The following is a 72,089-nucleotide window of genomic DNA, read 5'->3' as shown; positions in this document are numbered from 1 at the left end:
CAAACATGGTTCTCTCACAACAAAGCTAAATCTGGGTCGACAGCTAGTCATATTTACAAAAACAAAATAGATAGAGTTCATACCAGCTCTTCAGTCTCAGTCACTTCATCATATATCATCATTGTTGCCTTTCATTTGCACGATCGAATGACGTGAACAATAATAAGTGCATTGGACTAAGCTGAATCTGCAGGCAAACACAAAGGAGAAGACAAAATAATATGGCTCTTTGAAAGCTAAACAGGTAAGCATGCAAGAACCAATAAACAGTGTAACCAATATCTTCTACCTTGACACAAAGAAAAAGAAAACTATTACACTGGAAATCTCCCAACAAGCAAAAGAAGAAAGAAAAATCTTTTTGGTTTTTCTCAAAAGGACACAAAACAAGAAAACAAGAAAAAGAAAATAAACTAGCATGGATAATACAGAGGCAAAGTGTAAACACCGGCTAACAAAGTGAAAGCATGAGCATGAATGCAAAGTTGGTGAGAACACGTACTCCCCCAAGCTTAGGCTTTTGGCCTAGCTTGGTCTACTCCCAAGGTGGGAAATAACCAGGTCCGTGATACTATGGAGCAGACTGTGGATGCCACTGCTGTGTGAGCTCCTCTGGCTCCCACTAATAAATTGGCGTCTGGTACTCGGCTCGCGGCTCGGGCACGGGCGCCTGTGGTTGGGCCAAGCCCCAATATGCATAGATGTCCGCGGGCATAATAGTGTACCTGCCTGCATGAAGATCGAACAAAGAAGGAGCAGGCAAAGTAATAGTCTCTTGAGTACCCTCACTAAACACCAGGTTATAAATCATCCATCTACTAGCATCTCTATCCAGAAAATCATGGCGAACCATGCTGTCATAATCCAGATATCTCTCAGGGAGAAGCATCTCTCCTTCCTCTCCCAGCTTAATTGGTATCTCAAAGTGTCTGGCAAGACGGGTAGCATAGATACCTCCATAGACAACACCTTTAGAATGGTTCAGGTTCAACCGTTGAGCTACTATAGCGCCCAAGCTATAAGTCTTATCATTATAAAGGCCTTCACGCAAAACCGCAAGGTCTGGAGAACTAAGTGATCCAGCCTCCCCACGGCCAATCAAACATTTTCCCACAAATAGTGATAAGTACCGAAGCACAGGAAAATGTATGCTAGCAATTCTAGCGCGAGACACTCCTCTCTCCTCTCCAACAGCAATAGAACCAATGAAATCCTCCAAGTCCCGTGGACGAGGGTCACGGATATCCCCAACATAAGGTAATTTGCATATATTGCAAAAGTCCTGCAGCGTCATGCACTTGGGGACATCGTATATCATGAACTCAACCATGGGAGGATTCTTCCTCGGATAAAAGTTGAAGCTTTGAACGAAAATATTGGTGAGGAGGAGATATTGTGGGCACTTATCTTCAACAAAAGCAGTAAGACCTGCGTTCTCCACCAAGTAATAAAAGTCTTCATAAAGTCTGGCGGCGCGCAAAAATTCATCACTTGGCCACTCGCACGCTCGAACTTCTGTGACTCAAGGGACTACGTACTTGGGGTGGTTCTTCTCGTCCTCCTTGGGGTTACGGCTTGAAGAGCCTCTCAAGAACCTCCTCATCTTTTCCCTTTTCTAGCTCTGAAAAATTCTGAATTTTTTTTGGAAACCTCGAAAGAAAAGTGAATAAGGATTAACCCAACTTGTAGCAACTACTCCTACTAGTGCCTAGAGACCGTATCACGCGCTAAAACTACTTGGGACCAACTAAAATCAACATTTATAGCTCAAGAACAGGGTCACCAAGGTAGCAAGAATTCGCAAAGGATAAAGCACTAGAGCAAAAACTAATTGGACCAATGGAGGAGTCACTTACCAAGGAGTAATTTCCCCAAAACAGTTCGGAGAATGGTGCTTTGAGCAAGGAGATCGAAAATCACAGCCAAATGAGCAAGAACACGGGTTTGAGCTGCGAAACAATTTTTTTCTGGAGGTGGAAGAAGAGGCTGGAAGCTGGAATGAGTGGAGGGGGTGCCTGTGGGCCCCACAAGCTTGCACCTCGGCACCAGGGGGGTAGGTGGCGGTGGAAGGGTTTGTGGCCCACTGGTCAGGCCCCCAGGCTAGCTCTCAGGCCCAGAAATTTTCAAAAATTCCAAAAAAAATCATACTAAATTTTCAGGACCATCCGAGAACTTTTATTTTCGAGGTATTTTTCTCCGGGACGCTAAAACAAAAAACAGGAAAAACTAAACTAATTCTATCATTTTTCTTCTAAGCAACAGAAAAGAAAAACTCAAAACAGAGGTATGTGACTCTTTGATTCATCTGTTTCATGGTCATCGAAAGAAATCCGTCAATGGGATTGATCAAGTCCTTATGACAAAACCTTCTCGAATCGCAAGAGAGAATGGAGAATTTTTGAATAGCCACTAAGTCACCTCAATGGGGATACGTATCTCCCCACCAAGCAAATCATACTTCATCTTGACACGAGGAATAGGGAATTCAAAGCTCCCAATGAGAATCGATGAAGTCTTTTCAATAGCATTGATGCAATGTACTTGATACGTTTCTTCGGAAAATGCACTCTGTGCTCATTACCGTTGACATGGAAAGTGACATTGCCTTTGTTGCAATCTATAACAGCCCATGCAGTGTTTAAAAAGGGTCTTCCGAGGATGATAGCCATGGCATCGTCCTCGGGAATATCCAAGATAACAAAGTCTGTTAAGATAGTGGTGTTAGCAACCACAACAGGCACATCCTCGCAAATGCCGATAGGGAAAGCAGTTGATTTGTCGGCCATTTGCAGAGAAATTTCAGTGGGTGTCAACTTATCCAATTCAAGTCTACGATAAAGACAGAGCGGCATAACACTAAAACCGGCCCCAAAGTCACATAAGGCAGTTCTTACGTAGTTTCCTTTAATGGAGCAACGTATAGTGGGCACTCCGGGATCACCAAGTTTCTTAGGAGTTCCACCTTCGAAAGTATAATTGGCAAGCATGGTGGAGATCTCAAGATCTGGTATCTTCCGTTTATTAGTCACGATATCTTTCATGTACTTGGCGTATGGAGACATCTTGAGCATATCAGTTAACCGCATATGCAGAAAGACGGGTCTTATCATCTCAACGAAGCGCTCAAAATCCTCATCATCCTTTTTCTTGGATGGCTTAGGAGGAAAGGGCATAGGTCTCTGAACCCATGGCTCCCTTTCTTTACCATGCTTCCTAGCAGTGAAGTCATTCTTATCGTACTTCTTAGGTCATGGATTATCAGGATTAACTGTAGGTTCAATCTCCACATCCTCATCATTGCTAGGTTGAGCATTATTATGAACATCACTGTCCATATTGTCACCAGGTTCATGTTCATCACCAGATTGTGTTTCTGCATCAGACGCAGAGATATCATTAGGTTCTTCAGGTGTGACAGTATTTGGTGAACTGGCGTGTAGGCTCCTATCATCCTTCTTCTTCTCCTTAGGATGACTAGGTGTATCAGCATTGATTCGTTGAGAATCTTGATCAATTCTCTTAGGATGACCTTCAGGATACAAAGGTTCCTGAGTCATTTTGCCTCCTCTAGTAATGACTCTGACAGAGTTTTCATTTAATTCATTGAGCAAGTCATTCTAAGCTTTAAGTACTTGTTCTACCTGAGTAGTAATCATAGAGGCATGTTTACTCAGAAGCTCCAGATCATTGACATTTCTGTCTACACAAGCTCTTAAATGGCTAAGCATACGAGTACTTTGTTCCAAATGTATGCTAACATAATCATTGAAACTCTGTTGTTTGGCAACAGAGTTGTCAAATTCATCAAAGCATAGGCTAGCAGTTTTATCAAAAGGAATATCACTCTCGTCAAACCTACGCAGAGAATTCACTTCCACTACCTGTATAGGGTTATCGAGACCATGGATCTCTTCGATAGGTGGTAGATTTTTGACATCTTCAGATCTAATGCCTTTCTCTTGCATAGATTTCTTGGCTTCTTGCATATCTTCGGGGCTGAGGAATAGAATACCTCTTTTCTTAGGAGTTAGCTTAGGAGGTGGTTCGGGAATAGTCCAAGCATTATCGTTGATCAAGAGGTTATTCAGTAGGGTCTCAGCTTGTTCTACAGTTCGTTCCCTAAAAACACAACCGGCACAACTATCTAGGTGGTCTCTAGAGGCATCGGTAAGTCCGTTTTAGAGGATATCAAGTATCTCATTCTTCTTAAGAGGGTGATCAAGCAAAGCATTCTGTAGCTGGACGAGCCTCCCCCAAGCTTGTGGAAGACTCTCTCCTTGGAGTTGAGCAAAGTTGTATATTTCCTGCAAGGCAGCTTGCTTCTTATGGGCAGGGAAATATTTCTCACAGAAGTAATAGACCATCTCCTGGGGACTACGCACACATCCACAAGCAAGAGAGGTGAACCAGGCTTTAGCATCAGCCTTTAGAGAGAAAGGAAACAACTTAAGGATATAGTAGTGGCGGATCCTCTCCTCATTAGTGAAAAGGTTGGATATTTCGTGCAGTTTGGCAAGATGGGCTATGACCGTCTCAGACTCATAACCGTGAAAAGGATCAGATTTGACTAGAGAGATTATCTCAGGATCGACAGAGAATTCATAATCCTTATCGGTGACAAAGATAGGCGAAGTGGCAAACTTCGGGTCATTTTTAATCCTAGCTTCCCGAGATTTTTCCTTCCACTTGAGAAGTAATTTCTCAGCGTCATAGGCATCCTTACACGCAAGAAAATCCTCAGCTATCTCTCCCTCCATAACGTAACCCTCAGGTATATCAGGCAATTCATATCTAGGAGAGCTAGATCTAGCAGGAGCAAAAGCAGGTTCTATCTCAATAGTATCGGCAATTTCAGAAGCATCACGAGCATTGGCAGTAACTCTAGCAATATGAGCATCAAGGAACACTCCTAGTGGAACATCAGGCAAAGTGGTATCTCTAGCAGTATCAAGCATAGCATCATCAGGAAAAATAGCATCTCTAGCATCATCAGGCAAAGCAGTATCAAGCATAGCATCTCTAGCAGTATCAGGCATAGCATCAGGCATAGTATCAAGCATAGTATCAAGCATAGTATCATCAGGCATAGTATCAAGCATAGCATCTCTAGCACTAGTATCACAAACATCATCAAGCACAGGCGACATATCAAGATTTCTAGCAGGAGGTGATGTCGCAAACTTACTCATAACTGAAGGTGAATCAAGTGCAGAGCTAGATGGCAATTCCATACCTCCCCTCGTAGTTGAGGGAAAGGCTTTGGTCTTCGGATCCTTCAGATTCTTCATAGTGATCAGCAGATATAAATCCCAAGTGACTCAGAGAATATAGCAACACCTCCCCGGCAACGGCGCCAGAAAAATGATGATTCCCCGGCAACGGCGCGAGAAAAATGTTGATTGCAATCTCTAGCGATCGCTAGACGAATGATGATGACAACAAACCTTCCCCTGCAACGGCACCAGAAGAATGCTGCTAGCACTCCTCGACAATGAAACTAGAAGAATGTTGTTGATGGCCCACCAGCGCGTGGGTTCACAACAGTTTTCGAGGGTAGAGTATTCGACCCAAATTTGTTGGTTTACCACACAGGAGGTGAGAGAATACTCTCGAGTATTAGCAGCTGAATTTGTCTGATTCAACCGCACCTGAAATATTAGTATCTGCAAGCAAAGTAGTAACATCAAAGTAGTATGATAACAATGGTGTCAGAAACGATCTGTTGACGGCAGACTATCCCTAACGATTGTATCAATGGCGCCAAGTTGCCTCGTTGACGGAAGTTGTCAGTTCCCGTCAACGACCAGCAAACCAAAATTGTAGCAAGTAGCAGCAGTAGCAAGCGACAGTAGTAGCAACAGTAGCAGCAGAGCAAGACAAGTAATAGCAGTAGCAACAGTAGTAGCAGCAGCAGCAGAGCAAGACAAGTAACAGCAGTAGTAACAGTAGTAGCAGCAGCAGCAGAGCAAGACAAGTAACAGCAGTAGGACAAACTCGTAGGCAATGGGTCGGTGATTTGTTTGGATGATATTCACCATGCAACAGTTATAACACGGAGAGATATGTGGCTAGCTCCCGTTCGTCAATGTGATGTAGGCATGCATTCCGTGTGTCGTGATACGTGCTTAGGGAAAAGAACTTGCATGACATCTATTGTCCATCCCTCCCGTGGCAGCGGGGTCCAAAAGGAAACTACGGGATATTAAGGTTCTCCTTTTAATAAAGAACCGGACCAACGCATTAGCACTTGGTGAACACATGAACTCCTCAAACTATGGTCATCACCGGGAGAGGTTCCGGTTACTGTCACTCCGGGGTTGTCGGATCATAACACATAGTAGGTAACCACAACTTGCAAGATCGGATCTAAAACACACATATATTGGTGACAACATAATAATTTCAGATCTGAAATCATGGCACTCGGGCCCTAGTGACAAGCATTAAGCATGTCAAAGTAGTAGCAACATCAATCTCAAAACATAGTGGATACTAGGGATCAATCCCCATCAAAACTAACTCGATTACATGATAGATCGCATCCTACTCATCACCGCCCAGTGAGCCTACAAATAGATTACTCATGAACAACGAAGAGCTTCATGGAATTGGAGAGGGAAGAAGGTTGATGATGACGATGACGACGATTTCCCCTCTCCGGAGCCCAAGACGGACTCCAGATCTGCCCTCCAGATGAAGAACAGGTGGTGGCAGTGCCTCCGTATCGTAAACGCAGTGAAAACTTCTCTTTTTATTTTTATTCTGGGACGAAAGGGATCTTATAGACCTGAGATTGGGGGCAGCAGAGCCGTGTGGGCCCCACAAGCCTACCCACCGCCACCAGGGGGTGGCGGAGCCAGGGCTTGTGGCCCACTGGCCCACCCCCTGAGGTGGAACTTGGCGCATATATTTTTCTTATTTTCCAAATCCGGTCCCCGTAATTTTTCAGGACGTTTGGAGAACTTTGATTTCTGCACAAAAATAACATCATGGCAATTCTACTGAAAACAGTGTCAGTCCAGGTTAGTTCCATTCAAATCATGCAAATTAGAGTCCAAAACAAGGGCAAAAGAGTTTGGAAAAGTAGATATGATGGAGACGTATCAGTAAGATGGGCTACAAGCATTTCAGACTCATAACCGTGAAAAGGATCAGATTCGACCAGAGTGATTAACTCAGGGTCGACAGAGAATTCATAATCCTTATCGGTCACAAAGATAGGCGAAGTAGCAAACTTCGGTTCGTATTTCATCCTAGCGTTCAGAGATTTTTCTTTCCACTTGCGCAGTAATTTCTCAGCATCATAGCTATCCTTACACGCAAGAAAATCCTCAGCTATCTCTCCCTCCATAACATAACGTGTATCAGGCATATCATACATATCAGGCATAGGAGAGCTAGTTCTAGTAGGCAAAATAACAGGCTCTACTTCAATAGTATCAGTAGTTTCAGAAGTATCATCACATCTAGCAGCAACTCTAGCAAGTTGTGCATCAAGGAATGCACCAAGTGGCAAAGCAGTATCAAACATAGCATCATCAGGCATAGTATCAAGCATAACATCATCAAGCATAGTATCAAGCATAGCATCATCAGGCATAGTATCAAGCATAGCATCATCAGGCATGGTATCAAGCATAGCATCATCATAAGCATCATGGGCAGCAGAAGTAGCATCATCAAGCACAGGCGACATATAAAGATTTCTAGCAGGAGGTGATGTCGCAAACTTACTCATAACTGAAGGTGAATCAAGTGCAGAGCTAGATGGCAGTTCCTTACCTGTCCTCGTAGTGGAAGGCAAGACTTTAGTTCTTGGATCTATCGGATTCCTCATAGTGATCAGCAAACGTAAATCCCAACTGACTCAGAGAATATAGTTGTGCTTCCCCGGCAACGGCACCAGAAAATAGTCTTGATAGCCCACAAGTGTAGGGGATCGCAACAGTTTTCGAGGATAGAGTATTCAACCCAAATTAATTGATTCGACACAAGGGGAAGAGAAAGAATATTCTAAAGTATTAGCAGCTAAGTTTGTCAGTTTCAACCACACCTGAAAGATTAGTGTGTGCAAGCAAAGTATCAGTAGCAAAGTAGTATGATAGCAACGGTGCCAGAAAAGGGTATGTTGACGGTAGACTATTCCTAACTGGTTGTATCAATGGCGCCTAGAAAATAGCACGTTGACAGGGGACTATTCTTCCCCGACAACGGCTCCAGAAAAGTATTGCAATAGGTAACAACAAAGCAGCAAGTAATAGCAGTAGTGACAGCAGTAGCAAGGAACAGCAGTAGTGACAGCAGCAGCAAATAACAGCAGTAACCAATAGCAGCAGAGTAACAACAGTAGCAACAGTAGTAGCAACAAAGTAACATAGCATGGACCAGCAGTAAAAGACTCGTAGGCATTGGATCGGTGATGGATGAGTATGCCGGATGTGATTCATCATGTAACAGCTATAACACGGAGAGATATGTAACTAGCTCCCGTTCATCAATCTAATGTAGGCATGTATTCCGTATGTAGTCATACATGCTTAGGGAAAATAACTTGCATGACATCTATTTCCATCCCTCTCGTGGCAGCGGGGTCCTAATGGAAACTATGGGATATTAAGGTTCTCCTTTTAATAAAGAACCGGACCAACACATTAACACTTGGCGAATACATGAACTCCTCATACTATGGTCATCTCCGGGAGTGGTTCCGGCTATTGTCACTCCGGGGTTGCTGGGTCATAACACATAGTAGGTGACTACAACTTGCAAGATGGGATCTAAAACACACATATATTGGCGACAACATAATAGGTCCAGATCTGAAATCATGGCACTCGGGCCCTAGTGACAAGCATTAAGCATGGCAAAGTAGTAGCAACATCAATATCAGAACATAGTGGATACTAGGGATCAATCCCCGTCATGATAGATTTGATCCAACTCATCACCGTCCAGCAAGCCTACGATGAGATTACTCATGAATGGTAAAGAGCATCATGGAATTGTCGATGGAGGAAGGTTGATGGTGACGATGGCGACGATTTCCCCTCTCCGGAGCCCAGAACGGACTCCAGATCTGCCCTCCAGATGAAGAACAGGAGGTTGCGGCGCCTCCGTATCGTAAAACGCGATGAATCCTTCTCTCTGATTTTTTTTCCGGGCGAAACGGAATATATAGAGCTGAGTTTAGAGGAGGTGGAGCCTCGTGGGCCCCACAAGCCCTCACGACGCGGCCAGGGGGTGGCCGCGGCCCGTGGGCTTGTGGCCCACTCGCACACCTCCTCCGGTGGATCTTTGTGCAGGTATTTGTCATTTATTCCAGAAAAATTCTCCGTAAATTTTCAGGACATTCCGAGAACTTTTATTTTTGCACAAAAACAACACCATGGCAATTCTGCTAAAAATAGCGTCAGTCTGGGTTAGTTTCACCTAGGGGCTGGTTTCCTCCCGCACTTGGCCCACGTAGCCCTCCGGGGCTTGTGCCCCTCCCGGTGGGCCTTCGGAACCCTTCCGGTGGTCCCGACACTTTGCTGGTGGTGCCTGAAACATTTCCACTGTCCAAACCCATCCATCCTATATATCAATCTTTACCTCCACACCATTCCGGTGCTCCTCGTGACGTTCGGGATCTCATCCGGGACTCCGAACAACTTTTGGTAACCTCGTATAACAATTCCCTATAACCCTAGTGTCATCGAACCTTAAGTGTGTAGACCCTACGGGTTCGGGAATCATGCAGACATGACAGAGACACGCTCCGGCCAATAACCATCAGCGGGATCTAGATACCCATGGTGGCTCCCACATGTTCCACGATGATCTCATCGAATGAACCACGATGTCAAGGATTCAATCAATCCCGTATACAATTCCCTGTGTTTGTCGGTATAGAACTTGCCCGAGATTCGATCATCGGTATGCCTATACCTTGTTCAATCTCGTTACCGGTAAGTCTCTTTACTCATTCCGTAGCATGTCATCCTGTGACTAACTCCTTAGTCACATTGAGCTCATGATGATGTTCTACCGAGTGGGCCCAGAGACACCTCTCCGTCACACGGAGTGACAAATCCCGATCTCGATTCGTACCAACCCAACAGACACTTTCGGAGGTACCCGTAGTGCACCTTTATAGTCACCCTTGTGACGTTTGATACACCCAAAGCACTCATACGGTATCCGGGAGTTGCACAATCTCACGGTCGAAGGAAAAGACACTTGACATTAGAAAAGCTTTAGCATACAAACAATACGATCTAGTGCTATGCTTAGGATTGGGTCTTGTCCATCACATCATTCTCCCAATGATGTGATCCCGTTATCAATGACATCTAATGCCCATGATCAGGAGACCATGATCATATATTGATTAACGAGCTAGCCAACTAGAGGCTTGCTAGGGCACATTATGATCTATTTATTCACACATGTATTACTGTTTCTTGTTAATACAATTATAGCATGAACAATAGACGATTATCATGAACAAGGAAATATGATAATAACCATTTTATTATTGCCTCTAGGGAATATTTCCAATACCGGAACCCATTCGTCAGTCCCGGTACACTTTCGGTAATGCCCGAAACTTTCCGGTGACCAAATGAAACCATCCTATATATCAATCTTCGTTTCTGGACCATTCCGGAAACCCTCGTGACGTCCATGATCTCATACGGGACTCCGAACAACATTTGGTAACCACACATATAACTCAACTATACTAAAACATCATCGAACCTTAAGTGTGCAGACCCTGCGGGTTTTCGAGAACTATGTAGACATGACCTGAGACACTCCTCGGTCAATATCCAATATTGGACCTGGATGCCCATATTGGATCCTACATATTCTCCGAAGATCTTATCGGTTGAACCTCAGTGCCAAGGATTCACATAATCTCGTATGTCATTCCCTTTGTCCTTCGGTATGTTACTTGCCCGAGATTCGATCGTCGGTATCCGCATACCTATTTCAATCTCGTTACCGGCAAGTCTCTTTACCAGTTCTGTAATACAATATCCCGTGACTTACACTTAGTCACATTGCTTACAAGGCTTGTGTGTGATGTTGTATTACCGACTGGGCCCCGAGATACCTCTCCGTCACACGAAGTGACAAATCACAGTCTTGATCCATACTAACTCAACGGACACCTTCGGAGATACCTGTAGAGCATCTTTATAGTCACCCAGTTACGTTGCGATGTTTGATACACACAAGGTATTCCTCCGGTGCCAGTGAGTTATATGATCTCATGGTCATAGGAATAAATACTTGACACACAAAAAACAATAGCAACAAAATGATACGACCAACATGCTACGTTCATAGTTTGGGTCTAGTCCATCACATGATTCTCCTAATGATGTGATCCAGTTATCAAGTGACAACACTTGCATAGAGTCAGAAAACCTTGACTATCATTGATGACTGGTTAGCCAACTAGCGGCTTGCTAGGGACATTGTTTTGTCTATGTATCCACACATGTATCTATGTTTTCATTCAATACAATTATAGCATGTATACTAAACGATTATCTTGTAAAAGGAAATATGATAATAACTATTTTATTATTGCCTCTAGGGCATATTTCCAACAATGGTGGCATTTTCATCTATGTTAGGATCAATTTGCTTGATGGAAACTCTGTTGCAAAAGTGCATCATAATATAATGGACATAATCTTTAAAACTTACAAAAACTTGATGTGATGATACCATTGACCCATAGCTCTTATGCATTTTCATCCTACATGAATTTTTCACTACATAATGTGTACTCACGCCATGCTTATTCTTGCCATGTTAATCATATTTGACATGTTTATTTCTTGCATCTAAGTGAGTAACATGATATAAATGAACTTATGTTAGAGAAAGTTGCATTTTGTAAGATCCGGAGTAATTAATCCTGACATCATATGAATATGATCTAGTTATGGAAGTTGGAAAATTTTATGTATACTTTAAGTTCATGTCATTTTCATACCCACTAAATATTTGCATCACTATGTTTTGAGACACTAAAGTATCTAAGGCAATGTTGTGCGAGGTTCAATTGTTAACTTCACCAAGGCACCGGATGTCAACATAACTTTGCATTTTGTAAAATTCATAGTAAATCAACTATACTTCATATGGAATAACTTTATATATGAATTTATAGCATCTCCATGTCTAATTTCAGTATATCTAGTGTGTTGTCATGTTAGAAACATTTAACGTGATGCTATGTTGCACTAAAGTAGGCATGATAATGTTGTCGACAAATTTGTTGCATATCTTGACATAATCCTATCTTAAGTTTTACAAAAGCCCTTGGCATGGAATTTATATGTTTTTCATTCAGAATTTTGTGCAGGTCGATTTAGTTTTCCTGTTGACTAAACTCTGTTTTTCATTAGGCTAGTAAGATAAGCCTACTGACTTCCAACTAGTAACACTTGCAACTAATTTTCCTGACAACTCTGTTTTGTCATCCTGGTTAGCATGAGGTTGTCGTGGGCTATCAAGTTCAAACCGGCTCACTTTGTACCAACCTTATACCCTATACATAGAAATAGGTAATACGAGCACCTACAACTTTTTTAGTAGCCTAAAAATAGAATTCAAATCAAAGAATATGTGCTAAATTTTGAGAACATAGAAGTATATATCTTTGACATTCCTCTAACTTATGTATGTAGATAGTGAGAATTTCTCATGACAACCGTTACAGTGGCTGAGTTTTATTGACATTGGTTTAAGAAATTCATCTCAACATATTGTACATTACAGTACCAAAGCTACCAAATAATGATCATAATGAAAATTGTAGCAAATAATCCACCAAAAAGGACACGGGAGGGAAGGGATGGTAAACTTTACAACATTTTACTTCAAATTTCTTTCTTTGTACTAACCCACTCCATTCTAATATAAAGATATTAAAGTGTGGATATCACGCTAAAGGCTATGCTAGGATTTTTCTAAGATATTGTAGATTCATAATATCCACCTTTCACACATGTTAAAAAGTTTAAAATATCCACCTTTCATAATATCGATGTGGGAAAGGTGGATATTATGAATCTACAATCGAAACAAGAATCAGGTTAAATGTTTTTAACATGGCAACACGATGGATATCCTGAAAGTAGACATGAAGATGCTCAAAATTAATGTATAAAGTTATTTCATATGAAGCATGGTTGATTTACGATGCATTTTACAAAATGCAAAGTTCTGTTAACATCCAGGGATTTGACGGAGTTAACAAGTGTCAATCTGGCACAACATCGCCTTAAGGTACTTTAGTGTCTCAAAACATAGCAATGCAGATATTTAGAGTGTGTGAAAATGGCATGGACTTAAAGTAGACATAAAATTTTGCAAATTTAATAATTAGACCATATTTGTATGATGCTAGGATTAATTACTATGGATCTTACGAAATGCAACATTCTGTAAGAGAAGTTCATTTATACCATGCTAGTCACTTAGATGCAAGAAATGAACATGTTAAAAGATGATTAACATGGCAAGCATAGGCATGGCATGGAAGTACATAGTGCAAAACTAATGTAGGATGCAAATGTATAAGAGCTATAAGTCGATGACTATCATCATGCCAAATATGTAAGTTTTAACAAATTTTGTGAGTTATATTATGATGCACTTTTGCAACAGAGTTTATCAAGCAAATTGATCCTAACATAGATGACAATACCATTGTCGCGTAAAACAAAAGAAAATGCACACTATTTATATAAGACACATTTTCATCTGATGCATGGATTAAAAGTTTCAGTGGTTTTAATATAAGGCAGCGCAACTCCTTTCATCTAGGCGTTGTACAACGTAGTGCAACTCTTTTCACCTAGGCGTTGCACAACAAGGAGTAGGGCCGGTCTGGCACCGGTGTGCCACGCTGGCGAGAAGTGTAGCGTCTGTCATTTAGGTGTCATTTAGGCGCTACTAAGTGCCAACAATAAAACATACAAAGCATGCACAAAAATGATGAATAAAAAGAGGACAAACATTTGGATTGAAGATAGCATAATGCCATTTTCTAATAAAAATGTAAGACATGAATTGCAAAGTATGCTCCAAGCGTCTAGTATATACCATTCTTTATGTCACAAAAACTAATGCAAATAAGTGAATATAACAGGCATGTGTGACTTTTAATGAACATGGTTGCATGGCTATATAATATAACTATCACAAACATGAATGGTCGCTGATGTGGTATGACTGCATGCGTGTTGAAAATAACTATTTCAAATAATAACTATCTAGAAGTAAATTATTTTAGGGAAATGTAGAAGTAGAAATGTTTGGGGTTTCATGGTTTCCTTGTCTAGTGGACTATGCATTTTATTCAAAGTTTAAAATGTCTGGAATACAAATGATATCTATTACTATCCGTAGCCACAAATGGCGTCAAACTCCAAAAGAGGGCACAATTGTTGCTAAAACATGGGTTCAAAGTTGGATTCTCGAGGCTCAAAACAAAAACAAGTTTCCTCAAACTCCTTCCTTCGACGTTTTATCTCATTCAAGTTGGAGTATAAATCGATGTTGCACCCTTGTAAATATTAGTGGTCACCTTAAGGCAGTGAGAGTGGATCATCAAATATAAAAAATTGAGATACTAAGCAAGAGTCGATGCCTCATTACAAGCATGAGCTTCAAAACTAGCAGGACCAGTTAGCTCATCAAAGATGATGACTGAAGCTTCCAAAAACGACATGCCTTGCCTCCGCACATGAAATCCTCTCAGGAAATTGTTCTCATATTTCCCTAATGGCTAATGAATGTGAGAGCTCATGAAATCCTTTATTTATTGTGTTTCAGCAAGAAAAGAGCCTAAACATGGAAGTGAATCATCACATACGAGGAAACTTGAAGTTTGGTGGAAGAGGCAAGTCATAAGGAGAAATTCACGGGTTTTCCTCGTTTTTCTTTTTTATTCATTTCTTTCTTTATTTATCGGTTTTCAGTGTTATTTTGTATATATGAAAAATATTTCTTATATACATGTTTAACATTTTAAGATACAATTTTTTGAAAACTCATTTTTATCATCTACATTTTTTATACACATTGTCTAATTTTGGTATATATCATATATATATTGCAATATACATTTATTTTCAAATACAATATTTAGCATCGGTTGAATACATGGTCAACTTCAATACACGGTGATTATTTTGTTGGCAATAAACATTTTTTCACACATAATGTACATTTTTCGCATACATCAGGAACAATTTTATATCCATGTTTGATATTTTTATATACATGATCAACTTTTTCTAAAATATTTTTTGATATCCACTTTTATTTATTGTACATAGTACTTTTTTGGTATACACCAGGAACTCTTTTTATACACATTAATATTTTATAAATACATGATCAATATTTTTTCATAAAATTGTATGTTTGTGTGTATATTCGTGCAGACATGACAAACATCTTTTATACACATATACCATTATACAAATTCTTTATTAATATTTTTTGAATACACGATCAAAGTTTTATAGTCATCGTTTGTATACATTTGAATCAAATTTTTACACACATTTAACTTTCCTATGCTTGGTTAACGTTTTCTGAAATGTTTTAATAACTTTTTTATATATTATTTGAGAGATATACAGAAATAAAATAATAAGCAAATATCAATAAAAACATGCAAAAAAGGAGATGCATCGGCCTGTGGCCTCCAGCGAACTGGTTGGCCCATTGACAGAGGCGGCTGAGGTGAGTGCATCCTATATCTCGGAGAGCAACTGGTTAAGCGAGCACACTCTTTCAGAAGTATCCCACCAATCACCCTCGTGTGTCGTCACTTGGCGCGTTTTTAGCCACCGCCATGTGTCGCGTTCTGAACGTTTCCTTTATTTTTTTATTTTTTCGCACGTGCTTTCGGCTTTTTAGAGTGGTTTTTTTTTCCGGATATTTTTGGTGTTCTTTTTTCATTGGTCTTTCGTAACTTTTGGATAGAAAAAAATTCATTTTTTTCACGAAAAAACCGGGTTTTCTGTTTTTTTATGGAAAAACTCGTTTTCTGTTTTTTTGCGAGAGGCACGGTTTTGCTTCCGCGAGAGGCATGGTTTTGCCTTCGCGGGAGGCACGGTCGTGCCTCTCGGAAAGAGAAAAAAACGCGTTTTCTGTTTTTTTTGCGAGAGACACAGTTTTGATTCTGCGAAATGCACGGTTTTGCATTCGCGAGAGGCACGCCCGTGTCTCTCGGAAAGGGGAAAAACATTTTCTACTTTTTGCAAGAGGCATGGTTTTACTTACGCGAAAGACACGGTTTTGCCTTCGCGAGAGGCACACCGTACCTCTCCCGAAAGGGAAAAAACGCGTTTTCTGTATATTTTGTGTGAGGCACGGTTTTGCTTCCGCGAAAGGCACGGTCTGTGCCTCTCCCGAAAAGAAAAAAACACGTTTTCTGCTCGCTTTTTTTCCGCGAGAGACGCGTTTTGCCTTCGCGAGAGACACGACCCGTGCCTCTTGAAAAGGAAAACAAATGTGTTTTCTATATTTTTCTATCGCGTGAGGTACGGTTTTTTCATCCTTTTTTTGTGACAAAAAAATCCGCCAAAACCTATCAACATGGGATCTAGTTTTTGAAGATCTCGAGGCGAGGAAGCCAACAATGAAAACGGTTCGAGATTTGAACGCAACGGTTTAGGAGATAAAAAACTTTTTAAAAATACGGATCTGTGAAAATAGGGAAAAAACTTACAGGTTGCAATAAGTGCCACGCATGCAGTGCGCCACTTGTCGCAACCTATGGAGCTGAGAGTAATCGTTGAAAGGGGTACTCTCTAACTAGTGATTTCGTATATCTCGGTAGCACCTATGTGCCGCTTAATGCGGCAACTAGTTGGGGCCTCGCACAAGGCGCCCCACGACTGGGCTGGCCCAGCACAGCATGTGGGTACTGTAGTGTGTTTCCTAAAATGTTCTTATGATTTTAAATTGTGAACAATATTTAAAAATGAAATTGTGTTTTGAAATTTCTGGACACTTTTTGAAACACAAATATGTTATCGTGACCAAATTTTGAGAATGAGACTATTTTTTAACACGGACATTTTATGAAAATTGTATACAAATTTTAAAAAGGAGAACAATAATTGAAACACAAATATTTTTATGAAATAATGATTTTTTTGTCGAAAACAGTAACACTTTATTAAATTCCTGATTTTTTTAAACACATACATTTTTGAAAAATCATGCACTTTTTTATATGAGTACAATTTTTGAAACACAAAAAAATTTCAAAATATGAAAACATTTTGAAAGAAAAAATATGTTTTGCAATTCCATATTATTTATTGAAGCACAAACATTTAAATAAATATTATGAACACGGTAACATTTTTTGGAATTCAGTTATTTTAAAAAAAAATCGAACAAAAGAAATATGAAAAGGAAAAAAGAAATATGAAAATTAAAAAAAAAAGAAAAAATGAAAACCAAAATAAGAACTTTTTTCAAAAAACAAGAATTTTTTGAAAAAGTCTTGAACATTTTACAAAGGTATGAATAGTTTTTGAAAAAAAGGTATTATTTAAATTTTAGAATACTATTTAAAAAGCAGAACCATTTTTTAATTTTAAGATCAATTTTCTAACATGAAATTAGTTTTAAAAAGATAAAATAACCTTTAAAAAAGGATTAAATAAGAAACTGAAAACCAAAAGAAACAGAAACAGGAAAATGAAAAGAAAACAGAAAAAATCGATAGAATAACAAAAAACCAATTCCGGAAACCACCTAAAGTTCGCAAAACTGGCTGTCTAGACGATACTGGGCCAGTCCATTGCGTGGCTGCTTGGTCGTCGGGTGTGCGAATGGGCGGCAGGTTGACGCGTTGAGCGGCGAATAAGGAATTCCCTATTTAGGACAGTAAAACTGGACCTAAAGCGAGCTCTCTCATGATTTATCCATTTCTGACCGTCCATTTGCGTCATTCGAAAGATCTTGACCGTCAATCTGCTCTCTGTTTCGTCCGCCATCACATATTATTTTTACTGGGCCAAATGTCCTAAGGGGCCGCTGCTCCACAGGAAAAATCTGAGCTATCTGGTAAACTGGGCTTCTTATCTAGCCCATTTTTTAAAGCCAGGAGCGGTCCACAAGTGTTGGGCCTCCAGAATTCTCCAGCGTCGCTCGTCCCACGTTTTCTTTCATCCAGAGAGGGAGGTCGAGGGGATCAGGTGACCTGCCCTTCGCTCCGCCCAGATTTCCATCGAGAGAGCGGGCGGAGGACGAGGGAGTTTGGTCGCTTCGTGGTTGTGAGGGGAAGCGGTTGGACATGCCAGCCGTCCCGTGACGCAGACGACCCGTCATGCACTTTTTTATATGAGTACAATTTTTGAAACACAAAAAAATTTCAAAATATGAAAACATTTTGAAAGAAAAAATATGTTTTGCAATTCCATATTATTTATTGAAGCACAAACATTTAAATAAATATTATGAACACGGTAACATTTTTTGGAATTCAGTTATTTAAAAAAAAATCGAACAAAAGAAATATGAAAATGAAAAAAAAAGAAAAAATGAAAACCAAAATAAGAAAAAATTTCAAAAAACAAGAATTTTTTGAAAAAGTCTTGAACATTTTATAAAGGTATGAATAGTTTTTGAAAAAAAGGTATTATTTAAATTTTAGAATACTATTTAAAAAGCAGAACCATTTTTGAATTTTAAGATCAATTTTCTAACATGAAATTAGTTTTAAAAAGATAAAATAACCTTTAAAAAAGGATTAAATAAGAAACTGAAAACCAAAAGAAACAGAAACAGGAAAATGAAAAGAAAACAGAAAAAATCGATAGAATAACAAAAAACCAATTCCGGAAACCACCTAAAGTTCGCAAAACTGGCTGTCTAGACGATACTGGGCCAGTCCATTGCGTGGCTGCTTGGTCGTCGGGTGTGCGAATGGGCGGCAGGTTGACGCGTTGAGCGGCGAATAAGGAATTCCCTATATCTTGCTATATGCCAGACATGAGGGCAACTAACTAGCGGGGGATCTCCATGGTTCATTTTTAGTGCCACATGTCACATGCTGGGTGCTTTCTCTAGAATTGTTTCATTTTTTTTGTAAGTGTTTCCTTTTGTTTTTCTTTCAGCCTTTCGGTTTCAGCCTGATTTTTCGTAGGTTTTGAATAAAAAAATATGGATAAATCTTTGTGCGAAAAAGTAATTGTGCTTTCACGAGAAATACAAAGTTATTCTCGTGTAAGCATAAATTTGCTTTCGCGAGAGGTACAACTGTGCTTCTCGTATTTTTTTTGTATTTCCATCAGTTATAGAAAATTTATTTTGCAAGCACTTCTTGAAAAAAATAAAACTGTGCTTTCGCTGAAAGCACATATTTATTTTTTGTGGAGGCAAAAATTTACTCTTTCATGAGAAGCCCAAGCGTGCTTCTCGAAAAGAGAAAAAAAAGACCCTTCCTTGAGAGGCATATATTTGTTTTCCGTGGAGAAAACATATTTATTTTTGCAAGAAGCACAACTCAAAAAAAGAGAGTAAGAAAATGCTTCCGGCTCTACATTTTTCTTCCTTTTATGTCATTTTTTGATTGTCGGTATTTTGGTTTTCGTTTTTTCTATATTTTTTATTGTTTACTGTTTTTCCTCTGTCGATTTCTCTTTCTTTTGTGAAAAAGAAAATTTGGGAAATATATTAGCATGAAATCTAGTTTCAACTGGATGCAAGAAATCTAACAGCAAAAGTGGTTCATGATTTGAACGCATGGTTCAAGAGATAAAATGTTTAAGAAAATAAATCTATGAGAAAATAACACAGATTATGATAAATGACACACATACAGATACAATGTTTCACTTGTCAGAGAAAATGAGAGTGATCTTTTGCTGAAGATAACCCTTACAAGTGCTTTCATTGAGACATAGGCAGCGAATGACCCCTAAAAAAAGCGCGAACGTTCAGGCTTTTCCATGAAATTTTATTTTTTTGAACTAGGTTTCCTACGGAATGCTATCCTTTTTTCTTTCAGGCGCCTATGAAATGCTATCCAGTTCAAACAAACAATAAGGCTGTAAAAGGCCATCAAAAGGTGAACAAGCCCAGCTTCCTCAGTTCCTATGCTCGGTTAACGTTTTCTGAAATGTTTTAATAACTTTTTTTATATATTATTCGAGAGATATATAGAAATAAAATAATAAGCAAATATCAATAAAAACATGCAAAAAAGGACATGCATTGGCCTGTGGCCTCCAGCGAACTGGTTGGCCCATCGAGGGAGGCGGCTAACGTGAGTGCATCCTATATCTCGGAGAGCAACTAGTTAGCGAGCACTCTTTGAAAAGTCTCCCACCAATCATCCTTGTGTGTTGTCACTTGGCGCGTTCTCGGCCGTTGCCACGTGTCGCGCTCTGAACGTTTCTTTCGTATTTTTTTTCGCACGTGCTTTCGGCTTTTTAGAGTGTTTTTTTTCCGATTTTTTTGGTGTTCCTTTTTTCACCGTTCTTTCATAACTTTTGGATGGGAAAAAATTTCCATTTTTTCCGCGAAAAAAATCGTGTTTTCTGTTTTTTTACGGAAAACACGTTTTCTGTTTTTTTGCGAGAGATACGGTTTTGGTTTCGCGAGAGGCATGGTTTTGCCTTTGCGGGAGGCACGGTCGTGCCTCTCGGAAAAAGAAAAAACGCATTTTTTGTTTTTTGCGAGAGGCACGGTTTTGATTCTGCAAAAGGCACGATTTTGCATTCGCGAGAGGCACGCCCGTGTCTCTCGAAAAGGGGAAAAAGCGTTTTCTGTTTTTTTTGCAAGAGGCATGGTTTTACTTACGCGAAAGACACGATTTTGCCTTGCGAGACACACCAGTGTCTCTCCTGAAAGGGAAAAAATGCGTTTTCTGTATTTTTTGCGAGAGACACGGTTTTGCTTTCGCGAAAGACACAATTTTGCCTTCGCAATAGGCACGTCCTTGCCTCTCCCGAAAAAGAAAAAAAACACGTTTTCTGCTCTCTTTTTTTTCGCGAGAGGCACGGTTTTGCCTTCGCGACCCGTGCCTTTCGGAAAGAAAAAAAATATATTTTCTGCTTTTTTCTATCGCGCGAGGCACGGTTTTTTCGTCTGCTTTTTCCCTTTTTTCGTGATTTTGTTTTTCATCAAAACCAATCAACATGGGATCTAGTTTTTAAAGATCTTGACGCGAGAAAGCCAACAATAATAACGGTTCGAGATTTGAACGCACGGTTTAGAAGATAAAACGTTTTGAAATACGCATCTACGAAAAAAAGGAAAAACTTATAGGTTACGACAAGTGCCACGCATGCAGTGCGCCACTTGTCGCAACCTGTGGACCGGGAGTAATCGTTCGAAGAGGTACTCGCTAACTAATGATTTCGTATATCTCGGTAGCACGTATGTGCCGCTTAATGCGGCAACTAGTTGGGGCCTCGCACAAGGCGCCCCCCGACTGGGCTGGCCCAGCAGGGCATGTGGGTACTGTAGTGTGTTTCATAAAATGTTTTTATGATTTTAAATTGTGAACAATATTCAAAAATGAAATTGTGTTTTGAAATTTCTGGACACTTTTTGAAACACAAACACTTTTATTGTGAACAAATTTTGAGAATGAGACTACTTTTAAACACGGACATTTTATGAAAGTCGTATACAAATTTTAAAAAGGAGAACAATAATTGAAACACAAATACTTTTATGAAATAATGATTTTTTTGTTGAAAGCAGTAACACTTTATTAAATCCCTGATTTTTTAAACACATACATTTTTGAAAAATCATGCACTTTTTTATATGAGTACAATTTTTTAAACACAAACATTTTTCAAAATATAAAAACATTTTGAAAGAAATAATATTTTTTGCAATTCCATATTTATTTTTGATGTACAAACATTTAAATAAATATTATGAACACGATATTTCTTTTTGGAATTCAGTTATTTTTTTTGAAAAATTCGAACAAAAGAAATATGAAAAGGAAAAAAGGAAAATGGAAATGAAAAAATGAAAACCAAAATAAGAACTTTTTTCGAAAACAAGAATTTTTTGAAAAATTCTTGAACATTTTTTAAAGGTATGAATAGTTTTTGAAAAAACGCAATTATTTAAATTTTAGAATATTTTTTTAAAAGCAGAACCATTTTTGCATTTTAAGATCAATTTTCTAAAATGAAATTAGTTTTAAAAATATAAGATAAGCTTGAATAAAGGATTAAATAAGAAACTGAAAACGAAAGAAACAGAAACAGGAGAATGAAAAGAAAACAGAAAAATCGGTAGAAAAACAAGAAACCGATTCAGGAAACCTTCTAAAGTTCGCAAAACCGGCTGTCTAGACGAAACTGGGCCAGTCCATTGCGTCACTGCTTGGTCGCCGCGTGTGCGAATGGGCGGCAGGTTGACGCGTTGAGCGGCGAATAAGGAATTCCCTATATTTTGCTATATGCCAGACATGAGAGCAACTAATTAGCAGGGGACCTCCAGGGTTCATTTTTAGTGCCACATGTCACATGCTCGGTGCTTTCTCTAGAATTGTTTTTTTTTTGTAAGTGTTTCCTTTTGTTTCCTTTCAGCCTGATTTTTCATAGGTTTAGAATAAAAAAATATGGATATATTTTTGTGCGAAAAAGTAATTGTGCTTTCACGAGAAATACAAAGTTATTCTCGTGTAAGCATAAATTTGCTTTCGCGAGAGGTACAACTGTGCTTGTCGTATTTTTCTTTTTGTATTTCCATCAGTTATACAAATTTTCTTCCGCAAGCGCTTCTTGAATAAAATAAAACTGTGCTTTCGCTAAAAGCACATATTTATTTTTTGTGGAGGCACAAATTTACTCTTTCATGAGAAGCCCAAGCGTGCTTCTTAGAAAGAGAAAAAGATATACCCTTCCTTGAAAGGCATATATTTGTTTTCCGTGGAGAACACATATTTATTTTTGCAAGAAGCACAACTCAAAAAAAGAGAGTAAGAAAATGCTTCCGGCTCTACATTTTTCTTCCTTTTATGTCATTTTTTGATTGTCGGTATTTTGGTTTTCGTTTTTTCTATATTTTTTATTGTTTACTGTTTTTCCTCTGTCGATTTCTCTTTCTTTTGTGAAAAAGAAAATTTGGAAAATATATTAGCATGAAATCTAGTTTCAACTGGATGCAAGAAATCTAACAGCAAAAGCGGTTCATGATTTGAACGCATGGTTCAAGAGATAAAATGTTTAAGAAAATAAATCTATGAGAAAATAACATAGATTATGATAAATGACACACATACAGATACAATGTTCCACTTGTCAGAGAAAATGAGAGTGATCTTTCGCTGAAGATAACCCTTAACAAGTGCTTTCATTGAGACATAGGCTGCGAACGACCCCTAAAAAAAGCGCGAACGTTCAGGGTTTTCCATGAAATTTATTTTTTTTGAACTAGGTTTCCTATGAAATGCTATCCTTTTTTTCTTTCAGGCGCCTATGAAATGCTATCCAGTTCAAACAAACAATCAGGCCGTAAAAGGCCATCAAAAGGTGAACAAGCCCAGCTTGCTCAGTTCCTCTTCTGCTTCTCTCCCGTCGCTGAAGTCCCTAGTCGCAACTCAGATCTCCCCGTCCTCCGTCCCAACCCCTGCGAGCTACCACAACACTGCACATCTCATCTGCTCTCCCCCCGGATCTCCAGATCTCTCGCGCTCAAGCCTACACCCACCCCTCGCCCGCTACGACGTCGCCGCCGCACGCGGTGGCCACGGCGAGATGCTCCGCCTCAGGGCGTTCCGGCCAACGAGCGACAAGGTGGTGAAGATCCAGCTCCACCCCACTCACCCCTGGCTCGTCACCGCCGACGCCAATGACCGCGTCTCGGTCTGGGACTGGGAGCACCGCCAGGTACCAGCTCGAATTGGGCCCTCTTATACTTTTCGTCCCCATTTCTTCTCGGCCTGCTAAACCAGCTTAGCAAGCTCTGTTTGCGATCGAATTGATCTCTACTTGCTTTGGAATTGTTGGTGTATGGGTGGGTAGGTGATCTATGAGCTGAAGGCGGGTGGCGTCGATGAACGGAGGCTGGTTGGTGTGAAGCTTGAGAAGCTCGCCGAGGGAGAAACTGGTATGCTTTGCAGTTATTCTGGTTGCAACGGCTTGTTAGGAATCACATAGGATCCTTATGCGCTGTTAGAGTGGTAATGTTAGATTTGCTGGTTTTCTCGTTTGTTGGATCACAATGGACCGTTACTTAAATTGTTCAAATGCTTGTGTGTAGCTGATTGCCAGTAGTTGGGCGTGCTAGAAGCCATGATGTATGTGTGGAACTTGTTTGCTTGTTTGATTAGTTTCATGTAATATCATCGATTAGTCATAGAAAAATGATAAACAACATTATTCTCACTCATTCATCCTTAAAAAGTAACAACAACGATTATTGTTGTATTGAGGGATTTGAGAGACTTTAGATTTACTATTTTGGAGCCAATACATAATTTTGCTTTCAGCTATCATGCGTTTTAAGCTTCATGCACTAGCCAACACAACCAAAAGTACGAACTGAAGGGCTAGGTAATCCACATATACACTTCAACACCCCCTCAATTCAACACGTGGATAAACTCAGAGGTATGACTCAAGGGGCCTATACATGGACACAAAGGGGGGAACAACAATTTTTTGGATAAATTGTGAAAACCAGGACTTGAACTCAAGACCTTGGACCCTGGTACCATATGCACTAGCAAACGACTTGAACTCAGACCTTGGAACCTGATACCATGTCACTAGCTAACGCAACCAAAAGTCCGAACTTATGGAAAGGGCTAGGCAACCCACATATACACTCCAACAATGCATAGTCATTTTCTTTCTTGAATACGCATGTTGTATTAGAAGGAGAATGTTGAGAAGGCGCAGTACAAGGAAAACCGGCGAAAAACCAAATAAACAAAAGAAAGGGAGATCTAGGCAAGCCAAATCTAGAAACTATGTACAAAGGAAAGAAAGCCAAAGCAAACAGAAACAGAGCAAAAAGGAGACCAAATCCTACGGCTGCTGCTCAAGGATGTAAGTCTGGTGGCTGTGTGTGATACACAGCACAAGTGCGTCCTCGAACTACAAAGCTGACGGAACCAGTCCGTAAACTCTGAATTTTTGCTTGCTTACATCCCACCGCTTATGTGGTGCTATATGTGGACCAACTGACGCAGCACGGCTAAGTCACTGTCCAGTCACAGGGATATGGTGCAAAAAAAGGGCAAGGCTCCTCCATCCTTTGAGCTTATTCACTTGCGAAGTCCAGACCGAAGCACCCTCAAAATTCCTCTCACCTTGACCCTAACAAAACCCAAATTGTTGTGCTGGTAGGTTATATTTGCCGTGGAGCTTGAGCCAAAGGCAGCCTTGGTGGGTTATGAACAGTGTCTTGAGCGCAGAAATATCATCTGTAACACAGTCTGTCAGTGGTATTTAGTTCTTTTAAGTGTTCGCCCTAGGCATGAGGAGCAGGGGGATGTTAGCCTTCATGGGCAGGTGGTGCCTCAGAACGACACCTTTCGATATTTGGGGTCAATGTTGCAGAAGGATGGGGATATCGATGAAGATGTGAATCATCGAATTAAAGCCGGATGGATGAAGTGGCGCCAAGCTTCTGGCATTCCCTGTGACAAGAGGGTGCCACAAAAGCTAAAAGGCAAGTTCTATAGGACGGCGGTTCGACCCGCAATGTTGTATGGCGCTGAGTGTTGGCTGACTAAAAGGCGACATGTGCAACAACAAGGTGTGGCGGAGATGCGCATGTTGAGATGGATGTGTGTCCACACAAGGAAGGACCAAATCCGGAATGATGATATACGAGATAGAGTTGGGGTAGCGCCAATTGAATAGAAGCTTGTCCAACATCGTTTGAGATGGTTTGAGCATATTCAGTGCAGGCCTCCAGAAGCCCCAGTGCATAGCGGACGGCTAAAGCATGCTGATAATGTCAAGAGAGGCCGGGGTAGACCGAATTGGACATGGGAAGGGTCCGTAAAGAGAGATCTAAAGGATTGGAGCATCACCAAAGAACTAGCCATGGACAAGAGTGTGTGGAAGCTTGCTATCCATGTGCCAGAACCATGAGTTGGTCGCGAGATCTTATGGGTTTCACCTCTAACCTACCCCAACTTGTTTGGAACTAAAGGCTTTGTTGTTGTTGTTGTTGTTGTTGTTGTTGAGTGTTCGCCCTAGTGCGTTAGCATGTCCATGTGTGACACATGTCCATGTTGCTTGATGGCTATATAGTTCAAGAGAAAATTATGCCCCAAGTGGATAGTTTGAGAACCAAAGTTTTTATCATTGTTTATATGTTACCAACATCTCTAATATAATTTTGAAAATAATTTGCGAACTTACTTAGAAAACATTCCTCATCCTAACTCTACTGCCGGCTAAGTTTTAATCCGTGTCGAAGCTAGCTGTAATTTTGTTTTCATGACAATAGTCTGTTTTCTGGCTTCACAACATTCCCCTCAACCTTCGCTAGTCTGTTTTCTGGCTTCACAACATTCCCCTCAACCTTCGCTATACATGGTTTTTGCCATTTTGGTTATTTCCTTTATTTTTTCGTATTCTCTCTTTTCAAGATGGGCATGCAAATTAACATACTATATGATATACTTTTTGCTTACTCTGGCCTTTGTCAAAAACTATGCAGATTCGAAAGGAAAGCCCACTGAGGCAATCCGAGGCGGAAGGTATTGATTTGAAAGTTTTTTAGTTCCACATGGCCCTTTTACATGGTATCTTTACCTGACATCCTATGGGACAACTGTTGTACTTCAAGTGTAAAGCAGGTTTCTTTTTATGATGACGATGTACGCTTTTGGCAACATTGGCGCAATTGCTCTGCTGCTAGCGAGGCTCCAACTGCAGTTAATCAACAGTCGTCCGCTTTCAGTGCACCTGCACCATCTACAAGAGGAAGACATTTTGTTGTCATTTGTTGTGAGAACAAAGCAATATTTTTGGACTTAGTGACTATGCGTGGCCGCGATGTTCCTAAGCAAGAGCTTGACAACAAGTCACTTTTATGGTATGATTACTTTGCAGAGTATTATATCTATATGTATTTGTTTTCATTTGTTCATGGTGTTTACATGGACCTACATCAAATGTGAATGCCAAATTTAAGTTTTCTTTAATAATATTTTTTGGTTGGTGATGTAAGGCGTAGAATAGGAAAACCTTATATTAGATCTGTGCAACTTGTTCTCCATAAAAGCCTACAGGCTATACTGGTTGGATCCATTTCTGGCAGCTGAGTATCCTCGGTCTTTAATGTTTATAATATTTTTTGGTTGGTGATGTAAGGCGTAGAATAGGAAAACCTTATATTAGATCTGTGCAACTTGTTCTCCATAAAAGCCTACAGGCTATACTGGTTGGATCCATTTCTGGCAGCTGAGTATCCTCGGTCTTTAATGTTTATTGGAAGTAATAATTACTCCCTCCGTCCCAAAATAAGTGTCGTTGATCTAGTACAAAATTTGTACTAACTTAGTACAAAATTTGCGACACTTATTTTGGGACGGAGGGAGTATTAATCATTATAGGCAGGCATCGTATTCTTAGTTTCACAACATCATATTTGTTCGTAAATCCTAATTACTCCCTCTGTAAAGAAATATAAGAGCGTTTAGATCACTACTTTAGTACATGTAAGTAGACGAAAGCTGTTCGTTCCTATTCTCAATGAAAAGCGATTGGTCGATGCAGCCCTGTCTGTGATAAAGCTATCTTGCCCTAGTCCCTCCCTTCCGTGGCCCGCCTCATGGTATCCAAGTTGAAAGAGATAAATTGAACAAGTATGGCCGTCCTTTATTGGGATGTACTATTAAACCAACATTGGGATTATCCGCAAAAAATTATGGTAGAGCGTGTTGTAAGAGCGTTTAGATCACTACTTTAGTACATGTAAGTAGTGATCTAAACGCTCTTATATTTTTTCTACGGAGGGAGTACATGTGTTTGGTATTGGTTCCACCATTTTAGCATTATTCTGTAACTGAAACCTGGACTTGAACTGAGCTGAAATGCTACATTCATCAACGTTATGTTTTTTTATCGGTGCTGCTGCATCTCAGGCCTCAGGGTATATTTTGACCATATACATAAGAAAATGAATCAATTACCGCCAAGTTCAGTACAGGATTAAGAACTACAAACAGCTTGGCTTATGTTATCTACCTATCTTGAAAACCCAATTCAACATACATCTACTGAACAGCAAGTACTTTCAAACTTTAGACTAGTGCTAGATGTTGACTAAGAGCATGTTTGTGCTTTTGCAGTATGGAGTTCCTCTCCAGGTCATCTTCTAGTGATGCCCCTCTTGTTGCATTCGGGGCATCTGATGGTGTGATTAGAGTTCTCTCAATGATGACATGGAAGGTTACACATCTTATACCTGCCCCCTCTGTTTCTCCGTACCTGCATTTCAAACCTAGCAGTTTGGTCCTTGCAGCTTGTTCGAAGGTATACTGGTGGACATAAAGGAGCAATATCTTGCTTAATGACATTCATGTCTGCAGCTGGCGAGGTAAATTTTCGCATAGTGTGTTTTGATTTAGGGTTTGGTCTCATCTGTTTGGTCATCAAACTGTGATTTACCCCTGTTGACTATTATGTCCATATGCTATGTGTGTGTGTCGTTTGTTGTACTTATCTGCTATTTCATCGTTGTTAGTTTCTGCAGCATTTTCATTTTCCGCATGGCACTGTTCACCTGTAAGGTACTGTTATATCTTTATTAATCAATAACCATGTGTGGCTTCAGGTACATTTAGTTTCTGGTGGTAGTGATGGCCTGCTGGTATTATGGAGTGCTGATCATATCCACGACTCTCGGGAACTTGTACCTAAGATTAGTTTGAAGGTATCATTTTTAAACATTTATTTATTTCTGTTTTCCCAAAATGCAGAATATCATGTAAATAACGTTAGTAAGCAGTTTAGCATCTGGGTTGTTTAATACTGGTTTCCCTTTTATGGGCATCTTTCTGAAGGCTCACGATGGAGGGGTGGTTGCGGTTGAACTTTCAAGGGTAATGGGAAGTGCTCCACAGCTCATTACAATAGGGGCTGATAAAACTTTAGCCATATGGGATACCGTTACATTCAAGGTATGCACATTCAAATATTTCCATGGAACTGTATGTTTTGTTGGTATTCTATAAAGATATTACAGAGTAGCATATTTTCTGTGCAGGAAATAAGGCGCATTAAACCAGTGCCTAAACTTGCCTGCCATAGTGTTGCATCTTGGTGCCACCCTCGTGCACCAAACCTTGATATTCTGACTTGTGTCAAGGACTCCCATATTTGGTATGTTTTTTTGTCTGTTTGGAACGAAAATCAGATTGCAGATATTCTGTATTGATGACAAAAGAAAAAACACGTCCATAATTTTGCATTCTGTATTGCTACAGGGCCATAGAACATCCGACTTATTCTGCTTTAACAAGACCACTCTGCGAATTGTCCTCGCTTGTTCCTCCGCAAGCCCTTGCACAGCATAAAAAACTGAGGGTATGCTTCTGGACTGATTCCTTCAATAGAAAATGTTATTTTGTCATTTCAGGTCAAGCTATTGTCTTTTATGACTTTTATCTGATGACACTACAATATTGTGTAAATATTTGTTTCTTTTTCATTTTCTGCCTGCTTTAGTTACTGTAGTGCTAGAGCTAGGCATGTGGGTTGTAAGTAAAAATGGGACACACAGCCAGAGTGTAAGGCTCACAACAATCACCTGTCTTGTTGTTAGCGTTCCCTATACATTAATTTTATGTAAGTGTTAAATGTATGCCCCGAGTGACCTGTGGCTGCTGCAGTTTGCAAAGAGCCAAAGACCATATTCCAGACTGTTCTGGACTTTAAGATGGAAAAAATAATTATGGCGCATCAGTGAAAGATAACTTTAGTCTACATAATGCCAAAAAGAAATTCTGGTTCACGGTACTCCATGTCGCTGAGGGAATACTGGTTTCCATTTAAAGATAAAACCACCATAGACTGAAATTTGTCAAACATGCTAACATAGACTGAAATTTGTGTCTACTCTAGGTTTACTGCATGGTGGCACATCCCTTGCAACCACATCTTGTTGCTACTGGAACAAATATCGGTATTATTTTAAGTGAGTTCGATCCAAGAGCACTACCGGCTGTTGCTCCTCTACCAGCACTGACAGAAAGCAAGGAACACTCTGCTGTTTACATTGTTGAAAGAGAACTTAAGTTGCTGAATTTCCAATTGTCAAACACAGCAAACCCGTCCCTGGGAAGTGCATCTGAAACAGGAAGATCAAGGAATGAAACTATAGATCAGCTGATAGTAAAGCAAAGCAAGAAGCATATCAGCACGCCTGCTCCTCATGATTCATATTCAATTCTTTCAGCTAGCAGTTCTGGAAAGTAAGCATTTCTGCCATCTTATCACGTAGCACTTGACTACTACAAAAGATAGATACAACAACGCACTTGGTTTTTCTATTTCATGAATTACTTGTTGGCTGCAGTACACATGGGCCCTAGCTGAATACTTTCTAGTCTTTATTCTGGATACTGTTGCATTATACAATATACACCGTGTGAGAGTTTTTGTGTTGATGGCTCGCTCCGCTCTCCGCGTCCCACTCCTCCTAGCCTAGACACCGCGCTGCACTGCTGACGCCGTCCCCGCCGGCAGGCCCTCCCCCGCGCCCTCCCGCTTCCCCGCGCCATGGCTCCGGTGGTGGCTGACCTTGTCGACCGCCGAACGACCCTCTCCGGCGAGCGCGTCTCCTACGGGGACCGCTGGTCCAGCTCGAAGAGCGAGTCTTTGGCGCGCTCGTACAGAGACGTCGCCCGCACCCCGCCGGCCGCAGCAGCGCCGCCGGTCGCTGCCGCCCCTGGACACGTCGCACCTGCTGTTCGTCAGCCCGCAAAGGACCGCCTCGGTCCCCGCTCGGAGGTTCACCGCGTCTCGGGCGGGCCGGTGCTCGACGCCGACGGCTTCCAGCAGGCCCGTCGTCGGGAGCGACGCCGTCGCCCGCGCGAGGATGCGCCCGCCAAGCCCTCGCCCTCGCGCCGTCGCAGCCCTTCCCCCGAGGAGCTCGCGGGCCTCTGCTTTCGGTGCCTCGACCACCGCCACTGCGCTCGGGATTGCCCGAACGACATCCGCTGCCGGCGCTGCCTCGCGTCCGGCCACGCATCCCGCGACCGTGGTGGACGGCGGCACGCTGCCGCGCCCCCCGCGCTCCCTGCGTGGTGCTGCGGACCCGCAGCCCCGATCTCATCGCGGTGCCCCCGCCAGAGTCTCTCCCCCGGCGGCGCGTCCCCGGGAAACGACCCCTCCCCCAGCCCCTGCCCTACCTGCTCCGGCGCCCCCTCTGCCTCTGGCCCGGCCACCGCTCCAGGATATCGCAGCTCGCGTCTTCATGGCGCAGACCGAGGAGATGGACGTGGCTGAGCAGGTGCTCGCCCGCGCGATGATGGCCTCGGTAACGGGCAACTGACCATCCGTGTCCGCCGACGAGGTCGCCGAGCTCCTTCTCTGCTCCTTGGAGCTCGCGGAGGGGGATTTCTCTGTCCATCTGCACCACCCGGAGGATTTCCTGATCATTTTCTCCTCCCTGGTGACCATGCGGCGGCTCCGTGGCGAGCACTTCATTAGCTCGATGCGTTTTGCGCTGTCGCTCCGGCCCTGGTGCAAGCTCGCCCACGCCGGCGCCGGTGGGCTTGAATACCGCGTCAAGCTGGAGCTCCGCGGCATCCCCACCCACGTCTGGCTGCTCTCCACCGCCGAACAAGTGCTGGGTGGAAGCTGTTGGATCGAGCGCCTGCACCCCCGCACACGCTCCCGGGACGACATGGCTGTCTTCCGCGTCTCCGGGCGGGCGCATGACCCGGCCGACATCAGGCGTGCTGCGGTCCTGGGGATTGTCGAGCAGCTGCCTGGCCGCGTGCCCTCGAAGGCGCCATCCATCAGAACTCTCACGTTCCTTGTGTTCATTGCGCTTACCAAGGCAGAGCTGATCAGGGCCGCTCCGGCAGGTTCCCAGGCCACTGGAGGTAACAGTGGCGGCGGCGATGCAGATGGCGTAGGCGGGAGGCATGGTACTGGCAAAGGCCAAGGCCCTGGTCTTGGGCGCGCGTGCCGACGTACGGACGAGGCGTAAAGCGGCCGGGCTGACGGCATGGCGGTGTGGACGCACTGGCGTTGCACGCCCATGGCCACTCCGGCCGCTCCGATGGAGCCGGTACGGTGGCGCCCTGGCCGTCCTTGACAGCATCGCTGCAGGGGCTGCGTCCAAAGCGCTATGGGATGCTGACATGGCCAGGTCAGCAGGGCTCAGCGAGCTCCCGTCACGGCGTCAGAAAAGGAAGGAAGAGGGGCCCCAAAGAGATGCCCAAAGCCGCTTTGTCGGTGGCCCCAGCGCATAAAGCCACCAACCTCCACGGCGAGGACGGCGCGACTGATGGCATCGGGCCAGGTGGTGGGCTCTCATTCGCCAATCGTGGTCTCGCAGCAGTCGAAGATTTGAACCCACCCACGACCGAGGAGGATCCGGTCGGGCCCGCCACTGCAGCGGCTGGTCCCACACCCCGTCGGGATCGCTGCCTGTTGCGCCTGGGCTCTGCAAAGCTGCCGGAGAGGACGGACGCACCAGCCCCACCTGCAGCCCGGTCGGGACAAAAGGAGGCTCCGCCCACCTTTGTCGCACCTACCACGCCACGAGCCTCCTTTGACCAGCCGCCGCGGCCCCAAGCACGCGCCCACGAGGAGAGGGCGGGAAGCGATTCTTCCTTCCCCACCGAGATCGCCGTGCCTGATACGACCCCATCGGCCCGTGCAGTTGTCGCGGTGCCCGCGCCCGTTGATGCAACAACAACTGGGCCCGCGTCTGAAGACGAAGTTGCAGCTGGGTCTGCGCCCGAAGACGCAGCTGCAGCTGGGCCCATGCCCGAAGATGAAGCCGTAGCTGGGTCCGCGCCCGAAGACACGCCTGCCGACGGGGCCGACGGGCTCGCGCCGACTCTGGAAGAGCCACCCCAGACCGGGCCAGCGGCGGGACCCCCTACTGCCGCGGCCCCATCTCGATTCTGCAGAGGCTCGCGCATCGCCCTGATTCAGAGTCCAGCGCCGCAAGCTCTCGTGCGTTGGCCCCAGGGCGCTTTGCTTCGCCGCAGATCACCTTGCAAAGACGGCGCAGCTGCGCCACCGCCTGCCAGGCATGGACGCTGGGCGCATTCCTGTCCGCGGCTACCAAGCAGCTCGACGCAGTCCTGCCTTCTCCTGGGAAGCGCCAGCGCCCCCCTCCTCAACTTCAGTCCCAGGAGGGGACGCTCTGCAGCCGCCGATGCCCCGGTCACCGCCCCTCGCACATCTGATCGGAGGGCGGTCGTGCAGATCCTGCGCACCCTCGGGATAGTGGGCACAAACCAGCAGATAACCCCCGCCGAGATGAAGGCCTATGATGACATGTTTGCCACGTCGATCAGGTTGCCGGTGCTGCAGGCCATCGTTGCTCTGGTCGACCGGACGGTCCCGGCAGGCCTGGCTTCCCCGGCGGGCGATGACATGGTCTGCGCGCGCTAGCCTGGTGGTGTTACGATGTCGAACCCATTCCCATGTATTCAGGTCCTCAAATAGCTGTATGGAACGTCAAGGGCTTGAACTCGCGCGCTAGGCGCTGCGCTATTCACTCGCTACTTTGTACCACCCGTGCATCCATTCTATGCCTTCAGGAAACGAAAATGGCGTTGATCTGCTCGTCGATTGTGTTGGACACCCTTGGGTCCGAGTTTGATGGCTCCACTTACCTCCCGGCTGACGGCACCCGCGGAGGCATCCTCATCGCCTGGAAGAGTAGGGTTGTCACCATCTCCGACCCCCTGTTCACCCAAAACGCGATCACAGTGAAGGTGTGCGTGCCCAGCGGCGCCCCGTGGTGGCTAACCACGGTGTATGGCCCCCAAAGTGACCCAGATAAGCTCCTGTTCCTGCAAGAGGTGCGGGACATTTGCGCAGCCTGCCCAGGCCCTTGGATGCTTTGCGGCGATTTCAACCTCATCTACCACGACGCAGACAAGAACTCTGGCACCCTGAATCGCCGAATGATGGGACGGTTCCGGCGCACCATCAATGATCTTGCCCTGAAGGAGGTCTACCTCAACGGGCGCCGTTTCACATGGTCAAACGAGCAGTCGCCGCCGACGCTTGTGCACCTCGATCGGGTTCTATGCACCGCGGAGTGGGAGGACTACCACGTGGAATGCCACCTCCGCTGCCTAGCGTCTGTCGTGTCCGATCATTGCCCGTTGTTGCTGGATTGCTCCCCAATGCCCGTGGCCCACAGGCGCTTCCGCTTCGAGGATTACTGGCTTCGCCTCGATGGATTCCACGACATCGTCGCCACGGCCTGGAGCTCGGTGCACGACCCCGATCCCTTCCAGGGGCTGGTCCGGCGCATGGAGGCCCGCGCCCTTACGAGCTGGAGTGCCAAGTCTACGGGCAATGTCCGGGACAAGCTGGCCATCTCTTGCGAGCTGATCGCCCGCTTTGACCATGCGATGGAGAGCCGTCAGCTCACCCCGCCGGAAGAATGGCTGCGCAAGCAGCTCAAGTTGGCGTACCTTGGCATGGCCTCCCTTGAGCGCACCATCACACGGCAGCGCGCCCGCATCTCCGTCCTCGCGGAGGGCGATGCGAATACGAGCTTCTTCCACAGACAGTGCACGTATCGTCGTCAAAAGAACCGCGTGCACAGCCTCTTAGTTGACGGGCACGTGCTCTGCGATCACGAGGAGATGGCTCACGCGGCATTCGCACACTTTGACGGGCTGCTGGGCACCGCCGCGGACCGGGCGCACACGCTTGACCTTGAGCAGCTCATCACGCCCGGCGACCTGGACAGCCTGGAGGCGCCATTCACCCCCGAGGAGATCTGGGCTGCGGTTAGACGCATGCCGGCGGACAAGGCACCAGGGCTGGACGGGTTCACTGCCTAATTCTTACGTGCCTGCTGGAGCATCATCAGGCAAGACATCATGGACGTCTTTGAGCAGCTTTACATGTTACGCGGGAGAGGGTTCAGTAAGCTCAACCAAGCCCTGCTCACCCTGTTGCCGAAGCGTGCGGACGCCCACAAGCTTGACGACTACCGGCCGATTTGCCTGATACACATCGTGGCCAAGATCTTCGCGAAGGTTCTGTCGTTGCGCATCGCTCCTAAGTTTGACAGCCTGGTGAGCCGCAACCAGAACGCCTTCATTGCCGGACGCACGCTCCACGACAATTTTATCCTCGTCCGGCAGTCCCTTCGGATGCTCCATCACCTGGGCGCGCCGTGCATCATGCTCAAGCTCGATCTCACGCTGGCCTTCGACTCCATATCATGTCCGTTCCTCTTTGAGGTTCTGCGCCAATATGGGTTCGGGGACAGGTTCAGGGAATGGCTGGCCATTCTTCTATCTTCGGCCAGCACCCGCGTCATGCTCAATGGAGTGCCTGCCCCCCCCGATCTGGCACCGTCGCGGGCTGCGCCAAGGCGACTCCACATCACCGCAGTTATTCGTCCTGGCGGTCGACACGCTTGCCCGCCTTATGCACCGGGCGCTCCAGACCGGCATCCTTCGGCGCCTCCACCCCCGCCGCAACGTCCCGGCCATTTCTCTATATGCCGACGATGTGATGCTGTTTTGCCACGCTGAGATGGATGAGGTTCTCGCCGTGAAGAGCATCCTGGGTATCTTTGAGACCGCATCGGGCCTGCAGGTCAACTACGGCAAGAGTTCGGCCACGACCCTGCATGGCGACGAGTCTAGCGCTGCCTTGTTGGAGGTTCTCGGCTGCCAGACGGCGGACCTACCCATCACCTACCTAGGCATCCCGCTCACCACCCGCCGACCCTCAGCGGCACAGATGCAGCCGCTTGTCGACGCCGTGGCTGGTGGAAAGCATGGCTCATGAACAAGGCTGGGCGGCTGGCACTTGTAGAATCAGTGCTCAGCGCGATCCCCATTCACCAGATGCTTGCTTTAGCGCCCCCGAAGAAGACTCTGAAGCAACTAGAGAAGATCCAGCGTGGCTTCCTCTGGGCTGGCCGCGAGGTTGCGCTTGGAGGGCATTGCCACGTGAACTGGCGCACGGTCTGCCGGCCGATCGCGTATGGCGGGCTGGGCATCCGAGACCTCGAGCGCACGGGGCTTGCACTCAGACTCTGATGGCTTTGGCTATCGAGGACGGACGCTGAAGGCCTTGACCTGCAGTTCTCACATGAGGAGCTTGGCCTTTTCTATGCCTCCACCTCCATGGTGGTTGGAGATGGCCTGACTGCCCTATTCTGGGAAGATCGCTGGCTGCACGGTCAGTCTATACATGAGCTCGCGCCTCTGCTATACCTATGCATTCCCAAGAACAGAAGAAGAGCGCGGACGGTGGCGGAGGGCATCGCCGGCAATGCCTGGGCCCAGGACATTCGCGGAGTTGTGGGTCTGCAAGAGATTGGCCAATACCTGAGGACATGGCAGCTTGTGGCGCACACTATACTGTCCACCGAGCCGGACAAGCTCGTTTGGAAATGGACGGCCAATGGTGTCTACTCGGCGAGGTCGTGCTACCGGGCCACCTTCCACGGATCGTCGACATGCCGTTCCTGGCAGCTCATCTGGAAGGGATGGGCTCCACCGAAGGTCAAGTTCTTCCACTGGCTTGCCAACATGGACCGATGCTGGACCGCGGAAAGGCTCGCTCGCCGAGGCCTTCCTCATCACACCCGCTGCCTACTATGCGACCAAGAGCCGGAGACCATCAGGCACCTGCTGCTCACTTGCCCTTTCGTGAGGCAGGCTTGGCACGAGACCCTATCCTGGCTGCGCCTAACGGCCCCGTCGCCGGAGCATGATGCCTCACTCCAGGACTGGTGGATGAGGGCGAGGGATGCCACACCACCATCGCTACGCAAGGCGCTGAGGTCAGCCGCACTCCTGGTGCCCTGGATGATATGGAAACACAGGAATGCGTGTCTTTGACCATATCACTCCATCGCTCGACGAGCTCTTGGATAGGATCAAAGACAAGATTAGGTGCTGGGCGAGAGCTGGGGCCAAAGGGCTTAGGGTAGTCATGCCCCCATCCTGGGATGTTCACTAAACCTCTTGTAACAATGCTGTAATTGCCTCTTAGGAGGTTGTAATCCCCCTTCTTTTCAATACAAAGAAACGCAAGGCTCTTTGCGTTTTCTCGAAAAAAAGAGTTTTTGTGTTAGATGGTAGTTATTTTGCCCATTATGTGCTTTGAGTTGTTCGTTGCAATCTGTGAAAAATTAGAAGTCAATGTTTGCGATGGCTAATCTGTTTTGCCATGTCCTAATGTTTTGCGGTGCTTGTGTAAGTTATAGTTTGTTGCTCTGTAGATATATGTTGTGGTTTCAAATAAATTTCTAAAACAAAGTATTTACTTATATGCAGGTATGTTGCAGTTGTATGGCCAGACATTCCTTCATTCGTTGTGTACAAAGCTAGTGATTGGTCAGTTGTTGATTCAGGCACGGGAAAACTTTTCGCATGGGACAGCTGTCGCGACAGATATGCTTTGGTCGAGAGTGCATTGGCTCCAAGGATGCCACTTATTGTGAAAGGCGGTTCCTCTAAAAAGGCAAAAGAAGCAGCAGCTGCAGCAGCTCAAGCAGCAGCTGCAGCTGCTAGCGCTGCTTCTACAGCCACAGTACAAGTTCGCATTTTGTTAGATGATGGAACAGCTCATGTTCTGCAGAGATCCATTGATGGCCGTAGTGAACCGGTTGGTAATTTTCATTTATGATATATTCTTTATGAACTTAACGGAGAATCTTTCCTTTCAATACACCAGTTTGATGGGAAGACAGTGATTATATCTGTTTACTTTTGTGGTTGTTTCTTGATGAAAATGCAAAGATCATCGGCGTCCCTTATAGAAAACCATTGTAACATGCCTGACACATGCTGGAAAATTTCCACCCTAAGTAGCTTAGTTACATTCAAACATTGTTGAAACAAATATTTGGCCACATTTTGACACGATGCAGTAATATTTTTCTGGGTGTAATAGAGCTATAATTTTGCAATTATTTGATATAAAAAGGTTCATTTTCTCTTTTCTGGGCTCAAATGTTTTTAGTCCAGTTAATGTTATTGATCTTTACCAGACAAATCACAATATATATTATTTTCTGATTATATTATGCTTGGTTAATTGTACTGATTACTTATTTTAAAAATCTGTCGGCGTTGCCATTGTTCAGAAAATATCTGTGCTTTAATACCGTGTTGTAGCTGTCTTGCATACATCGTTGCTGAAACATAAGGTGGTATGCAATGCTAATTTAGATGTTCGCATGATTGCGTGTTCTTGCTTCCACCTCATATCCTTGGTTGACCAGTTAAAATAATCTTAACTTTCTAATGTTTCTTTTGGGCTCCTTGTGAGAGAAAGATTTTCATAGTACTTTTGTAGGATTTCAGTCTATAGAAATTTTCCCATTAGAGGCCATTTAGATCATAAGACTGACAAACTCCTACGGATTGCTTCCCTGCACCCCAGTTCTATAGATTCTAGCGAGAGGTTTGGCTTAATTGAATTTTCCCTTTATGCCTGGATGCACCTTCTCTCTATTGGAATTCCTGCAAAAATCCTGCTGAGCATCGAGAGTGCCGTGTTTGCAGTTTTCGTTTCCTGTAGGATTCACCAAGTCATGGCATATCAATTCCTATTCCTGTTTCTGAGAACCTTGCATTCCAAAGAGGTTTAGTTTAGCGTGTTACTACTCTTGGTGTTCTATGGGTTAAAGAGATTTATGTTTCTGTTCTTGCAGGTTGTTGGCTTGCATGGTGGTGCTCTCCTTGGTGTTACATACCGAACATCTCGTAGAATAAGTCCTTTGACGGCCACTGCTATATCAACTGTTCAATCAATGCCCCTATCAGGCTTTGGAGGAAGTGGATCATCTTTTGCTTCGGATGACCCATTTTCCTCCAGAGAAGGGCCACCCCAAAATTTCCAGCTATACAGGTATATACGCACCTAGGTATTTCATCCTTTCTGCATATCCAGAAAGTTTATTATTGGCGAATGCGAAATGATCCTATGCTATGCATTATTACTTGTATTAACTTAGCTAACTTTTCTCTTTCCTATACCCCATGATATTTGTAGCTAATGTTTGTGTTACCCGCACCTAGGTATTTCATCCTTTCTGCATATCCAGAAAGTTTATTATTGGCGAATGCGAAATGATCCTATGCTATGCATTATTACTTGTATTAACTTAGCTAACTTTTCTCTTTCCTATACCCCATGATATTTGCAGCTAATGTTTGTGTTACCCTAAAACTGGCTACTTAACTACATTTGGTTGGTGCAGCTGGGAGACCTATCAGCCTGTAAGCGGCTTACTTGCACAACCTGAATGGACTGTGTGGGACCAAACTGTTGAATATTGTGCATTTGCTTATCAGCAGTACATTGTAATTTCTTCCCTGCGACCTCAGTTTAGGTATCTCGGGGATGTTTCAATTCCTTCTGCTACTGGTGCTGTTTGGCACCGTAGACAGTTGTTTGTGGCTACACCAACAACCATCGAGTAAGTTAACCCTTTTGTGTACAGTCCGAATAGTTCATTTAGTGCCTCCAATATTTTTGCTATCAATTTATGCTGCTGAGTCTGTTTGAAACTCCTGATTGTCTTCTAATAATGCTACACTTGTTGGGCGATGCAGTATGGTAAACAGAAAAAGTGATGTAGGAAGCTTATGACTCTTTGCGTGATTCATGTTATGTTGTCCAATAAATTCTGAAGACCATTTTACAATCGTTAAGTTGTATTGTAATATTATTTACATCCAATGACGTAGAAAGTGGCAGTGGCAGTGCTAGGATATTGAAAAGGCAGCTACTTATATATTAGTTCTGTTTAATTTTTAATTTTAAAGTGTTACTATTTTGAATTTTCTTGCGGGCAAAATGGATTTCTGGTCTCGGTAGATTTTTGCCAGCAAATGGCGTTTTCATGTTTTGACAGCACTCCTGGCCCTAAAAAAATGGTTTGCTAGCACATGGGACATCTTTCTATCTCTTGAATTTTGAACAATATTTTGCAGGTGCGTTTTTGTTGATGCTGGAGTTGCTGCCATTGATATCGAGACAAAAAAGAGGAAAGAAGAAATGAAAGCAAGAGAAGCTCAGGGTCGAGCAGTTGCAGACCATGGAGATTTGGCTCTTATCACAGTCGAAGGTCCGCAGGTCACAGCAAGTGAAAAAATATCATTAAGACCTTCTATGTTGCAGGTGCGTATTTGCGTATGGTGAATCTTGTTAGTAATCCTTTTTTACTCTATTAGCTTGTTTCCTTCCGTGTTCACTAAGGGTGTGTTTGGTAGCCTGCATGACCCTAGCATGCTATTCCCCCCCCCCCCCCCCCCCCCCCCCCCCCCCGATACATGCTTAGTACATACAACTGCAGTTGTTGGTTTCCTGTATGTGCTGAAACTTTGTTTGGTAGCCTGTATCTCTTAAGACATAATGTGCTGAGACTTTGTTTGGTAGTCTGTATCTAAGGCAGATTTGGTTACCTCCTCCTTGAGGTGGTGAGGATACCACAATAGTTAGGAAACACGATGAATAAGATTTGCACAATTGAATGAAGATCTCCTCTATACCTGGTAATGAGTTCCCCTACTGTTTTATCAATGGTTAAATGGTAGCAAGAGCACTTGCTTTCTCTAGAAAAACTAATTATTAACAAAACCTCATATTCAAAGGAGTGTTTCGTACGTGGGTCATCACAAAAACATTTGCTTCTCTTGGAACAAACTAGATGCACGGTGTACAGGAACCATATGTACAGAACAGCAACCAACAACTTGTATTACAGTGCTCTTTGTACGAAGGTTCCAAAAATCCCTGACATATATCAAAACATACTCATTCAGATTTTAAAGTCTAAATATTCAGATTCTTGATTATCAATTTCTACAATCACAAATCGGGAACACAAAGCCTGCTAATGAACCAGGAGTTACAATCGGCTGAAGTAGTTTGACATGTTAGTTATTCAGTTCTGGGCTGCCGACGGTAGCACTATGCGCGTGAGCCACACCTAGAAGCGTGGGTACTTGCTCCAAGGGCTTCCCGACACCGGCAAAACCAGCTGGGTAGTGGCCTCACCACACCTCCGTGCGGCGGTGATGGCGGCAGGCGGTGGAGGACTGCAGCGCTGGTGAAGAACCGGGGGGGGGGGGGGGGGGTGGTTTGACTTGGATGGCGTCCGCCGGCGCTGTTGGAGAATGGTGGAGGACTGCAGCGCTGGTGAAGAACGGGGGTTGGCTTGACTTGGATGGCGTCCGCCGGCGCTGTTGGAGAACGATGGAGGACTGCGGCGGCTCAATATGGGCTACCTGCGGTGCTTGGTGTCGGGGGAGAAGATGAGGAGGAGGAGGCGCACGGCTTGGTGGTTAGTCGCTGGAGTAGGCAGGAGCTCAGAGGGGAGGAGAATGCAGGGAGGCGGGGATCTCCGGCGAACTGGGGCGGTGGCGGGGATGTGGCGTGGCGGCGGCGACAACGCTGGGATCTAGGTGGCGACGTGAGGCAATGAAGGGGCTCCGGCGGCTACGCTTTCCTTTGTCGCCATTGTCGTGAGGGGTTGAGAGTGGCAGCTAGGTAAAGGGGGGTTCGTTTTGGGAGGGTAGCCCTCGTCCTTGTGCGTGGTGGGTTGGGGAGGGCACGGATGGGTATGGAGGAGATTTTTCTTGGGGTCCAATAGAGCATTGACGAGGAGCGAACCTTCCTGCCACCTGTTCGCAAGTGAGCATGGCTGATGCCCTCTTTTGCATGAGATGAGCATGGCTGAGGAGAGCCCATACACCCTACCAAACAGCAAACGGTGTGTTGGGTAGGAAATATCTGAGACCATTTGGGCTACCAAACACACCCTAAATGTTATTGGAAGCCAGGTTAAAAGTAGCCAGTTTCGTAATCTACGTCATTTTGATGTTCTTTACTGTGTTATGCGACTTCTCTTTACCTACAGCTTTTGTCTCCATGCTCCTTTTTATATGCTAGCTTGTATTATGTGCTATTGTTGATTACAGCCTATGCCTTGTATTTTTCCAGGTTGTTCGTTTAGCCTCCTTTCAGCATGCACCGTCAATACCACCGTTTATAGTGCCTAAGCAATCCAAATTAAATGGGGATGATTCAGTATTTCTGAAAGAATTGGATGATAGAAGATATTCTGAAGTGGCTGTTGCTGGAGGAGGGGTATCGGTTGCAGTAACTCGCTTTCCTTCTGAGCAGAAAAGACCTATTGGGCCACTTGTCCTGGTTGGTGTCAGAGATGGAGTTCTGTGGCTTGTTGACAGGTAATACGTATTCTAAGGACATCAAGAGCAGTTCCTTGATCCTTTATGCACAAGATAGTGCTGGTGAAATTGAAAATAAAATTCACTTAAATAAGCTCAAGTTTTTTTCAACATTAGTTCTTATTTTTATTTGTTCTGGTGATATCTGAGATGCTGATTTTGATGCAATTCTGACACACTTCCAATATTCCTATAAGGTATATGTGTGCACATGCCTTGTCTCTCAGCCATCCCGGTATTAGATGTCGGTGCCTTGCAGCATATGGAGACCCAGTTAGTGCTGTGAAATGGTATGTGTTTATGCTTTAGAGCTTTGCATTTTGTCTACTTATGCAAGCGGTAGGAATGACAGCCTAAAACCAATCATGCAGGGCTACTAGACTTGGCCGAGAGCACCATGATGACCTTGCTCAGTTTATGCTTGGAATGGGCTATGCTACTGAAGCACTTCATTTACCTGGAATATCCAAGAGGTGAGAATTCTTGCTGCCTGGATTGTTCTGTCGTTAGATATCACTATAGCATGGCATCATATTCACGCGTTTCTCTTTATTTACCCGTATTATCATGTTTTGAGTCAAGGATATCTGTTGATATCGATAGATAAATCCTCACTATTTCATGAGTTTAAATTTGTGCTGATATTTCTCAGGTTGGAATTCGATCTTGCAATGCAAAGCAAGGACTTGAAAAGAGCACTTGCATGTCTGCTGACAATGAGCAATAGCCGAGATGTGGGACAAGAAACTACTGCTACTGATGTTACGCAGATTCTCAATTTAGCAGTAGCTAAGCAGGCTAAGCAAGAAAGTCTTGCAGATGCCGTGCAGGGAATAGTGAAATTTGTCAAGGAGTTTTTTGACCTTATTGATGCCGCAGATGCCACTGGCCAGGCTGAAATTGCTCGTGAAGTTCTGAAGAGATTAGCCGCGGCAGCTTCTGTAAAGGGAGCTCTGCATGGGCAAACCTTGCGAGGCCTGGCACTCCGTCTTGCAAACCATGGAGAACTTACTAGACTATCGGTATGTTACGTTGACCTAATAACATTTTACCGTTAGAACTCGGTTCTCAGCCATAATGGTGATTGCCATCCATAATGACAGTTATGACATGTCATGATTATGGAGTACACCATAGACCACATCCCTATGAAATATAATGATAGTTTGTCTCAAGTTATGAAATGTCATGATTATTGGCAATTGTTTCTGGGATATGGGCATATGGCAAGACACCTTGTTCATGCATGCATGCTAAAACCTTTTGTTTGTTTTCTGTTAACGTGTTATGTTTCGTTTGTGATGATTTGCACATGTTAGTTTCTTCGGAGCAATCACTAATACTGTTGCTTTATCAGGGTTTAGTGGCCAATTTGATCACAGCAGGCCATGGACGTGAAGCAGCATTTGCAGCGGCAGTTCTGGGTGATAATGCCCTCATGGAGAAAGCATGGCAAGACACAGGAATGCTGGCTGAGGCTGTTTTACATGCCCAAGTAAGTTTTATATTGAGTTCCATTCGAAGAGCACTGGTGTCAACTAATCATCTTAGCCATCCATAATCTTTAGATCCAATGGCTAAGAAAATAAGTTGGTCATGCGTATGGCCTATTTGATAGGTATCCAAATCATTATTTTGCAGCTCTCTGCTCCTGATCCACTGAGGATCTGAACCCACTCCCTCCGTTCCTAAATACCCCCTCCGTCCCAAAATAAGTGTCGCTGCTTTAGTACAAAACTTGTACTAACTTAGTACTCCCTTCGTAAACTAATATAAGAGCGTTTAGATCACTAAAATAGTGATCTAAACGCTCTTATATTAGTTTACAGAGGGAGTACTTAATTTTGCGTCACTTATTTTGGGACAGAGGGAGCATAAGTCTTTTTAGAGATTCCACTACAAACTATATACGGATGTGTATACTATATAGACATACTTTAGAGTGTGAATTCACTCATTGTACTCCGTATGTAGTCCCTAGTGAAATCTCTAGAAAACCTTATATTTAGGAACGGAGGGAGTATCTGATAAAAGCATTCAGCTACTGGTTGACTTCAAAAACACTGAAATGGTGGTTTGGGAATAAATAGACCATAATACCCTTGGTTCCGACACCTGGGACTGAAAGAATATGCAATTGCTGGCTATCTTTTTAATTTTTTCTTAAGTCGTTCGATGCCTTATGCATTTTAATGGACAAAATATAGCGTCCCTCATACTAAGTGAACATGGTTTTACTTTGCACGTGATTGCACTACATAATGCTTGTGCATGCACACTTTTTACTGTCAACAGGCTTTTCAGGTATGTCCTGGTTGGAATATGCAACAATATCTGGTTGATATACTGTTACAGCATGTTTGGTTGGGGGTAACTAGAGCTAGGGATGGAAATTGAAGGGTACAGGCTTTAACTCTGTATATGGTTTAGAGGGAATGGTAATTGAGGAGGGATTAGGTATTGGAGTTGAGAGTGCAACTTCCACAGTTTAAATAACAGGGGAAGGGGTGGACATTTTTTTAGTGGTTCATCCCGGCCCTTCGTCACAACTTATTTTTATCACCCGTTGTCTAATTCATCATGAATTCCCACTAACCAAAAAAGGGGATGAAGTTCTCCCTCAAATTCCCACACGCAATTTCTGTTAGATACCAAACAATGGTTTGGAAAAAACCCAACACACCATGTCTAATCTCAATACGATTCACTCCTCTAAACTCCCACTCCCCTTCCCAATTATTGCCAAACACGCTGTTAGTAATTAGTCTATGCATACACGAACAGAGGAGCCAACAAAATTCAATGATCAAGCCTGATTTGCTTCAGTTTAATATCAAGTAGTTGCTTACAGTCCATAACAGAGATCAAAAGGAAGACATTAGAGCAACTCTAGCAGACCCCTTATAAACGGTCGCCCCGTAAAATTCCGGCGACTTTACGGGTTTGGCCCCTTTTTTGGGCCAGGCCAGAGTCCGTATAGTCGCCTCGGTCCGTAAAACTTTTACAGTGGCCCGACCCCCCCCCCCCCTCGTGCGGTATAACTACGGGTTCACGACAAATTTACGGGGTGAAACCCTATCCCAGCGCCGCCGCAATCCCCCCTCTCCCCTCTCGATTTGTCGCTGCCGGTGACTCCATTCCGCCGCCGCACTCCACCATTTGGCGCGGGATGTGGAGCTCGTGCCGACGGTGGCGACGATCCTGAGCGGCAGCGGTGAAGAGGGAGCCGGAGCAGCGGGGTGTCATCGGGCCGAAGGATTACCTCCCCCCGGTGGAGGCGGATGCAGTAAGGCGGCCATCGTTGCGTGCTCTGCACTAGAGGAGGAGGAGGAGCATGAGCGGCGTCGACGGGACGCTGATATCAACAAGATCTTCCTCGAGCAGGGGATCGCGGCGGCGCAAGAGTTCGCCACCAACCAAGAAGAGTGGCGCCTCGTAGCCAAGCAACAGGACGAGGTCTACGTCAACCTCGTCTCCAACGACGAGGACTGAGCCCCTCCGCCGCCGCAGCATCGCCACCGCAATCCCCTCGGCTCCGGTGAGCCAAATTTTGTAAACTAGGGTTACAGTTTCGCGTGGCATCCAAATATTATTTGTACAATATAAAGGGTCTGCTAGAGATGCTCTTAGAAGGGCAGTGCAGCAACATAGATCAGTTTTTTTGGGCGTCATACGGATTAGGGTTTGGGTTTGTGTTGCCTCAAGGAACAGAGTAGGTGCGTATACATGGTGCAGAATGCTTTTGCCGACAGTTGCTGGTACTGGCTGTTGTCGCATGAACTCGTGCGGTAGGAATAGGCAGCGCTTGTGCTCACCGTCATCTCCCAAGTTCAATGTCGTACAGGTGAGGGGGCTAGAAAAGGTTAGAGATGATATATCTAATGAACCAGTACGGGTTCAGAGATGGCTTACTGCATTTGCAGGTAAGTTGACCCATCTCCTCTGGAAGGATTTGTTTTGTCCCGTGAGGTCTTTGGAGAGGCCGCTCCTCCGTTCTAGTTGTTTTTCTGCCCCTGCTTTGCCTGCTCCATGGATCTCCTTTTCAGGAGCCAGACGCGTTTGGCTCGGCTCCCTTGGCCACCATCCAGAATCTCAGTTCAGGGGGCAATACCGAAAATGCCCTGCGATTAGTTTCAAGTTTCAAGTTTCACCTAGCATCAGATCAGTCCATCTATTATGAATGAAGCACTGGTTTGTCCTCCAAAAAATTGTAATATTAGAAAGTATTGTGGCTGGAGGTTGGGTTTATATAATTCGTGCAAATACATTGCAAAGAACTTGTATGATTGCTAGTGACGTCATTGCTCATGTGATAGCTAAGCATTACGATTGTCTATAATAAATGATTTCCTGTCAATGCATTCTGCTGCTGCCTGTCCCCCTAAAGACGATGTCACCTTTTTCCGAATGATCTACAATAAGTATATTTTCAAGTTCTTACAAGGATTTTCCACTTTCTAGGCCCATGGTCGTCCATCATTAAGGAGCTCAGTCATAACATGGAACAAGATGCTACAAAAGGAGCTGGATCACACACCAACCGTAAAAACTGATGCCGCAGCAGCGTTCTTGGCATCTCTTGAGGACCCGAAGCTCACTAGTTTGGGAGAAACTGAGAAAAAGCCACCAATTGAAATACTTCCTCCTGGAATGCCGCCTCTATCTGCACCTCCCATCATTATTAAAAAGGCTGCTGCAAAACCTGGGCTGGCTAATGCGTCACAGACCCTAAATGCAGGTGCTCCCATGAATCAAGGCACCCCAATGGTTCAAGGCACTCCCATGAATCAAAGCACTCCAATGGCTCAAGGTACTCCCATGAATCAAGGCACCCCAATGGCCCAAGCTACTCCCCTGGCTCAAGGCCCTCCTGCTCCAGCACAAAGCACCGATGAGGTAAAGCCATCGGAGGCTACAGCAGCTCCTGACAACGTGGAGGCTACAGCAGCTACCAGCAATGCAGAAGCTACCGAAGCCCCTGGTACTGCGGAAGCCACAGAAGCTTCGGTTCCAGACCCAACAAGTAGCAGTCCTGACGCAGCTGCTGCTGCTCCAGCTCCTGCTCCAGCAGCTGATTCCAGTGGCACTGATGCACTTGCTGTTACTCCCAGTGATTCTACAGATGATGCACCTTCTTCTACCAAGGTGCCAGAGACACAGGATAAACCACCTTCAACAGAGGCATCGCCATCACCTCCACCCAGTATTTCTGCTGTATAAAATCTTTCAGATTCAGTTCTCATGGTGGTGTACCATTTTTTATGTGTGCTGATTCTTTCGTCCCACTGTAATTTTTTCCGTTGGTATAGATATTTGTTATATGTAGTGCTCGAAAGACGACGAGCAGTATGTGAGTAGCCATGTACATCTGCTGTTCTCGTCAGGAAGAGAACTCTGTAGCTCATGCTTTTTTGTGATTTGTCATGTGATGCTGTTTTGTGATTTGTCGTGTGATGCTGTTTTGTGATTTGTCGAGATGACGCAATTGAAGTTTTGTAAGATGAGTCAATCGTGTTTGGATGCCAATGCCGCATGTTGATGTGCCTCGGAGTTCCTGTCTTGTGACCAGTTTGTACACAGTACCCCCTCCATTTCTTTTTTTCCTTTTACTTTGTGCATAACTTCTTGTTTTGTTTTGCGTTTTTTCCCATTTAGTCTGTGCCCTTTTTTGCGAGCACATTTAGTCTGTGCCTTACGCATGCAAATCCTGCATTGATATGTGTGTCTGAAGTTATATGCCGACTAATATGTGCCCTAATCCCGAAGAAAGACGGCGCCGAGGACATCATTGACTTTGGGCCCATCAGTCTCATCCATGGCATTGCTAAGCTAATCGCGAAGATGATGGCCAACCGGCTAGCTCCACGCATGAATGATCTTGTCTCTCTCATTCATGGCTTTGCTAAGCTAATCGCGAAGATGATGGCCAACCGGCTAGCTAGACGCACGAATGATCTTGTCTTGCAAGCTTAAAGCGCATTCATCAAGAAAAGGGCTTTGCTAAGCTAATCGCGAAGATGATGGCCAACCGGCTAGCTAGACGCACGAATGATCTTGTCTTGCAAGCTTAAAGCGCATTCATCAAGAAAAGATGTATACATGACAATTTTACATACGTGTGCAACCTTGTAAGACGCTTCCATCGCAACAAGACTCAGCCACTCCTTTTCAAACTTGACATAAAAAAAGCCTTCGACTCAGTAGCTGGGAGTTCCTTCTGGACTTGCTAAATCATCTTGGATTCCCACCTCGGTTCCGCGGCTGGGTCTCAACCCTCCTGTCTACAACTTCCTCTCGGGTCCTGCTTAATGGTGTGCCAGGCAACCCCTTCAAGCTTGGGCGTGGTCCGCGGCAGGGAGACCCACTCTCCCCACTTCTCTTCGTGCTGGCTATCGACCCGGTGCATCACATCCTCGAGAAGGCCACCATGCAGGGACATCTCCATCCTATTGGACACCAGACTTTGGCCATTTGTGCCTCCTTGTATGTGGATGACAGACTTTGGCCATTTGTGCCTCCTTGTATGCGGATGACGTTGCTGTTTTCCTGGCGCCCATCAAAGCGGATGTCAAATTTTTCGACGACACTTTGGAAAGTTCCGGGGAGATCACTGGATTGATAACGAACTGTACCAAAAGTCTGGTGGCCCCAATTCGGTGCGACAAGTTGACCTTGCGGACATTCTTGATTCCTTCCCAGCGCATTGCTCCACCTTCCCGATGAAGTATCTCGGGCTACCGCCGTCGGTCACATGGATGAAGAGAATAGACTTCCAACCCCTTGAGGACAAGGTTGCGGCTCAGCTAACACCTTGGAAAGGAAAGCTCATTGCTTCACCGGACCAGACGGTCCTAGTCAAGTCGGTCCTCAGAGCTATCGCCATTTATTACATGACAACTCTAAACCTCCCGGCGGAAGTTTTGGAGAAGATTGATGCACTATGACGTGCTTTTCTTTGGGCTGGCTGTGACAAGGTTATAGGTGGAAAATGCAAGATAAACTGGGAGCAGGTATGTAGGCCCAAGCTTCTGGGTGGGCTTGGCGTTCTAAATCTTGCAAAATTTGCCTCTACGCTACGTCTGCGTTGGTTGTGGTTTGAATGGCTTGACGCGACCAAACCTTGGGTAGGCTTGGGAACCCCATGTGACAAGAACGACCGGAACATCTTTGCTGCGGCAACCAAGGTGGTGGTGGGTAATGAACTCCGGGCATCCTTCTGGGAGTCGGCGTGGCTTGATGGTTTGAGGCCGAAAGACGTGTCCCCCAAGATCTACGACATTTCCAAAAGGAAGAAGTGTTCTGTCCAAAAGGCTCTACACAATAGCTTCTGGATATCTCAGGTGGACATTTCTTTGGGTATCACTCCTACACACATCTCCTAGTTTGCTGCCCTTTGGGAAAGGCTTAGCCACATTCATCTCAACCTTGAATTGGAGGACTCTATCTCGTGGAAGTTCTCTAAAGATGGTCAGTACTCGGCGGCCACGGCCTACAGTGCACAATTCCTAGGCCTGATGGACACGGACATGAACCAAATTGTTTGGAAGAATTGGGCACCTCCCAAGTGCAAATTCTTTGATTGGTTGGTCATTAACAACAGGATTTGGACGGCTGATAGACTACAACGTCGTGGCTGTCCCAATTGCCACTTATGCCCACTATGCAAGCAACTTCAGGAATCGGCGGCCCACATCCTTTTCCAATGCAGGTACACCGTCAGGGTTTGGGGCGAGCTCAAGAGTTGGCTTGGTCTATACGATATCCAACCAACGGATTGGATGGCAATGAAGTCAGTTCAGGCTTGGTGGAGACTTTTTTTTTGGGCATGCTTAAGAGTTGGCTTGGCCTATACGATATCCAACCAACGGATTGGTTGGCAATGGAGTCATTTCAGGCTTGGTGGAGGCATAATGCTACACAGAGAACCCAATCGCATCGGCCTCTTATTTCTTTGATGTTGCTTGTCTCTTGGGAAATTTGAAAAGAACGGAACACTCGAGTTTTTTGTAACTGCGCGGTTTCGGTGGGTGTGTTGGTCGCCAAGATAAAGGAGGAATGTTTGAGTTGGAGTTTGACGGGTGCTAAGCATTTGTGTAATATAATGCCCCGAGAGTAGCGTCAAGTATTTTGGCCTTAGGCCACAAACTCTAAACTTCCCTCTTAATCAATGCAAATGGCAAATCTTTTGCCTCGTTTTAAAAATAAATAAAAAATATATGCTGACTAAAAAGATGTTTATGTGATTTAGGGGAAACATGCCGCCTAGTACAGGGACGTATCAATTTCTTAACTATTGATGTCGGAATATATTTGGTGGAAAAACATACTAACAATGAGCCACATACTTTTTTCCCCAGAATTGAAAATGCGTGCACCTCGTTCAAAGTTGTCTCAAATAGCTAGTGCGTCTAAAGCGGATAGCGTAGGACGAACGATATAGTTGTCGTCAATCCCGAGACCTATTCAGCTTGCTTAAATGCATTCGTCAACCCGGAAAAGCTATGCCACTTTCTGTGCTACTCACGCTTCAGCATACATGTTTCCACTTGTACTGCTTCGCTTTGGTTTAAGAGAAGTCTACGATTAAACTCAGGGCATTGCAATCACAAGCACATGCATGAGGAAGGGAAAAAATTTGGAAAGCATATCTGCATGCATCATCAGGAAGCATATTTCCATCCATTAGGTGTAAACATATTTCCATGATTCACATATTAGGAAGAAAAAATCTTAGGAACTGAGGCTGAAGGAGACTTTGTGCAGTGGCTTTTTCCGATGAAAAAGATTTCCCCCCGCTTTGTATTACAAAGCAACCAACTGATACAACCAACGATAGATGTTGGGGTGGAAGTAACATAGTCACACCCAAAAGAAAAGAAAGAGAAAAACAAAAGAAATAACTGCCGGCAGCGGCGGATCAATAGAAACGAAGAAGCTTCGCGACCATTGCGCCCACCAAAGATCTCCCACCAAGCTCCAAGTCTCCGAAGCGTCGGTACCAATCAACACCTCAAAAAAGACCGAGACAATGACGACGCTGCTACCAAGGGTTTCTCCCGGTACACGATGAGCCGAGAAGAAGGGTAGCCCCCGACATCCTCCAAGAAGGTATGGCAGCATCCACAGGCGCCACTGCGTCGGTGTCGGCCAGGCCGACTGGGGTTTCCCCTGATCCCAACGTTCACCTCGAATGCGCCGGAGCCTGCCACCACCATTCCGCGCCAACGCGGTCTTAAAGCCTCCACGCCGTCTCACCATAGCACTACAAAGTGAGGCCTGCATGGCGACGGATAGGAGCCGGGACTAGGGGCAACATCACCATTGACACATGGGAGGGCTCAACCTCCACCATCAACGACGGTAACTGACCGAACACAATAGCAGGAGCATACCAGGCCCGTGGGCCCACATGCCCGGTCGGGCCCTCCATGCCCGTAAAGCTCCCGCGAGTGGCTTTTTCCTAGAGGATTTTTTTACTATGGCTAGTTTGCTAAAGCGGCAAGGGAAGCAACCCAAACCAGCTATCAAACAACGTATATACATACACTGTCTGATTGGGTGGCCTCATGGGCCCATCACAACCTCGATCAATCACATAGCTTCTTTCCGAGGAAGCTTGAGCTCCTCTTTTTTTGCAGGTGAAAACTCGTATTACTCAATCACAAGATCCTTACAATCACCAAGAGCTAAAGATAAAGCAACTTCTTTGCAGGACCCTAACATGTCATAGTTCTTCCCTCACCTCTAGCAAACTTAGCTAAACTATTATTAACATTATTCTAAGTACGATTAGCATGGGTAATACAAGAAACACGAAGAGAAAAGAGATGCCTAATTTCCTTGATGAGAGAAGCGTAGATTGATCTATCCTCTTTCTGGCCTTGGATCAACTTGACAACAACTATGGAATCCATCTCAATTATGATAGGTAAGTCACTTCTATGTAAGGCCAAAGAGAGACCTTCCATGCACGCACACAATTCAGTTTCGAGAGCCTCACGACATGAAAATAGCTCCCTACATGACGAGAATATGATCTTACCCTTGTCATCTCTTAGAACCATACAAGCACCAAGAGTACCATCCACAACAAAATCACCATGAATATCAAATTTATAGCAGTACCATCCAAAACTAAGTTACCATCAATATCTAATTTATAGCAGTACCACCCACAATGAAATCACCATCAATATTTAATTTATCCCAGCCACTAAGAGGAGGACACCACTTGGGTTGTACCTCTTGCATCATTATAAAATGTGGTTGATGCGCTGGTTTACCATATGAAATAATCACTTTCCTTTTGGACTGATAAAAAAATAGCTCAATTTTGAGACAAAGCAAAGATTCCAAATAACTCACAAGGAATGTTTTAGAGGCTTCCATAGGGGGAGGGGGTTTATAGCGTACCACTTCATTGCGAATATACAAAGCACCCATAGAGTCATCAGTAGCATAGAGCGCTCAATATCAGGTAGAAGATATAACACATGGAATATCTACTCTTTACCAGTATTTTGGATGGATGAGAGAGACAACGGCATCCACGCCTTCGCCATGACCCTCCATAACTCACGACCATGAGTGCAGCGACAGAACGGGCAAAAATTATCCTCAGTCTCAACCAAACACACAAGACATAAATCATTCGTTTCCAGCCCTCTAGTGTATTTGTTCTGCCATGTGGGCAATGAGTTAGTCACTAACCTCCATGCAAAATTGTGAACTATAGGAGGAACCTCACAAGGACAGTTCAACTTCCAACAATCACGACATCCATACGTTCTAGAACTAGATCCTGTAACGGTATCCTTGTGCCCCTCTTCAAAGGCTAATTGATAAGCACTTTTCACTATAGAAGCTTCATACTTGCCTAATACTCAAGCCATTGTATCGGCCTCCTGCCTAGGTGAAGCTCGAATCTTAATAATCTCAACTACATCGACTGGCATGAAATAATTTTGCAATAGATCATAATTCCAAGAGTCATTTGCGTTCAACAATTAGAGACAAATATAATGCGACAACTTCCTTGGACTGTAATAGGATTGTATGAGAAGGCATGGGAATCCAATTGTCATGCCACACACGGATACCCCCCCATCGCCCACTCTCCATATCAATCCTTTTTTTTCAAGAGCTCAAGTCCATCAACTCACTGCTTGCCAAGAGGAAGATGCATTCCCCGTGAAGACCATGCCCTCAACTTTACCGTTCAGATAGTATCGAGCCCTCAGTACCTATGCACATGGACTTTCTCGCTTAACAATTAACCTCCAAGCTTGCCTGGCTAGAAGGGTTTGATTAAAGACCTGAAAATATCGTAAACCAACACCACCTTTATCTTTTGGCTGTAGAAGATCATCCCAAGCTCTGGAGTGTACTTTTCTTTTCCCCTTAGAAGAGACCTAATAAAACTCCTTAACATCCAAGTGAATTCATCAAACAAATATAATGATAACTTAAACACACCCATGATGTAGGTGGATAATGCCTGGTGTTGGGGATATACCCCACAGTGTGACCCGTCGAGGGGAAGACCTGACGTTTGAGGTCTAGCCCATGAACAAGGTTATCTGAGGCGCAAGGCACATGATGCGGCTCATCATAAGGGCCGGGTTAAATGATCACCTGACGGTCCGACTCATTGCAGTAGTCATGAAGAATTTTCCTACTTGGACGATAAGATGAGTAGGAATTAGTATAGGTCACGAGGTGTAGTACGACCCAGATTCGATTGTAATCTCATGGCCTCAACCTGTATATAAAGGTGAGCCTCTGAGTAGAAAGGACAAGTTAGAAATCCTCAACATCTAGGTTAGCGATTCCGCACCCTTGTAACCGAGCTCATCATCAATAACACCAAAAGTAGGACATAGGATTTTACCTCCACCGGAGGGGCCAAACCTGGGTAACCTCTTGTCTTTCATTCCCGATCAACACCATCCAATCAACCACCTAGTTGTGATGGCTCCTAGACTTAGTCCTATGACAAGTACATCTACCGTGACAAAACCACGACAGTTGGCGCCCATCATGGGGTCAGCGCACGGTGGTGTTTAGTTCTTGGAGGGACCTTTCCCAGGGATCGAGGGATACACGATCGACCATATGACCAAGAGACGCCACGACAAGCTCTACATCAACGATTCAGGATGGGCCCCCATGACCGGCTCAATCGAGTACATGTACCGAATCCCATTCGGCAAGATCCACGTGTTCATCGGCAAGATTGACACGTTAGGACCCGAGACGGACATCTGCACCGACATCGTCGAGCCGGCTCGGCGCACTCAACGTGGTCGGTTTCAAGCCGGCCGAAAGCATGACTTCGTTGGGTTCACTCAGGGAGCCAACCCTATAGATAATCATGTGACTAGTGGTGACACTCTTGTCTACTCTGATGATGAGTCATCGGTTGGATACACCGAGTCGATCTGCCCGCTTTTTGATGGTAGACTTGGGGGCTGCCCTGATGGCGGGGATGACTTGGAGTTCCTCGAGCCGCCTCGGCAGACTACCGTTTACATGACAGGGACCGCAGTGGCTCACAATTCCACAATTCCAGACGTCGTCGGGTCGAGCAAAACGCCGTCTCAAGCCATGGTTGACTTGATGGCAGCAATGGTGAAACTCCTGGATTCACCAGTGACCCCAGAAAATTAGGAGGAGTGTAACACATAGTTAACAAAACTTCATGCATAGATGACCAAGGTTCAGGAGGAGATTGATGCTGAGAACGCTCTCATGGTGGATTTACAGGCTCACATGCATAGCGAGGCTGAACGCTTGAAGGCGGAAGCATGGCAGCTGGGTCTTCGTCGAGATGCCTCGGAGGCTATTCATCGGAGGAGACACAAGAGTCTCCTACCCCCTAACCTTGAGCCGGCATGCTTGTTAGACACTCCGTTGTGCACGCCAGGGACATGACAACCTCGGGAGGACCAACCCCGTCAACCGGCTCAGCAGCGTCATACGGTCCAGCCACCACCGACTCAATCACCGCCTCGTCGTTTCCATATGCCGGTGGGTCATTTCTCCAATCTAGTGGACAACATGTTGGCGGCGACTCATAACCTCGAAGCCCTCCCAATCATAGGAAACACTCGAATTGAAGTTGAAGCCAGGAACACCATTGAGATGTTAAAGACCGCAGTCAGCCAAGAGGCGCAATATTCTTATAGTGAGACCGGGTTCATTCTACTCCTTATGCAAGTCGTAGTAAGAGCCGAAAAGATTCACCAGTAGTTTCTAGGAGTGGTCACAGACATCCGCCTCAGAATTCCTCAATCTGGCCTATATGTTAGATACCCAAGAAATTGTCAACGCAGCTCGGGCCTTATGTGAAGCAGAAGCAGCGGTAGTGGCGGGTCAGATGCCACCCTCCACACCCCAGCCTGTCTCATCACGGGTGGATCTAAGCAGCAGGAGATTGGCATACCCTGCCTTACGCCAGCTCTACATAAAGAGCATATGCCCAAGGATTGTAAAGGCCCTCGCGAAGTTCCAAACTACATGGCTGATATGGAGCCGACTGCTTGGATTGAGAGTTATGAAATAGCCATGGATATGTTGAATGTCACCGATGTGGTTTGTGCCAAGTACCTAACCATGCTGTTAGAAGGGCCGGCTCGTACATGGTTGAAAAACCTACCCCCTAATTCAATAAACACTTGGGCAGAGTTGAAGGAGCGATTCATCAAAAAATTTCAAGGTACATGCAAACGACCATTGACAATTGTTGATCTACAACATTGTAATTCAACACATGGATGAATCTGCTCATCACTGGACTTGCCGGGTCGCATAAATCATTCACTCTTCAGACAGTATCATAGCTGCCCAGGCTGTTTTGATTTTGGAAAAGAATTGCCACTTTCAGCCTCATGTCGAGAAGCTTGGGCGCCTCAAGTTAAAAGTTCAAGACATGGGAGACCTCATGGACGTCCTTACTAGATATGCTGAGTCGAACAACATGAAAGATCCTAGTTGAGATGATGATAAATCTGGCAAAGGAAACAAACAAGATAATAGTAAGGGTCATCATCAACACGACTTTGGGCACAACAAGAATCATAACAATCAAGGCAATGGTGGAAAATGCAAGCATCCTGATGGCAGGTCTGATTTTGTTGGTCATCAACTCTCGGGGTAGGGCAATCATAGTAGAACGACTAAGCTGGGTTTTAGAGTAATCCAAAGAAGTTGAACGGTGGTGAATACCATGTGTTTAGCACAAGAACCTGCAGATGTGATCGTAAGCTTCAACACAGAGTTATCAATATGGTTGAGCCGTCTGTTCCAACTTCCAACGTATTTAAATTGGTCTGAGTACCCAATCACTTGGAGTAGAGAGGATCATCCTCCCCGTGTTGACAACCTAGGTGGTCTTGCCCTGCTAGTGGCACCTCAAGTTGGGGGTTATACGCTCATAAAGGTGCTCATGGACGAGGGAAGCAATATTAACATTTTGTATTATGACACGTTTCGACGGATGAATCTTTCTGAGAACAAGTTTGAGTCTTCAACCATGATTTTCCATGGAATTGTTCCTCGGAAGTCAGCATATCCAATTGTATGGATTACGGTTGACGTTGCTTTCGATACGGAATTCAACTACCGGTGCGAGTCTATGACTTTTGAGGTGGTCAAAATTAAGAGCCTTTATCATGCCCTCTTTGGACGGTCGGCTTATGCATGCTTAATGGTGCGGCCTTGTTATGTCTATATCAAGCTCAAGATGCGCGGGCCAAATGGAACAATTATTGTCAGTGGAATCAAAAAATTACTCAAGAGTGCGAGGAAGGAGACGCAACTTACACCGAGTCGGCTTGTGCAACAGAAGAGTTGAAGTTTTACAAAGCTAATGTTGACCCAACAAATATGACCTCCCTTAAGAAGCCCACCACAGAGTCTGAACCTGCTGTCAAATTTAAGACGGCAGAGGATACTAAGCAGGTTGATTTTACTGTTGGTGGTTCTTCCGAGTAGGTCACTATTGGGACATACGTGGATCCCAAATAGGAAAGTGCGCTCATCGAGTTCATCCATGAGAATCATGAGATCTTCACATGGAAACCTGCTTACATGCGTGGTGTACCGAAAGAAATCGCCAATCACCACCTTAATGTTGATCCTAAGATGAAACCTGTTCGACAATACCTCCGTCACTTTAATAAGGAGAGACGAAAAGCTACTGGAGAAGAAGTGGCCCGACTCATAGCTGTCGGATTCATCGTTGAAGTATTTCACCCAGAGTGGCTGGCAAACCGAGTGCTTGTTCTGAAGAAAAGCAGAGTACTTGGTGTATGTGTGTTGATTACACAGATCTCAGCAAAGCTTGTCCCAAGGACCCATTTCCTCTTCCTCATATTGACCAGATCATTGACTCTACAACCAATTTGTGAGCGACTATGCTTCTTGGATGCTTACTCCAGTTATCATCAGATCAAGATGGCTGTTGAGGATCAAGAGAATACGTCCTTCATCACCCCCTTTGGAGCTTTCTGCTACGCCTCGATGCCCTTTGGGCTTAAGAGCATGGGGGCTACATATCAACGCTGTGTTCACAACTGTCTACACGATCAGATTGGGTGCAATTTTCACGCCTATGTTGATGATATTGTCGTTAAATCCCCAAAGAAGGAAACTCTGATGGAAGAACTCATGGAAACCTCTGACAACCTTCGTGTATACAGGATGAAGCTTAACCCGACCAAGTGTGTTTTTGGTGTACCTGCATGCAAGTTACTGGGATTTTTGGTCTCAGAGCGTGGCATTGAGGCTAAAATAGATAAGATCAAAGCAGTGACGTCACTGGCCAAGCCGACGAATATCAATGATGTCCAACGCATGGCGGGTCGCATTACAACTTTGAGCCGGTTTATAAGCTGCCTTGGAAAGAAGGCGATTCCCCTTTACCAATTGTTGAAAAAGACTTATAATTTCGTTTGGACTGATGCTGCCAATGACGCTTTTGAAGCACTCAAGAAGCAACTGGTTGAGCCGCCCGTCTTAGCCTCCCCGATTGAAAAAGAGCCTATGCTCATGTACATCGTTGCGAATAACAAAGCGGTGAGTGTAGCAATTGTTGTCTAGCACAAGGAGGCAGGAAAGGAGTATCCAGTGCAACGACCTGTCTATTATGTTAGCGAAGTCTTGGCCTTATCAAAATAGAGATACCCACATTGGTAGAAGCTGGTTTTTGGTGTCTTCATGGCTAGTCGCAAGCTTAAACATTAGTTCCAGGAGCATCCAATCACCGTGGCCAGTTCAGCTCCTCTTGGAGATACCATAGATAGTAGAGAGTCTACTAGCCAGATTGCTAAATGGGCGATCGAGCTGGGACCACACCAGGTCAAGTATGTGCCTCTCACAACCATCAAATCTCAGGCCTTGGTGGACTTCATTAATAATTGGACTGAATTACAAATCCCCAAGGAGAGGACAAATAACATGTATTGGACAATGCACTTTGACGGGTCAAGGCAGTTGGAGGGCTCGGGGGCTGGAGTTATTGTATCTTCCCACGAGGTGACAAGTTTTGTTATGTCTTACGGCTCATGTTCCCTTGTACTAACAATGCAACTGAGTATGAAGCTCTCCTTCATGGACTTCACATGGCTAAGGAGGCGAACCTCAGCCGGGTCAGATGCTTGGGCGACTCAGATCTGGTGGCTCAACAAGTGTCAGGGACTTGGGATTTGAAAGACCCTCTCATGGCGGCTTATCGACGTGCAGTCACGGTTATTGCTGGTCATTTTCAGGGTTATCAAGTTAACCACATTGATATTCGTCTCAATGAGGCTGCAGATGCTTTGTCCAGACTTGACTCTGAGCATAAGCGAGTTCCACCCAATGTTTTTCTTGACGTACTTCACAATCCTTCAATCAAATTGCCATCAGAGGAAGACATAGCTATTCTAGACTCGGAGACACAACTAGTGGCGTATCTTCATGCTATCCCTGATTGGACTGCCCCTTATTTGGCCTATTTGACCCGTGGTGAGCTCCCTGATGAGGAAATCACCGCCTGACAAATCATCACGCATTGCAAGTCCATGACTATAGTCAGTCAATGGTGACTTACACCGTCGAAGCGTCACTGGTGTATTTCAACGTTGTATTTCTCCTGCATAAGGTCGAGAAATACTTAATGAGATCCATGCTAGAGATTGTGGTCGTCATGCTGGTTCAAGTTCATTGGTTGCCAAGGCCTACCGTCATGGATTTTACCGGCTTACTACTCATGCTGATGCAGAAGACATCTTGCGAGAGTGCGACAATTGCCAAAAATTTGCACGACAAGCTCATGTGTTGGCTCAAGAGTAATAAACGATTCTAGTTACTTGGGTATTTGTAGTCTGGGGGCTTGATATGGTCAGTCCGTTCAGACCATCATCAAATAAGAATACCCACCTTTTGGTCGTAGTGGATAAATTCACCAAGTGGGTTGAAGCACAGCCGATCATCAATTGTGATGCCGAGGCCATGGTGAAATTCTTAAAAAAATTGATTTATCGTTTGGGTTTCCGCATAGAATCATCACAGATAATGGCACCAATCTATCCAAAGGAGTTATGGAACAGTGTTGTCAACGAGAACACATCAGACTGGATATAGCCTCCGTTGCACATCCACAGTCTAATGGACAGGCTGAGCGAGCTAACCAAGATATATTTTGTGGAATCAAAACCCGGCTTATGGTTCCACTCTAGCAAACTCCTTGCTGTTGGGTTGAAGAAATTCCCGTAGTACTATGGAGCATACAAACTACTCCAAACAAATGCACATGCTATACACCGCTTTTATTGGTTTATGGAGCACAAGCTGTTTTTTCCAAGCGACATAAGACACGTTTCCCCCAGGGTCACTGCTCATGTCGAAGCTGAAAATGAACAAGCTCACCAGGATTCCCTGGATGCGCTCGAAGAGGAACGTGATCTCGCAGCCTCCAGATTTGCTATATATCAACAAGACCCGCGTCACTATCATAGCCGTAGAGTTCACGGCCGTACTTTCCAAGAAGGTGACTAATTTCTCCATTTGATTCAAGACCAAACATGCATGCATAAGCTTTCATCACCATGGTAAGGGCCTTTTGTCATCTGTAAGAACCTAAACAACGGGTCATATTATATGATTGACATACAGGAACACGAGAAATCCAACACCACTGAAGAAGAGACCAACATGTGTGGGAACATTACTCATCTTCGACCTTATTATACTTAGAGCCATGGGCTCCACCCCATTCTACATACCTATGTATATACCTTCGTGTTCAATATAATAAAGCGAGCACCCTCGAAACTCCAGGTCTCCGTAATTTCATCTCAAACCATTGTGCTTGGGTCTTTATTTTTTGAACATAAGTCACTCATGGGCTCCCGACTCAACAAGTTAGCTTTTAATATCCCACTTGACCCGGCTAAATGCTAGTATAATCATGGTTAAACCTGTCTGTTTACAAGATGCTACTCCGAAAAGGTGACCGGTGTACTCTGATAAGTTAATCCACATGGACCCTGAACATATCCAGGTTAAAGCACCGACTTAATTAAGTCACGCGAGAGATGGCTTACAGAAAGCGAGGATAAACCATGGGATATCACGCCAGCTTCATTGAAGCAAGACTTGAGCCTCAAAAGCTAGTCTTAAATATCAAGCATAAAAAGCCGACTTATAACTTATGTTATAATATATTCTTTTCTGTATCTGAATTGCAGGTACAAGTTTTATATTATTAATTCTGGGTCATCCATAGACCGTGAGGTTATTATACCGGATCACACGATGACCAGTTATTTTCTTGGTCAAACGCCAAGGAATTCATTATATCCAAGCATGATCTTATTATGGTGGCTTATCATACACAGGAAAATACGACTTATGGGATAAAAAGAAGTGTCATGCAAAGCAAACACAACACAGTCAATAAAGTATTACACACATGATGATGTGGCGGACGGATCAAGTTTTGCTACTCCTATTGCATGCTTATCTGAGAAGCCACAAGAATATCAAAGTTTTTACCAGAACTAAGGACTACTCCTACTGGCTGATTTGTGAGTCTTCTGCTTTTTTTGCCTTAGCTGATCTTCTGTGCCAGTGCCTTCTTGACCCGTCCGAGCTGGCTCATCCTGTTAGATGTGGAGGTCCCTTCGAATCCACTGGATTGTGGTAAGATCCTTGAAATTTGTATCTTCAGATACAATAACGGATGAATCAACGTCACAAACAAAAGGTTGCATACGACAAGGAGGCACAAGTTCAAAGGATTTTTCTTTCAACGAGTCTATACATTTGTTCTCCATTGAATAGGTGTGTTGAACTTCGCCGGACCCAACTCGTATGCAATTACATTTGACACTGGGCGGGTCTCCATCATGCAATTGACACAGTCTTCATCTGAAAAGTCTGAGCCGTCAATTTTATTTTCACGGAACCCGCCTTCCACCGCCGCTACATCCAACCAAAGCAAATATGCGTTTGCGCGAGCAAGTGCCATATTCTCTCCAAGATGAGCCGCCGATCTTCTAAATTCTTCAACCCATTGCGGTATTGTTGACAACTGTTTCAGCATATCTTTCTATTTTTTAGGAGGTTGCTCAAGATTTTTTACTACCATGATGGCATAGACGGATCCTATGAACAGCTGCTCCACATATGTAAATATTGCTTTCAGTTTGACTATTGGATCTTGCAAGAGATTGTGGATTTTTTTCCCTACACAAAGAAGACAATCATGAATATAAACCGACAGCATTTGCTGACCTGAAATATTACAATAGAAAGATGAAGATTTGTACCAAAGATGGCAAGAGCCATTTCCGTAATATGTTTCTTTAGCTTGTTTCACTCGACAATGACTGAGCCAAGTTTTTGTCCGACCTCTTCTGCCCAAGCCAATAATTCAAGATTCTCCTCATCAAACTTGGCCTTAGCTTGCTCCAAATGAGTGTCACATTGGATTAAAGAATCCTGGAGATGAGCGGCCACAAGTTCCGCATTAGTTTTGAGCTTTTTCTCTGTCTTAAGCTGTCTATGAAAGTCGGCTGACACATACTCAACCTCATTCAACAACACTTGAAAATTTCAAGGGTATGAGAACAAATTCTACAAAGCCTCGAGTCATCACAAGTAGACGACCCGACCCTTAGGTGCTAAAGAATACAAAATTCATCTAAGTCCCATGAAGATGCAGGCATTCTACATGGCACTTGGGGGCTAATGCAAGTCGCTTCTTTCTAAACTATAGCAAGACCCGACTATCTCAAAGAGATAAGCTGACCCTTGGGGGGCTACCGATCCTATTTTGCAGTTTTGAGGTGACATATGGTGAAGTGATAGAAAAAGACCCAACTATCTCAAAGGGATGAGCCGACCCTTGGGGGCTACAATTGACATTTTAATCCTCAGAAAGACCCGACTATCTCAAAGAGATAAGCCGATCCTTAGAGGCTATGATTGACATTTTTAACATTAGAAAATTCAAAAAAGTACCGGCTTATTATTATCACAATAACCCGGTCCTTAAGGGCTCCGACTCGTTCTTAAGATTATTACAAGAACCGGCCCAGTACCTATTATACTATGGTGGCCGTTGGGGGCTACAAGAGTATACATAATGAATGGTACAAGATAAATTTTTACCTCATATTTGGTCCTCAAAGTGTTGACCAAGTTCATTTCAATATCCCGGCTCTCAGACAGCCTGGTCACATATTGTTGATGTAACCTATTGACATCAAGAGCAGCAAGGTCTGGAAGCTCCAACTTGGCTTTTCCCTTCTCCATATTTGCCGACTCATCTTTAGTCACAAGCTTGGCTAGAACATTTGAAGTGCCAAGAGCCTGGAAAGCTTTTTTTATAATAGCTACTTCTGTGTTTTCCATGGCGGCTGATGGAGCAGAACTATCCACATGAGGCATGAGGCTTGAAGGATGAGGATGACTAGGAGGTTGAATGGGTGTGTCACTGGACACGCCTTGATTATCAGCAGCTGTCTCCATGATGACCAGCTCTTCATCATGGGTCATCACCAAATCATGATTTGGCTCAATGCCCAAATCCAGGTCATTTTGGCCAGACGGCTCAACATGAGTCGCCACTTCATGTGTCGGAGGATTTTGAATGTTGCGATCCACAACAATGGAAGAAGACCCGACCACCTTTTTTCTAGCGAAGGCTTTGGCTATGTAGTCATAAAAACAGGTTATTAAGTCAAAGAAATGACAAGTGACAACATAGTCAATAAAACTGGCTTAAATAAAAAGCTGACCCATGATTGATGTAAAAGCCGAAAGTTGTGTTGTTGTTGAGTCGCCAAAGGAGGGCGATGACTCCTGTTAAAGTGAATTAGAAGGACTAAGAGGTTGTTTAAAAAGGCCATCTTGGGGATGAGAAGCAGTTGGACTATGCGATACCTTAAAGCATTGCCTACAGGCGGTCGGCTCAAGAGGCAAGTCGGTGGACAGTTCCCTGGAGCTACTCTATGTCTTGCGCTTCGACTGAGCGGCGTGTCGATTTCACTTCAAAATAAAGTTCATATCTAAGTGAGCAGCTAGGTGCGAAAACTTAACTTTTCTGACGACTCATCTTGCCCTCTTCATAATATATGTTTTGAAATACTTGGAGGAGATCAAAATTACCTCAACATTGCAGGCTTGACTAGTCTCAGTATTGTCCTGGGGAGAAGAAGCATTAGCAAGTTCAAAAAAGCGACGACCAAGCGAGTCAAGTTCTACCTCACATTTTCCTCCCGAGGCGGCTTCATGTGCTGTGTCATCCATTTGACCAGGTGGAGGAGGAATAGGGGTCCTGGCCATAGTTTTCCAAGAATTAGAATTTGCCTATAGTAATAGCACAAGACGGAAACATATATAAGAGCAATGACGAAAAAATTATGATGGAAGTAGGCAAGTTTTAAAAGAATACTTACAGGTGGAACCAGGTTGGTCCCATAGAAAGGAGCTAAGAGGGGCCACACTACATTTCTCTTTTGAGTCGTGATACTTGTGATCTGCGTTGGGTTTTCCATGAAGAGGAACGGGTTATTGCAACACAATGTGGGTAAGTATTGCCCTCAGTTATGAAACCAAGGTTTATTGAACCAATAGGAATATCAACCACAATCGTCTTCAGCGGCTGCACACAAAAGAACAAACAACTTGCACCCAACATGGGAAAGAGGGTTGTCAATCCTCTTGTTCTTTTTATTTCCAAGCTAGTGAGGTGTGTAGATAATTGTGGATAGAAGATAAAATAAATGCTGCAAGGTATTGAAGGTTTTTTTATATATGTTGTGAATACACCCGGGGGCCATAGTTTTCCCTAATGGCATCTCTCATGAAAAAAGCATACGGTGGGTAAACAAATTACTGTTAGGTAATTGACAGAAAAGCAGATTGTTATGCGATATTCACGACAATGATCATGTGTATATAGGCATCACATCCGTAAACATATAGGCCGACTCCCGCGTGCACTTATTACTATAACTCCACTCATCGACCGCTATCCAACATGCATCTAGAGTATTAAGTAAAACAGAGTAATGCATGGAGAACAATGACATTATGTCGACAAAGTAAACTCTTGCAATATGAATAAACCCCATCGTTTTATCCTTAGTAGCAGGAACACAAAGATGCATCTTGTCCCCTTATTTCACCGGGATATAGAAATTCGCGAGGTTGAACCAACTACAACGCACCTCTCTCATTGAAAAATTATCAATCTAGTTGGCCAAACTATTTCAATAGATCGGAGAAAATTACGAAGCTATCATAATCATGCACATAAGAATCATATAAGTATTTAGAGGAGACTCAATATTTATCATGAATAATATGAACATAAACCCACAATTCATCGGATCCCAAGAAATGCACCACACAAAAGGAATTACATCATGTGGATCCAAGCGAAGATGCGATGATCATTGTATTGAAGATCAAGAGAGAGAGAGAGATTGCCATCTAGGTACTCGATATGAACCCATAGGTCTGTGGTGAACTACTCACACATCATCGTGAGGGCAACAAGGTTGACGAAGAGGTCCTCCATGATCGACCCACTTCGGTAGGGTTCCGAAACGGAGCTCCAGATGGCCACCCGTTGGAACAGAAACTTGTGGTGGCGTTAAAAGTGTTTCGGGACTCCTTTTGATGTTTTTAGGGTATAAGAGAATTTATAAGCTACAGAACAAAGTCAGAAGGGCCTCGAGGGGCCCACAAGCTAACAGGGTGTGACAACCCCAAGCCGGATTGTGTTGGCTTGTAGATCCCTCGTGTGGCCTCGAGCCTTCCTCCGATGCTTGTTTCCATTCTTTTGGTCGCGAAAAATCACCAAAAAGTTTGAGGTCAATTGGACTTCGTTTGGTATGGAAAACCTGAAAAGTTGAAAACACGTAGAAAATAGCAACTAACAGTGGGCACTGGATCAATAGGTTAGTGCTAAAAATTAATATAAATTGGTAAATAAATACCCCAAAAGTATTCTAGAATGATTATATATCAACATGGAACAATAAAAAATTATAGATACGTTGGAGACGTATCAACCATCCCCAAGCTTAATTCCTGCTCGTCCGCGGGTAGGTAAATGATAAAAATAGAACTTTTGATGTGACATGCTATCCATGATGTAACCTTATGCATGTATTCTCATTGAGAAACATGAATTAACAAACATGAACGCATCAATACTTATAGGTATAAGCAACAAAATCATTAATCTTTCAAAGTATACGATCCCCAAAGATTGTTTTACCCCATTCATCTTATTATATTAGCAAGGCATGGTTCCATATTCACCACATTAGTACAAATGTCAAGCATCACGGTGTCCAAGTCAGGCAATTGGATCGTACTTTTTCAATATGCATCAACTTTTTATTCTTCACGCAATACATGAGCGTGAACCATTCGACATAGCATAAAGGGGTAATAGAATATGGTGGTAGGTTTCAAAGAGGTAAAAGTGGAGAAGATAGTCTCACATCAACTAGGCGTACCAACGGGATATGGAGATGCTCATCGATAGATATCGATGCAAGGAGTAGGGATTGCCATCCAAATGATGCACTAGAGCTACAAGTGTATGAAAGCTCCACTGAAGCTAAGTGGGATGTGCATCCAACTTGTTTGCTCATGAAGACCTCGGGCATTTGAGGAAGCCCGTCATTGGAATATGCAAGCCAACTTTATGAAAAGGTGATTCCCACTAGAATATGAATGATATAATATGAGACTCTCTATATGAAGAACAAGGTTCCACTTTGAGGCACAAGTGTGGTAAAGGATAGTAGCGAAGTTCCTTCTCTCTTTTTCTCTCATTCATTTTTTCTTTTTCTTTTCATCATTTTTTATATGTTTTGTATTGTTTTATACGGTGGGCTCATTTGGCCTCCCCAATTTTTATTTCCTCACTCGGACAATACTCTAATAATGATGATCATCACACTTTTATTTACTTTGCAACTCAATATGAAAACTGATAGGATGATAAGACTATGTATGAATGTCTCTAGCAGTGTACCAGGAGGTGCAAAGATCTAGCATTACATGTACCAAAAATATGATGAACAGTGGCCTTTCCACAAATACTATGTGAGCTCTATATGAACATGCAAAGCATTATGATGATGAACGAACTAGTCACGTGAAGTGACGATGGCATTTGCATGGTAATATATCTCGAAATGGCTATGGAAATGCCATGATAGGCAGGTATGGTATATGTTTTGATGCGGATATAAAAAGGCTTATGTGCAAGAGAGCATGTCATGTCACGGGGTTTGGATGCACCGGCGAAAGTTGAACGATCCTCAAGGTGAGAACGGGCGATGCACGGTACCAGAGAGGCTAGCAAATATGAGGAAGTGAGATTGCGTATGTCCATGGTGTCACATTAGTTATGAAGAACTCATGTACTTATCGCAAAGTTTTATTAGTTTTATCACAAACCAAAGTACTACTCGCATGCCCTGAGGTAGAGGGTTGGTAGGAATTAACCATCGCGTGACTCCCACTCAAAACTACACTAGGATTTCAACGAGGAATAGAAATGCTCACACATCATCACCATGTGATACATCCATTTTGCATCATCTTTTGTTATTGTTATTTATAGTGTTTTTATGCGTTATACCACTTAAAGGAGTAATTCTAATGCCTTTTCTCTCATAATATGCAAGGTTTACATCAAGAGGGAGAATGTCGGCAGATGGAATTTTGGACCTGGAAAAGCTACGTCAGAGATACCTATTTTGCACATCTCCAAATGGGCTGAAACTATACAGAGATTTATTTTGGAATTAATAAAAATACTGGAGCAAAGAAGTACCAGAGGGGGGCTACCAGGCGCCCTCTAGGCACCAGGGCACCAGCCCCCGTCGCGCGGCCTGGTGGTTAGTCCCCCCTGGCCCACCTTTGGCGACCATCTTCTGGTATAAATTCTCTTTTAACCTGAAAAATAATTAGAGGAGGACTTTTGGGACGAAGTGCCGCCGTCTCAAGGCGGAACCTGGGCAGGAGTACTTTTCCCTCCGTTGGAGGAACTTCCCTCCCATAGGGGGAAATAGAAGCCATCGTCATCACCAACAACTTTCTCATCTTGGGGAGGCTAATCTTCATCAACATCTTCATCAACACCATCTCTTCTAAAAGCCTAGTCCATCTCTTGTGCTCAATCTTGTACCGGAACCTCAGATTAGTACCTGGGTGTGAGTAGTAGTGTTGATTACATCTTGTAGTTTATGCTTTATGGTTTATTTGGTGGAAGATCATATGTTTAGATCCAGTATGCTATTTAATACCTGTGTGATCATGAGCATTTTTATCACTTGTGAGTAGTTACTTTTGTTCTTGGGGCCATGTGAGAAGTCATGTTGCAAGTAGTCATGTGAAGTTGATAATCATTCGATATTTTGATGATGTGAATGTTGTGATTCCCTTAGTGGTTGCTAGAGGCGAAGTTGTCCGTGTCTTTCGATGAGATCGTGAGAATTGTTTTGGTGGAGTAGACTTTGACGATCCGACTACGAACGTGTGAGGACTTCGCGCCTTAGCAATCGCTAAACCAACTCCGAGAGGTTATTGACCACGCCGGAGCATGATCAACTTGACCACGAAGGTTTGTTTCCTGCACGCAAACGAAGAACAAGCAAGAACCCAAGATGCAATCAAGATATTGCGAATATAAGAGGGAAGCTTTATTGATGAAGGTGGGGTTCTGTGACGCTTTGTCTGGTCGTAGAACACAAACGAAGAACGCGAAGTTGTAGCTATGGTGAACTTGTAATTTAAACAAAACCCAAGTCTAAACGGTGCCCTAAGGGCTGTATATATGAGGGAATAGAGATGCAATTTCGTGACCCTTGGAGGAGGGGTCCGAAAACAGCCCTAAACTTGGTTTCCCCACACATACGGACTCTAAAAATAGCCTATATTATGGTATTTCGAAATTACATGGGCCTGACCCAAAAATAAGGTGGCGCAACACCTATAATAGCCTATGGACGAAATTTATAAGTTGGCATCTTGAATATTTCGTCGAAAGACTTCATGCTCTCCTTATGGTGGCTTTAGAGTGCGAAAATCACGTGTGGAAGCTTCATTGTTCTCTCCCGCGCGTGCACCTTCTTCTCCGTGCTTGATCCCGCTCCAACGGATATCCTTCTTGTCCATGCTAGGTCCTTCATTCATGAGCACAACAAAAGTATCTAACTTAGGCAACATCATATGTTCATGAACATTAGAAGTATTCCCAAGAAACGAAAGTACGTGGTAATTCAATTGACGTGCACGAGCTCTAGTAACTGGTCCAGTATGTATAGCAGCTGGGTTGTGGGTGTAACAATGGTGTTGATGTCCTCATCATCCTCCCCTTCTTGAACTAAATTCGTCCTCGACGGAAGCTCATCTTCCTCACCCAAATATGGCTTCAAATCTGCAATGTTAAAAGTGGGACTAACCCCAAAATCTGCAGGCAGCTCAAGTCTATATGCATTATCATTTATTTTCTCTAACACTTTGAAAGGACCATCAGCACACGGCATTAGTTTTGACTTGCACAAATCAGGAAACCTATCCTTACGCAAATGCAACCAAACAAGATCTCCAGGTGCAAAGACAACATGTTTTCTACCCTTATCTCCAGCAAGTTTATATTTAGCATTCATGCGGTCAATTTTTTCCTTAGTTAACTCATGCATCTTTAATATCAAATCAGCACATTCTTTAGCATCAAAATTAGCCTTCTCCGAAGATGGAAGAGGTAACAAATCAATAGGTGCACGAGGTAGGAAACGATACAAAACTTCAAAAGGACACATCTTTGTAGTAGAATGCAGCGAACGATTATAAGCAAATTCAATATGAGGCAAGCATTCTTCCCACAGTTTTAGATTGTTCTTCAAAACAGCCCTAAGCATAGTAGACAAAGATCTATTGACTACTTCAGTTTGTCCATCAGTTTGGGGGTGACGTGTAGTACTAAAAATTAATTTTGTCCCCAACTTAGCCCATAAACATCGCCAAAAGTGGCTAAGAAATTTAGCATCACGATCTGAAAAAATTGTATTTGGCACACCATGCAAGCGAATAATTTCATGAAAGAACAAATCAGCCACATTAGCGGCATCATCACTTTTATGACATGGTATAAAGTGTGCCATTTTAGAAAATCTGTCCACGACAACAAATATGCTATCCCTCCCCTTCTTTGTTCGAGGTAAACCTAAAACAAAGTCCATAGATATATCCTCCCAAGGAACACTAGGTACAGGCAAAGGCATATATAAGCCATGAGGATTGAGTCGTGACTTATCTTTTTGACATGTCGTGCAGCGAGCAACAAAACGCTCAACATCCCGTCGCATCCTTGGCCAAAAGAAATGTGTAGCAAGTACGTCCTCCGTCTTCTTCACACCAAAGTGTCCCATCAATCCTCCTCCATGTGCCTCCTGTAACAACAAAAGATGAACGGAGCTAGCTGGAATGCATAGCTTGTTAGCACGAAACACAAATCCATTATTAATGATGAACTTATTCCATGTTCTCCCTTCTTTACAATTTTCCAACACATCTTTGAAATCAGCATCATGCACATATTGATCTTTGATGGTCACCAAATATTTTAAAGTCAAGTTGTGAAAGCATAGTATAACGACAAGACAAAGCATCAACAATAACATTTTCTTTACCCTTCTTGTGTTTAATGACGTACGTGAAAGTCTCAATGAATTCAACCCATTTAGCATGTCTACGGTTCAATTTTGCTTGACCTTTAATATGTTTCAAAGATTCATGTTCAGAATGTATGACAAATTCTTTGGGCCATAAATAATGTTGCCATGTTTCCAAAGTCCGAACAAGAGCATATAATTCCTTATCATAAGTAGAATAATTCAGACTAGGCCCACTTATTTTTTTCCAGAAAAGTATGCAACAGGTTTACCATCTTGTAATAACACACCTCCTAATCCAATTCCACTAGCATCACATTCAAGCTCGAAGGTCTTATTGAAATCAGGATGTTGGAGTAAAGGAGCATGTGTTAACTTATCTTTCAAAACCGTGAAGGCTTCTTCCTGTGCGGTACCCCAAGAATAAGGCACATCCTTCTTTGTAAGCTCATTGAGAGGTGCAACAATGGTGCTGAAATCTCTCACAAAATGCCTATAAAACCCGACGAGTCCAAGGAAACTCCTCACTTGTGTGACCGTTTTGGGCCGCGGCCAACTCTCAATAGCTTCAATCTTGGCTTTATCAACTTCAATTCCCTGTGGAGTAACAACATAGCCAAGAAAAGATAATCGGTCTGTGCAAAAGGTGCACTTCCCAAGGTTACCAAATAGACGTGCATCACTTAGAGTAGTAAAAACAACACATAAATGATCCAAGTGTTCCTCCAAATATCTACTATAAATCAGTATATCATCAAAGTAGACTACCACAAATCGTCTAATGAAAGCACGTAAAACCTCATTCATTAATCTCATGAAAGTGCTAGGTGCATTAGTGAATCCAAAAGGCATAACTAACCACTCATATAAGCCAAACTTAGTTTTAAATGCCATTTTCCATTCATCTCCCAATTTCATGCGAATTTGATGGTATCCACTATGCAAATCAACTTTGGAGAAAATTGTAGAGCCACTTAATTTATCAAGCATATCATCTAGCCTAGGAACAGGATGACGATAATGAATATTAATATTATTAATGCCTCTACAATCAACACACATACGCGATGTACCATCCTTTTTCGTTCTAGAATAATAGGAACAACACAAGGACTAAGAGGTTCACGTATATAACCTTTGTCGAGCAGCTCTTGTACCTGACGCATAATCTCCTTCGTCTCCTCTAGATTGGTACAACATGGTGCACGGTTGGGTAGCGATGCACCGGGAATTAAGTCAATCTGAAGCTCAATCCCTCTAATAGGTGGTAATCCTGGTGGCGCGTCTTGTGGAAAGACGTCAGCGAACTCCTGCAAAATGTTAATGACAGGAGGAGGCAAAGAGGGTGGCATGTCTTCGAACTAAAATAATACCTCTTTGCATACGAAAGCATAGCAAACAGATGCAGTAATATCCAAATCAGTAATATCCGATTTAGTGGCAAGTAAACAACCACTCTTCAGTTTTATTTCAGAGGC

The 72,089-nt window shown here is 44.1% G+C and overlaps 1 protein-coding gene across 1 annotated transcript; it reads left to right on the top strand.

Annotated features, from left to right (window-relative positions):
- The first annotated feature begins 23,567 nt into the window (after nt 1-23,567).
- Nucleotides 23,568-47,919, top strand: LOC123443993. The gene is made up of 21 exons (XM_045120583.1): nt 23,568-23,900; nt 24,036-24,120; nt 26,692-26,731; nt 26,821-27,069; nt 28,328-28,427; nt 28,501-28,575; nt 28,813-28,911; nt 29,042-29,158; nt 29,245-29,360; nt 29,465-29,564; nt 30,102-30,451; nt 37,490-37,820; nt 38,872-39,068; nt 39,421-39,639; nt 40,157-40,343; nt 42,168-42,415; nt 42,613-42,705; nt 42,787-42,888; nt 43,068-43,437; nt 43,773-43,910; nt 46,877-47,919. The coding sequence occupies exons 1-21, from the start codon at nt 23,769-23,771 to the stop codon at nt 47,633-47,635; spliced, it is 4,107 nt and encodes a 1,368-aa protein (XP_044976518.1). The 5' UTR covers nt 23,568-23,768; the 3' UTR covers nt 47,636-47,919.
- Nucleotides 47,920-72,089: the final 24,170 nt, after the last annotated feature.

Source organism: Hordeum vulgare, chromosome 3H, assembly GCF_904849725.1.
Source record: "Hordeum vulgare subsp. vulgare chromosome 3H, MorexV3_pseudomolecules_assembly, whole genome shotgun sequence".
In the NCBI taxonomy this organism is placed as follows: Eukaryota; Viridiplantae; Streptophyta; class Magnoliopsida; order Poales; family Poaceae; genus Hordeum; species Hordeum vulgare.
This window is presented reverse-complemented; position numbering and strand designations above follow the sequence as displayed.

Excerpts from the sequence above, each read along its gene's own strand:
- LOC123443993 (XM_045120583.1), top strand. The coding sequence starts at position 23,769 with ATGCTCCGCCTCAGGGCGTTCCGGCCAACGAGCGACAAGGTGGTGAAG. Across the intron at positions 29,565-30,101 it reads CACAGCATAAAAAACTGAGG|GTTTACTGCATGGTGGCACA; the intron begins GTATGCTTCTGG and ends TGTCTACTCTAG. Across the intron at positions 42,889-43,067 it reads TTACCTGGAATATCCAAGAG|GTTGGAATTCGATCTTGCAA; the intron begins GTGAGAATTCTT and ends GATATTTCTCAG.